The sequence below is a fragment of the Lycium barbarum genome, chromosome 1, assembly GCF_019175385.1.
Source record: "Lycium barbarum isolate Lr01 chromosome 1, ASM1917538v2, whole genome shotgun sequence".
Classification (NCBI taxonomy): domain Eukaryota; kingdom Viridiplantae; phylum Streptophyta; class Magnoliopsida; order Solanales; family Solanaceae; genus Lycium; species Lycium barbarum.
The window spans coordinates 7,337,882-7,409,970 of record NC_083337.1 but is presented as its reverse complement, the minus strand read 5'-3'; the positions used below and the strand labels follow the sequence as shown (position 1 = coordinate 7,409,970).

The following is a 72,089-nucleotide window of genomic DNA, read 5'->3' as shown; positions in this document are numbered from 1 at the left end:
TCTTAAATTCTGTGTCTGGTCAAATACAGTCGTATAAATTATGACATGAAGAGTACTATAAAATGGAGTTAACTTTTCTTTTTCTTTAGTTTCTCCTTCAACACTGCCATGCCCAATCACCCACTTCTGAAAAATTGAGTTTGACAGAGTCGTTTACAGTTTTACTTGCATCAATAAACATATAAGTTACCAATCGTCCTTTTCAAATATAGCAAGTATGCTCAAACATATCAAGTAACCTTTACCAAAATCAATTTAGATGGTGGATTTGTTTGAGAGGTCCAACTTTTCAAACAAGAAAATCATAAAAGTTCCTAAAAAACACTCACCAAAAATTTATCTGTATTCAATATTTATATCATATCATGCCAATTTATCATAACGTGCATTAATTAACTACAATTTAATTATAAAAGTATTTGAAAAATATGTACCATGTATTCTTTCGATTGATGTAAACACCGAATGAGCAAATTTTTACCAAATACTCTCCTACTCCAACGTGCGTTATGCATCTTCAACGTGAACACAGATTTGTTTAATTTTAAAAAAATGTTCATACTTGTATAGATTATATAAAAATGATGAAGGACAGTACTAATATATATTAAACAAAACAATATGATTACTATAATTTAAAAAGATGTCAGACGTTATGCTTTTTTGACTCATAGGTTGTTTAGCAGACTAAGTTAACTGATGGAGAACATGTTATATATACTTGCAAATCTGAAACCTTATTTTCAACGAAAAGTTTTGTTTTTTTCTGTTTCAGCTGAGATTTTCCCATCAAATCCTCTGCTTTCTTGAGTAAAATTTCTCTCCTGGCTAGCTTATTTTCTTTTTAATTTGATCTAGTTGGGAAGAAAAAAAACCTCTCGCGCTTCGCTCGCTTGAATTTGACTTTGGCTTTAGTCAAATGATTTGATTGATTGAAATTCAAATTTTTGTTCTTCTCTTTTCTCTGCCTACATTGAATTTTATGTTATATTTTTGTTTAAGCATTACCACCTGTGTTTCTTGTGCTTCGTTTATAATCGCATTATTTCGTTATTGTTACTATCTTTTTACCGAATGCTATGTACTGCTTTTCCTATCACATCATTTCGCTATTTTAACTGCTTTCATTATTTCCGTACCCCCTTTTTTAAACTATTGCGAAATGCTTTCCTTGAGTCGAGGGTCTATCTGAAACAACTTCTTATAGAGTCTATAAGGTAGGAACCTCTTCAGACCTCACTTATGGAATTACACTGGATGTGTTGTTGTTGTTCTGTGTAAGCATTACATATTCTGGTTTTGGTTTAAACGTTACTGTTTTTGTTTCTATTTAAGAATTACAAATTCTGCTTAAATTATTCTGGTTAAGAAAACCGTAAATCACCATCACAGGAAGATGAATAAGAGGAGTCAAATGGTCACCTCAACTAGTTAATTGATTTATGTATCCTGTATTAGTTTTTGCTAAATTATTCAAATGATCACCTCAACTAGTTAGTTGATTTATCATTTATGTATACTGAATTAGTTTTCGACCAATTTATTCAAATGATCACATTTCTTGTTACCTTACTTCTTACAGGTACAGTTAATTATGGAGACTGTTGATTCCAACTTCAATGAGAGAGAGTTCTATATTCCTACATATATACTTTCTGAGGATGAAAGTAGTGATGATGTAGATTTGGCTGATGTACCTACATGCCCTGTGTTAGTTTTTATCAACTCAAGAAGTGGAGGTCAACTTGGTGGGGATCTCCTTCATACTTATCGATCACTTCTTAACAGATATCAGGTATTCGTTTAAGCTGGTTTCCTTGAACTATATAAGAAGAAGCTAAAAATAATCACTTTTCCTAATCATTTTTACCAATTCTTCAAATAAAGAGAGTTAGACTTTAGGGAGGGGTAAAGAGGGTTGGGCACTGAGGTGGCATGTCACGTGGCGTCCACTTCATCGAAATGTTGTCAGTGGTACGTGGGATTGAGTGTTCACCTTAGACAACCCTAACGAAGGAGGGGTATATTTGAATTATTTAGGTAATGGCGGGGTATTTTTATATAAATAGTATAACAAAGGGTAAAATCGAATAAATTTGACCCTAAATTTTCTCAGATTCGAATTCCATTTGGGTTGATGGCTTGATGGTAGTTAATTTGAGCTGGGGGATAGAGACCTAGCTATTGGAGGTTTTGGGCGTTGAAGAAGACAATAGTGTCAATGCCGAAACAATGATCATGTTCTTCACCATTTAGGGGTGAACCTGGATCACTTCTCGTAGTTTAAGAGCAAATTTGACATTTTTCTCTTGTAAAAAATGTTCATGTGTCAGGAAAACTTCTATCGTTAGTTAACACGGTCAAATCTATCTGATGTAAGTAATGACAAATGTAAATCAAACCTCATTATTAATTAATAACAAATTTGACCATTTCACAAAAGTTCAAAGGGATGGAAGTAAGAGCAAGAACAAGGTGGGGAATATGGGGATTTAGTAGTTAACCAATTGGACTACCATGGTTCCCTGATCCAATAGTTAAGGGGTTAAACGGAAGTCCAGGTTCTCAATCATTCATTTTTCCTTTGAAGATATATAAGAAAATTATTTTTTCTTTATCTCACTCAACTTGCTTTTGCAGTACGTTTATAGTGCCTAGTATTTATAAGACTTTTTTAGCATGTACCTACTCTATTACATGTACATAGTTTAGTTCTTAATTTTCTCACTACCCTAGTTCATGAATAAAATAATAAATTCAGTCTAAGATATTATTCCGTTCACCTTAACTTGTCCACAATAAATTCTGCACTCCCTTTTGGAAATATTATGCACATGTTTTAGTATAATACTCATGTTAATTGGTGCATCTCAATAGATTTGGAAAATGATTTAAGAACGAGTAGTTAATGCTAATGGTAAATAGGAAAAAAAAATATTTTTCTCTTAATATGCTAAAGTGGACAAATAAGAATGAAAATTTATTTTTAGTACAGTGACGTAAATGTGAACGGAGGGATTAATAAACTTCTAATTCATGAATTAAGATAATTCATATACTAGCACAGAAATCAAAACATTTTTGTTCTTCCAATACAAATTTCATTTTTTCCAACATAAAATTGCTTATGCAAAATTTTGAGTCCCCCGCTAACAGCAGCACTTCAATATGATGAATTTGATTTTCAGGTATTTGATTTGGGAGAAGAAACTCCTGATAGTGTTTTACGCAGACTATATCTGAATCTATCAAAGCTCAAGAGCAATGGTGATGAATTTGCCACCTTACTTGAAGAGAGACTCAGAATAATTGTAAGCACAAATCTTCCACAAAAAAAAGAAATTACTCCTTTTGTTTCAATTTATTTGCTTACTTTCTTTTTTAGTCTGTTTAAAAAAAAATATCTTTTTTTTTTTTTCGCAATTCTTTAATTCTAACACTTTCCATGTGACATGTTTAAGGTCGCAAGATTAAATGACATTTTGATACATTCTATATAATTTCAACTTTCGACGTGACATGTTTAAGGGCACAAGATTAAATGACATTTTGGTACATTCTATATAATTTCAACTTTCGACATGGCATGTTAAGGCCACAAGATTAAATGAGATTGTGGTACATTCTACTTATGTTTAATTTAACACCATGAGATTCAAGAGTCTTATATTTACTTTCTTAAACTCCTGTCGATTCAAAACCAGACAAAAAGAGAGTATGATTTTTCTATAAGGTTTCTCATAAATTTACATGGAATTGTTGTTTATTTATTAGGTTGCAGGTGGAGATGGCACAGCTGGATGGCTTCTGGGAGTTGTAGCTGATCTCAAACTATCTCAGCCACCACCAATTGCTACTGTGCCTTTGGGAACTGGAAATAACCTTCCATTTGCTTTTGGATGGGTAACAATATTTAGCTCAACTTAGCATCTACTCCCTCCGTCTCAAATTATCTGTTGTGATTTTTAAAAATAGTTGTCTCAAATTATTTGTCGTTTTAGAAGTTCAAGACAAAATTAATTATTTTTTTCCGTTTCACCTTTAGTAGTTATTTTTCTTTAAGACTACAAATACCTTAATTTGGGGTGATATTATGATTGTTCACATACCAATGAAGGGTAAAATAGTTTTAAAAAATAAAACCTTCTAATTAGTGTTTCTTAAGGAGCGTGTAAAAGATAACCACGATAGATAATTTGAGAGAGATGAAATATGTTGTAGCAAGTTAGTTACCATTTTACCAGGTTATCAACTAAGCTTATCATGGAGATTTAGAGAAAATGACCAAAAGAGGTCCCTTAACATTGATAGTAGGTTCAAAATGGTCCCTTACCAGCTTTGGTCTCGTAAGTTTGCCAAAAGTGAGCACTTTTGGTCTCTGTAAGATATTTAATAAACTCTAAATGTTAAATTTAATCGGAACTGTGAAAATAGAAAATATTCACATAATATGTCGTAGCAGGTTAGGTAAAATATTGTAGCGGGTTAGTTACCAATTTTACCGGGTTACCAATTAAGCTTATCATAGAGATTTAGAACAAATGACAAGAAAGGTCCCTTAAAATTGATAGTAGGTTCAGAAACTTAGCAGTTTTGGTCCTTTAAGTTTGTTAAAAGTGAGCACTTTTGATCTTTGTAAGATATTTACCAACTTCTGATTGTTAAATTTAATCGGAACTGTGAAAATAAAAAATATTTAACGGGAACTCACATAATTTGGAAGTACAGATTTTGTAGTTTATGTTATTTTTGGTCTATGTCAAGAGTGTGGTGTATTTTTGTGTCTGGTGTATTTTTTTATGTTGCGGTTTTTGGTGTTTTTGGTTAAGTTTTTTCTTCACAATTTCGATTAAATTTAACAACCAAAGTTCTGGTAAATATTTGACAGAGACAAAAAACACTCATTTTTGGCAAACTTAAACAACCAAAACTGCTCAGTTGGTACTTAAAGACTATTTTGAATCTACTACCAAAGATAAGGACCATTGTTGTCATTTTCTCTAGAGATTTACCTATTATTAACCCCACTGTAACGGTAAAGACATTATACTTTACCCAATATAATGACAACCTTCCATCAAAGTGATTTTACTGTTACTCTTATGTAAAGTTTTGTGACTTTACTATTATAGTGGGTAAACTTCAGTTACTTTAATGTGTCAAAATAGTTTCGTGATCTTACTGCTATAATGGGGTAAAGTTTATTAACCATACATGAAATGAATTCTTAGGCTATGCTATGTAGAAATAGGTCAATCACATGAAATTCTTGAATACAAACCAGTATCTAGACCATTTCTCTTAAGTTAGTTGCTCGATATCAAGTTTATTTGATCTGTAATATTTTGATTTACATTCAGCATCGAGGACGATACATCATGTAATATGCAGTCATGGTCATTTGCAGGGCAAGAAGAATCCAGGAACAGACCCTAACTCGGTTATCTCATTCTTGAAGCAAGTGATGGATGCAAAAGAGATGAAGATAGACAGGTTATTCGATTCAAATGGTCTAGTCTTCTTTGAGATAGTTCAAGTGTAATACAGTGGCTTGTGTGAAATATACTCCTTAGGAATTGGAGAACACTTTTGGAGTCTTAAGTTGGAACTTGGAACCAATGAGTATCCTAGGAATTCTTTGAAATGATGAAAGTCAGCCTAAATAAAAAGAGATATTTGGAATGCCAAAATGCTCTCTAGTTGCAGTGTCTCCATATTTTGTAGGTTCTTAAGTAGTTTGTTCCAAAGTAAATAAAAAAGTGATTACTGCAACCTGATAAGTCCAGTTGTTTTATTATATTTCATATACTATTGGTAATGGGGCCATATTTTGCAGATCTATTATTGTGCGAAATGTTGGCGATATGATAACTTATTTAACAAAATACAAGTAAACATTGGCAATCCATCACTGTCAACATCTCCAAAAAGTTTTTCTTTGTTTTGTGGTCATGTCAAGGACAACTATAGATGTAGGAATTTTTAATATCACTTAGGTGGGTTGTCTTAGAAGCATCTTGGTTATAATATTATAGAATGATACTAAGCTACTCCTTTTTTTGAACTTCTGAAGTTTTTAAGTTTGGTTGAAATTATGATCTGTCAAAACAAAGTTTTGTGGAAGTTCAAGTATTGCTCTGTCCTATATGCTTGTTGAGGTCTGATGATTTGTTTAATTGAATACACTACTCAGAATATTATAAGTGATTTCATTTTATAATCGATGACCCTGATTCCTCATTCACATTCAACAAATATTGAAAAATTTGCTGTTGATGCAGTTGGCACCTTCTAATGAGGTTCAGAGCACCAAATGAGGGTTCCTGTGATCCTATTGCACCACTAGAATTGCCTCATTCTTTGCATGCATTTCATCGGGTGTCTTCATCTGACGAACTCAATGTGGTAAGAGCTATACATAAGGAAACTTTTATTTTCTAACATGAATAGAGTAAAGTTGCAATATTGGCTCCATCTGTCATGTGTGCTTGATGTCCCTGTCACTGGTTATTTTCTTTCTGGTTTTACATTGATGACACGTGCGATGTTACCTAGAAGTCAATAAAGTGTAAAAGAAAACCATGGTCCAGGTTGAGGCTTGGTCAGATGTGATTCCATTTAAACATTCCTACACCAAAATTCTAAATTATTAGTATTAAATGAAAAGTAAAAACATGTATATTTGCACTAATACGCATCGATAATTACTAGATTTGGGGAATCACCTTTCATTGTCTTGTCTGGTTCAAATGTTTACCCCCCCTCCCCATTGATCCTTTTTATAAACAATTTATCTAACATTCGACAGGAAGGGTGCCACACATTTCGTGGAGGATTCTGGAACTATTTCAGCATGGGTAAGTGCATATACATACACATGTTTTATGAAAACTTGATTTCTTTTTAATTTTTATGTGCATGATGTTTTGAGTGAATGTCACCAGTCTTTCTACGTCCCAAGGTAGGGGTAAGGTCTGCGTACACTGTACCCTCCCCAGATCCCGCTTTGTGGGATTTCACTGAGTATGTTGTTGTTGTTGACATTTTGAGTGAATGTCACCACTGCCCAGCTCGCTCACATTGCCGGTCCCAAGCCCGGATAAAGGAGGAGGGTTGCCGAGGGTCAATCGGAAACAGCCTCCCTACCCAGGTAGGGGTAAGGCTGCGTACATCTTACCCTCCCCAGACCCCACTATTGTGGGATTACACTGGGTAGTGACCAAGACCAAGACCAAGTCACCACTGCAGATTAAGTTTAGTTACTAATGCCACTGTGAAAAAGTGATTGCTGGTGCACTTTTTTTTTCTTTTTGTGAATCTTTTAAATGCCAACAGTATTTGGGCTAATGACATTGACCTCCCTTCTAAACTGTCAAAATTCAAGAGACATTCCTCTAATTAAAAAACATGCATCAACCTTCTTTGTACAGGATTCCAAGCAACTTAGTATTCTATTAGACATAAATAAACTGGCTATGAGTTATACTGAGTGCATTTTAAAGAAATTGTACTACTCGTACTATTGTTTATCTGGTACCTTTGTTTCTGTCAACAGGGATAGATGCACAAGTATCATATGCATTTCATTCAGAAAGAAAGATGCATCCAGAAAAATTCAAAAACCAGCGTGTCAACCAGGTAATGAAGTGGTCGTCAGGAATTAACATGACTTGGCTCCAATTTATATGGAATTTACATTTACTTGATTGCTTGACCCCTTGGGGTGCAGCTTTTCCCCATACCCTGCTAACGAGAGATGCTTTGTGCACCGAGCTGCCCTTTATTTTATTGCTGACCAAAAATAGTTTGGCGGGGAAGTATATTTTGAACTGCACTTTAATATTCAACGGTTAATGAATTAGTGTTGGTACCTAAGAAGTATATGGGCAAGTTTGTCTCAACAGAGGATCATTGTTTGAAGATGATTCGATTTTAGATAAGTATTGATTCACATATTGAGGATCTCCGGTCCGTTAATTATTTCTCTTGATTGTGTATATGGTCCTTAATGTCAATAAATAGATGGCTTAAGTAATTTGCAAAGACCTGGATTAATACATCCTGAAAACAAGCATTTCTCATTCTTTTAAATTTGGTAGTATTTGAAGGGGAAGTATGAATTACCGTATTTTTGTTTGCTCCTTAGGGTACATATGCAAAGCTTGGATGGACACAAGGATCGTTTTTGCCGTCCCGTCTTCATTCTTCCTCAAGGTGAATCTGCACTGTGGTTTAATGCTCTAGTCCTTGTAAATCTTTTCATACTAATTTAAGTGATTGTAATGGTATCTCTGCCACCTCGAACACCTAAGGAAATTAAAATTAAATATGATTCTTTAGTTTAGTCTCCTAAAAAACAATCAAGAAGAAGAAATCAGGATTTTATATCAAATAGTCAAAAAAATGTTCCCGTAATCTTCTACTGGATTGGAGCTCCAACCTTAAATTCAGAATTAATTTATGCTCCACTTATTATATCTATCGGTTGCGTGTGATGCCTTTTTCTTGTGTAAGAATATTCAGTGCCCATGTATATCAACTTAAATTTATTATTGGAAACATGAAAAACCAGAACTTGTGCAGAACTCAATGACTGCTACAAGCCAGTTACTCGCTCCCTTTGTTTTATTCAGTTCCTGCTTCCTTTTCGTCATAGAATTGTGTCCACTTTCTTGAAATAAAAACCCTTCTTAACACTATATAAAAAGTTTTTTCAACAATATGACTAGTAAAGACATTAAAATGCAGTAAAATGTGAACTCTTGCTTAAGGAACAATCCCCAGCAGCCCCCAGAGCTTAGCTCACTTGAGTTAATTTAATGGGGTGGCCAGTTTCTACCCTGCTATTTAAGATATATCCAGTTTTTCCAAAATATTTAACTTGTAGCTAGTATTTAACTCAATCCTCCTCTTCCTCTTGCTTCGCTACTGCATCTCTTTTTTCCTTCTTCAGTTGCTTTGCTGCTGCTTCTTCGTTACAAATTCTTCATTCTACTCTGCTGCTGCTGCTTCTTCTTCTAATTCTTTTTAGGAGCAGCTCCCTTTTCTCAGACACACTTGAAGTAGCTTTCTTCATCTGCTGATATTTCCAAAAAATTCCACAAGTTTCTTAGGTTCTGGATACATCCTTTACAACTTTGTCGAAACAAAATCTCTCGTACTTTTTTGCTAGGCTAGCATCTTGGTTTATTCTAGTATCTTCATTTCAGCAGTTATCTCTTCAGACAACTAAAATTTCAGATATGTATGTCTGAAGTGTTAAGCTTTGGCAAGGCATACTTCAGACGCATATGTCTTAAAGTGGCTAAGCTTACAAAAGACTATGAACTTCGGCTATGCTTTAAATAGGGGTCCTAAAATCGGCTATCGGTGCACTTCGGTCCTATTTAAGTGGAGAAGGGTGAAAGGAGGGCCCATCATCCCTGAGTTTTCCAAGGCTGCGGTTGGTCCTAAGGTTTGGTATGAAAAAAAGAAAATAACGATGCCCAGCAATATGACAACTTACAGAGGGATGAAGAAAGAAACAAGCATAAACTTCAAATTGTGCAGCTATCATAGATATCCTGATTTGTCCTACTCATAACTTTTGCCGGGTAATATGTACAACTACGAAAATCATCATGCTTTTGTTGAACACATCAAGAGGGAATGAAGAATATTTCATGTCATGCTATGGTTCAAGAAAGTATCTATAGGATTCAGTTATCTTTACTATCCCCTCTTTGATGGTATATGTTATGAGAATTTACATGTTTGCATTTCCTGCAGGAACATAGGTCAACTGGTCAAGGTTAAGATAATGAAAAGGCAAGGTGAATGGCAAGACGTCCACATCCCTAGCAGGTAGCATCAATTATTTACAATGTTGGAACTCTAGAAGACCACTAGATATCATCTCGTTTTTTTTGGATAACCAAGAAATCCTCAAGCGCCAGTGGCACTCAGTTTGAAACTCTCTGGATAATGAGTCCGCCCCTTTACCCTTCTCCACTTAAATCCCGCAATTTTGTCTCTCTTCAAATAAAAGATTCTGGCTTTTTTCCTCTAGCATAATTCTGATTGCGTTTGGCGTCTCTTTCTCTCTCTTTCTATATATGTCTGTGTGTGTGAGAGAGGAGCTAGCGCGTACATACGTATGTATAATTGCAAGTTGATTGCTAAGCATGACAACCTTTGAGTTATAAACTGTTCTTTCTTCTGTTTGTCCAAACATGCAGTATTAGGTCAATTATTTGCCTAAACTTGCCTAGCTTTTCTGGTGGACTGAATCCTTGGGGAAAACCAAATAGCAGAAGACGCCGAGATGTATGTACTCTATTACTAGATTCTTCAGCCTTCTACTTTTCTTTTTCTTGGTGCGTGCATGCTTCTGTGAGCTTCCAGGGATATCGATATTTCTGCCTGAAAACTATTTCTTGATTTCCCCCCCTTTTTTTCTTTTTTCTTTCGAGAGTGTGGTCACATGCATGTGTTTGTCAATGTGATGGCAGAGGGACTTGACTCCACCATTTGCTGATGATCGCCTTATTGAGGTTGTTGGCTTCAAAGATGCTTGGCATGGAATGGTTCTTCTCGCTCCAAACGGTCATGGGACACGTATTGCACAGGTTTGGCATAATATTGTGTTCCTAAAACTATAAGTATGCCTATATATTTTATGTGAACTCCCGTATTGTAAGTTAGGATGAAAAGGTTGCATAAGATCTACATTAGTGTTTCGGCATAATTTTTCACTTTATTTCAAAATTAGTGTTTGGTTATAAAATTTCCAAATCCAACTTAGAGTTGGATTTCAAATTTGGAAAAATGCTCCAAACCTGTTTTCCAACTCCATCTTTTGATCTTCATAAATTTCAAATAAAATGCTCTATTCTCTTCTTTGCAAAAGGTACAACCATACATAACTCTTTCTTCAACTCCAACTTCATAAATTCCAAATAAAGTGAATTATTTTTTGGAATCGATGGTCAAACGCCTACTAAGAAACTTGCAACTGATTGGCCTGCAGTTTTGTTGCTTAAGGGCATATTCATAGAGAATTTGTCTGAGAGGAACAGATCCTTTAGAGCTTTGAAAAACCAGATTTTTGTGTCATGGAAGCTGCCACGGCTTAGTGATAAGAGCGCAATAAGTAATTAATGTGTGGGTTAGGCACACGTCACAGGTTCAAACTCTGCCACAGACAAAGACCTGGTATATAATTGGATAGGGTAGAGTCCATTGTCAGCCGAGTTTCGGACTGTGCACCACTTATATTCGGGGATTTTTCGGCTAGAAAAAGAAAAAGATTACCTGATTCACGCTAAAAACTAAGCTGCCTATTGTCTTATGTTTGTTCAATTTTCTTTCTTGTAGGCACATGGAATCCGATTCGAGTTTCACAAAGGTGCAGCTGATCATACATTCATGAGGATTGATGGGGAACCATGGAAGCAACCTCTCCCTGTAGATGACGACACAGTTGTGGTAGAAATATCTCATCTTCGCCAAGTTAAGATGCTTGCTACCCATGGTTGCATATCTAAAGGTGTAGATGACCCTTCAAGTCATGGAAATCATGATGCTGATGGCGAAGACGACAGTGATGAAGAAGATTCGGTTAGGGATGAGCAGAGAAAGTTTGGGGCAGCAGAGACATTCAAGATTCCTGATGACATTGATATTTCTCACCTCAGTTAATTCTGTAAACCATGTTTGTTCAAAATTTGCTTCTACAACCTCCATATTAAGTTCATGTGGGGTATGATGGCATTGATATTTCAGTACTTGCATAGAGAACTACTAGGTATAAGGTTCGAGAGACCCTTGACGACTCTCTTCAGGAACATGTAAACTTTATATAGGCAAGGTTTGAGCCTAACTCGGTTTGGATTGTTGTTTTCTAAGGTTTTATAATGTACCATTTTGTTTTGTACTGTGGATACTGATAGATATATAGTATTGTTTGTCGTGGTTTATGATTCTCGGACTCTTCAAAAATGTTTACATATGTGTGTCGGATTTTCCAACAATAGGGGATTTTTTTTTTAGAATCCGATAAGGGTGCGACATCAAAAGTGAAGAGTCCGCGCAACTTAGGTTGTGGTTTAAGATAATTTTTCTCGTCATAGTTGATAAGTTCGCTAAAATACTCATAAAAATAATTCAAGACAACTTCTGTCTCATTTATCACCAATTATGCCTTGAAATAAATTAAGCTACTAAATTCAAGCAACTCAAGAATTTAATTAAATACATGTTCATAATTTTAACAGCAATAATAAGTGCATGCCTTTTATATCCAGCAAGCTGTATCATAAAATTATGGGAAAAGGGTAAAACATTATCCCTCTATTTTGTTTTAATGGTTAAAAATATCTCCCGAATTAACTTTGGGTCATTTATGCCCCTACAGTTATGAAAGTTAACAAATATACTCTTCATTTGACGGAAATCCCCAAATTGATTCAGATAATCCAATTTCATAAAAAAAATAACCCATTCTTCCTATTTTACCCACCCCGTCCCACCTCCTAAAATAACTCATTATTCCTTCTCCCTCATATTTTCTCCTACAACTCTCATGCCGTCGATTCCATCAATTATAGCCAGAAGAAAGATTAAGAAGTGATTTTTGAAACCAGAAAACATTTTAAATTTCATCTTTGTCGAACATCTATAATTTATAAACCTATTGTTCACTATTTGCATAGAAATTTTGTTCAAGCTCTTCTCTTAGAAAGGAAAGGAAAGAAAGACAGAAACAATTGACAGTCATTTTGGAGACAACCAGTACATACCTTTAAATAGTTAGTACTGCAGAGCAAACTAAGCAAATAAATAGAGCACTAACTTATCACTAATCTATGACCCAAAGTAATGGCTAAAAGAGCTGACCTCATTACCTAACTAATTTCAACATAATTAGGACTCCTAAGAACACTTAACTCAAACATAAAAATTGTAGCTCTTAAATCATGACACTAACTTTTGAATCAGCCAACGGCTAAAGAGGAAGTAAGTCTCGATCAATGGGCTTGATAGCTGGAGGAGAAAATATGAGAGAGAAGGAAGAAGGGGTTATTTTAGGAGGTGGATTGGGCGGGTAAAATACAAGAATGGATTATTTTTTATGAAATTGATTATTTGAATCAATTTGGGATTTCCGTCAAATGAAGGGTATATCTGCCTATTGTCTTGAATACAAGTGGATACATGTTTACATGGAAGTGTTAACATTTCTTGAATAATATGCAGCAGGTCCTATAAACAAAATTCTCAATAGCATATGGAACTAGCTTAAGAAACCATTTTACATTCTCTATTAACATGAATGATTAGAATGTTAATTAACCATATTGTAGATGCTGATATTAGTGTGACAAATCAATGAGGTTCTAAGAATTTTGTAGCAGCCTCATTAGCCTTTTGAGATTCCTTTACTTCTTCTCTCTCTGAAGGCAGAACCAGTATAAAGTTTGCCATACTAATGAGTTTACCGAGCAAAGAGGAACTAAATAACTATTTGACACACTCCAAAATGTATGTAAGAATTTAAAGGAATAAGAAAAAAGTTGGAGAGTGAAGGGAAACAAGAAGCAAAAGGAAAAATAGTCACGAAAGTTGAAATGTTATGATTAGAGGTGTCAAATGAACGGGTTAGAGGCTGAATTTAGGTGGGTTAAAATGAGGCGCATCAATAAATGAGTGGATTAATGGTTACAATTAGGATCAAGAACCCGGGTAATGCGGAATTTAGCCAAACAATGTTATAATGACAATAACAAAAACAATAGTAAGTTGATAATAACGGCAAGCAAAGAAAATAAACACAAATTTAACGTGGTTCGGTTAGTGTGACCTACGTCCACAAGCGGAGAGGAGCAATTTCACTATATCAATAAGTGTACAATAGAGAGTACAAAATTAGAGTAAATACTCTAATTACCTCAAAAGTATCCCAAGAGAATAACCTCACAAGATCACTCCAAATAAGGGTTCACACAAGTGTTTCCCAACACTCAACTCTCTTACAAGAATACTCTAAATAAAAGAGAGGAAGAAGAAGACAAAGCTAAGAGATGAGAAGCTCTTGAATTATTTTGATGTACCTTCAAATGGAGAGAAATGCCTTCGTTTTATAGGGGCCAAACTTGGCCTCCAAGTTGTGGAAAAAGAAAATGAGAAATTATCAAAAATTTCTCATCCACATAAAGCAAACTTTGGCTCCAAGCATAATATTTCACATGAGAATAATCAAAATAAGGCCATATTACGGTTACTTGGATTAGGATGGACTTGATCAAGATCGACTAAACAATTGGTTGCGGCCCAACCCCTCGCAATCCACATTTTTCTTACCGTAGATGTTATGCCAATGTGAATATCACACGTCAATATAGACATTCACCTCTAAGAATCAATAAAACAAACCTGACAAACAAAGAGTGAATCTCCTTTAACAATTAAAGTCTCCGCCAGTTGTTATGCGTCAATCGTCCCTCATGGGTTAAAGAAAGAAATGCTAATTGGTTTATAGGCTAAATGGGCTCTCCACCTATTATACTAGTATTTTGGGTTAGACTCTCTTGTTTGGTCTATAACATTGTTATCAGAGTTAGTCGATCCATGCATGGGCCGCGACTGGGAGTGGTGGCCTGGACCCAAGAGGGATGCCAGCCGTGACCAATGAGGTCGTTAGTTCTCAAGCGGGGGGGGGGGGGGGGGGGGGGGGGGCGATTGTTATGTGTGAATCGTCCCTCGTCGGTTAAGGAAAGAAATGCTCATGGGTTTATAGGGGCCAAACTTGGCCTCCAAGTTGTGGAAAAAGAAAATGAGAAATGATCAAAAATTTCTCCTCTAGATAAAGCAAACTTTGGCTCCAAGCATAATATTTCACATGAGAATAATCAAAATAAGGCCATATTAAAAATCTCCACCTTGGCCTAATTTTGAGTGATATAGTAAATTTGCTCCACTCTCTTTGCAAAAGCCCATATTGTCTAAATCATTCTTCATGACTGCCAATCTTGAACTTGCCAACTGGAAGAGGCTTTGTGAACATGTCGGCAGGGTTGTCTCTGGTGTTGATCTTTTGAACAGAGACCTTTCCTTCCGCAATAGTTTTCCAGATGAAGTGATACTTGATATCTATATGCTTCGTCCTCTCATGATACATCTGATCTTTAGTCAAGTGAATGGCACTTTGACTATCACAGAAAATGGTTATACCACCTTGGTATAAGTTGAGTTCACCAAATAGACCCTTCAACCATAAGGCTTCTTTGATCACCTCAGTCACTGCCATATATTCTGCTTCAGTAGTAGATGAAGCTACTACATATTGTAATGTAGCTTTCCAACTAATGTATCAACCACCAATGCAAAATGCATAGCATGTTAGTGATCTTCTTTTATCAAGACCACCTGCATAATCTGAGTCTACAAAACTAACCAAAGAGTTAGTATTTCTCCCAAACTCCAAACACGTGTTTAAAGTACCTCACAAGTATCTGAGAATCCATTTCACAGCCTGCCAATGTGATTTATCCGGGCAAGCCATCTACCGGCTTACCACACTTACAGCTTGTGAAATGTCTGGACGTGTACACACCATTGCATACATAATACTGCCGAATGCACTAGAATATGGTACTTGTGCCATATACCTCTCTTCTTCCTCTGACTGCGGTGATTGAGCAGCTGATAACTTAAAATGAGCAGCAAGAGGAGTACTCACTGGTTTAGCATCTTTCATGCCAAACCTTTCCAAGTGCTTCTTCTGGGTCAAGAACAGCCTGTTGGCGACTCGTTGTCTTTTGATCTCCACATTGTATTTTGATCTCCATGCCAAGGATTTTCTTAGCTGATCCCAAATCTTTCATTTCAAATTCACTTTTCAGCTGACTTTTCAAATTGTGAATTTCTGTCAAATCCTCAGCAGCAATGAGCATGTCGTCAACATATAACAAAAAGTAAACAAATGAACCATCACTTAACTTCCGGAAGTAAACACAACTATCATACATGATCCTTGAATAACCATGACCCAACATAAAGGAATCAGACCTCTTGTACCATTGTCTTGGAGACTGCTTGAATCCGTACAAGGATTTCTTCAACAAGCAAACATGATCTTCTTTTCCTTCAATCTCAAAACCTTCAAGCTAATGCATGTATATTTGTTCCTCAAGTTCGCCATGTAAGAAAGTTGTCTTAACATCAAGCTGTTCTAACTCCAAATCATACATGGCAACTAAGGCAAGCAAAACACGAATGGAGCTATGTTTAACAATAGGTAAGAAAATATCATTAAAATCAACTCCTTGTACCTGACTATGTCCCTTTGCAACTAATCGTGCCTTATACCGTGCATCTTCAACCCCTGGAATGCCATCCTTTTTCTTGAAGACCCATTTGCAACCAACAATTCTCTTTCCTGATGGCGGCTTTACAAGAGACCAAGTACCATTCTCGTGGAGAGATTCAACTTCTTCATTCATTGCAATCAGCCACTTGGCTAAATCACCACCAGAAACTGCTTCTGAATATTTTGATGGTTCTCCAATTCTTGAGTTTCCTGTGCAACTGAAAAAGCAAATGCAACATAATCTCCATGCCTTCCTGGTTTTTGAATTTGTCTTCTTGGTCTATGTGTGGCTATGAAATACTCATTTGGTTCAACTTCTGGCTCAACTTCTGGAGCTTCAGCTTCTGGCTCAACTTCAGGAGTTTCAACTATATTTTGTTCCACAGTTGATGAGCTTGGCTCAAAAGGAATGCCAAGCTCAACCTCCACCTACTCATGTATACCTTGCTTTTTATTCTTATTAGAAGAACTAGAAGTCTCTTTTCTGGGATGTAACATAGAGGATTCATCAAAGGTTACATCTCTACTAATTATAAATTTTGGTGACTTTGGATCAGGATACCAGAGTCTATATCCTTTCACCGCAGATGCATATCCAAGGAAAATACACATTTTAGCCCTTGGCTCTAATTTTCCTTCATTCACATCATGTACGCGGGACAACAAAAAAATTTTAAATCTGAATAATTAGCAGGAGTACTTGACCACATTTCCTCTGGAGTCTTAAAGTTCAAAGGTGCAGAAGGAGCACGGTTGACAATATAACAAGTTGTAGAGATAGCTTCTGTCCAAAAGGCATTTGTCAACCTAGCATTTGAAATCAAGCAACGAGCTCTTTCCAAAAGAGTTCTGTTCATCCTTTCTGCAACACCATTTTGCTGAGGGGTCATCCTCACAGTGCATGTCGAGCAATTCCTTCATTTTTGCAAAATTCATTAAACTCATTATTACAAAATTCCAAGCCATTATCTATTATAAGACGCTTGACCTGTTTTCCTATTTGCTTCTCAATCAAAACTTTCCATTGTTTGAAAGTTAAGAAAACATCACTTTTATTTTTCAGGAAATAAACCCAAACTTTCCTTGAATAATCATCAATGAAAGTTAGCATATACCTGGCACCACCTTTTGACGGGGTACGAGAAGGATCCCAAAGATATGAATGAATGTAATCTAAAGTACCTTTTGTTCGATGAATTGCTGGAGATTTGAAGCTGACTCTTTTCTGCTTCCCGAACACATAGCGTTCACAGAACTCCATATTTCCGGTACTTTGTCCACATAGAAGACCTCTTTTGTTGAGAATGGAAAAACCTTTCTCACTCATATGCCCCAATCGCATATGCCACACTTTGGTGATGTTGGAATTAGGTTGATTTGATGTGGAAACTGCAGCGGCACCTGTAACAGTGGATCCCAATAAAGTGTACAACGTACCAGATCTGCTTGCTTTCATTATCACCAGAGCACTTAAAGAGATTTTCAGAACTCCACCTTTACCTGTGTATTTGCACCCAAGAGATTCTAGAGTGCCCAATGAGATAAGATTTTTCTTTAAGTCAGGAACATATCTAACATCGGTGAGAGTTCTCACCACACCATCGTGCATTGTGATTCGGATTGTACCTTTACCAATAACTTTGCATGGAGCATTGTTGCCCATCAAGACAACTTCACCTCCAACAGATTCGTATGTGGTAAACAAATCCCTATTGGGACAGATATGATAAGGGCAACCCGAATCTAAAGTCCACTCATCATTAGATTTAAAGCTATTGTTAGTAGCTAAAAATATTGTTCCCTCGGTTTCATCTGCAGCTACACTTGCTTCAGCGGTGTTAGCATTTTGGTGCTCATTTTTCTTTTCCTTACGCTTTTCTTTGTTTTTCAGCTTATAGCATTCGGAAATAATATGACCTTTCTTATGACAATATTTGCACACAACATTTATGTATCTAGACTTTGACCTTGATTTAGACCTCTCACTACTTGATTCTTTCTTATCAGATCTACCTCTTACAAACAAGCCTTCCCTAAGGGTTGTCACGCCCCGAACCATGGCCTGGGCGAAACACGGCACTCGGTGCCTTACTGCATGTGACCGAGCGAACCTCATGGCTTGCTTGTCAACATGGGCATCAAAACAATATACTCTATATGATGCAATTTAAATGAATCATGAAAATATAATTTGCGGAATAAAGTCTTGAAATTATCTCATAGCGTGAAAAATCATGAAAACATAATAGTCTGCAAACATGAATGCACAACTGACTCTGTGAACCAACATCTGTCCATGAAACCTCTAAAACACGTTTGAATACTAACTACCAGGACATGGCCCTGGACTACCACAAACTGAATACTAATGCAGATGTTACACCCCAGAAAAGTTTCGTTCGCGCACAGTGGATCGACTGGCGAAGGACAATTTCGAGTATCGAACTAGTGATGTCTTAATGATATTTAGGAGAAGAATTATAATTCCCCTTATGTTGGTAATGAAGTGCCAAGCAAGTTTCAAGAAGGACCCATAAGCCAAATATGGGCATAAGCCATCCAAAAAGGGCGAGTTAAGGAAACACTTTCGGAGGATCTGGTTTGTAGGGGTCAAAACTCCATTTTTAAGTCGGAATTTGGGAAAAACACCACAGTATGAAAGTTGTACATAATTGAAATATCTTTCCAACCATAGGTCTTGAGCCCTCACATCATATCGGGATCAAAGGTTATGGCCATTTTACGATAGACAGTTCATCACGTTCTGGCATGACATGCGACTCACACTTGGTGTCGCATGTTCGACATGCGACTCGCACTTGGTGTCGCATGTTGTGCCAGTGAGAACCGATTGACTGGAAAGACCTGCGACACAACATGCGACTCGCACATGGTGTCGCATGTTGTGCCAGTCCAGAATCTTCTGGACAATTATATATAGACCCAATTTCGTTTCTAACTCATTTTTTCCCACCATTTTAGTCCTAAAACCTCTGGAACCCTCTCCAAACTTTCATCCACAAGAAAAATCAAGGGAAACCAAGATTAACAACATCAAATCCATGAATCAAAGTGTATGAAACCCAAGTAAGGTTCATCTTCCTCAAGGAAATCCAAAGAGGGAAAGTAGGGTTTTGGTGCTAGAAGGGAAAACTCCACTCAAGGCTTGTCCAACCATCATCCAAGGTAAGTTTCATGAATATTACATGTTGTTTAAGATATTGGAAGGTTAAGGTACTCGACTTGTAGAGAAGCATAACAAATGGGTCATTCAAGAGTGAATAGTGTCATGTTTGGTTAGTAGTGGAATTGAATCATGGATTATAGGGTGTTGTGAGTATGAATAGGTTATAAATGACTTGTAAACCCTGAGATAAATGTGATACGTGGGAAAATACGATATCGAACCTATAACCATAAATGTGATGAAATTGGAGAGAAATGGTGGATTTTGCTAAATGCACATAGATGATGATTGTTGATTGTGATGATGTGAGTAGCATTGGGAATGTTGGGAGTTGATATAGAACATGGGAAAAGTAGTATAAACAAAGGAAGTGCTTCCCAATTTTTCCTAGAAATAACGACGCGTTCTCATAGTTATTTAGCTAATGTACCTCACATTCGTTAATGAAGGTGACGACGTAACATCGGAGGTGAACGAGAGACCGATAGCTTAGCTAAACGACAAAGGTATGTGAGGATAGTCCTTCCTTCTAATGGCATGAATCTCTTAGCTAGAATTCCTATTCCTTTCATGAGATCTCACCTTCTAAGAAGTTAGAGGCTTATGCCTATGAATGTCTATGTGGGTTAAGCTATTCGATGTGAGGATTTTATTCCTTGCCTACACTCACCTTATGTACTAGTCCTTTCAAGGTGAGGCACAATGTCCATAATGGCTCCATAACGTAACCGGGGGATCACGACCTTACGTCACCCCGATATGGTAAAGTTTATCATGAGCCTTATATACGCATTAGGATAAGATAAGTAATTTATGATGAGCATATTATTATGAGTATTTTGCATTGAGCATGTCATGAGCATTTTACACCGTGCCTAGTTGGCCGGGCAGTCACCGCCAAGGCGGGCAGCTATACGGAGACACCATGACCTTCGGGCATGGGCAGACACCACTAGTGGGCGGCATGAGATGGTACCCCGGACGCGGGAGGCCTGGACGCGGGCTAATGTTGTTGATTATCACACCGTTCCGATATGGACGGGCAGCTTGCATATTATGCATATATGAGATTATGATGAGTATAAGTAAGACAACACGCAATACTTCTTTTATGATTGCCATTCAGATTCAGATGTTTCATATTGATGTTCACATTATATTATCACTGTCTTTCTTCATTGTTTATGCCTCTCATACTCAGTACAATGTTCGTACTGACGTCCTTTTTCTTTGGACGCTGTGTTCATGCCCATAGGTAGGCAGGGAGGAGACGTTGCTCCAGATTCCTAGAGTTGCCAGTCAATTAAAAGCCCTCCATTGCTCCGGAGGTGCCTATGACAATCTTTTGTGTACAGGTGTATATGTGTCAGTTCATAGAGGCTCGTAGATACTCGATGTGGGTTGTATGGTCTCAGGGAATGGTCATTTTGCATGCATGTACACATATGTATTATTTTGCTAGCCTATAGGGCTCAAGTATATACAGTACTTTTGTTTCCAAATGAAAATGTTTTTCTTATAAATTAACTATGAAGTGGATAATCGATTGACAAAGAGGCTAAGGAGTAGTAACACGAGTGGTGCTCGGTGGTTAGCACGGGTACCCGTCGCGGCCCTTAGCCGGGTCGTGACAAAAGTGGTATCAGAGCAGTTCGGTCTTAGGAGGTGTCTACGAGCCGTGTCTAGTACAGTCTTGTTTATGGTGTGTTGCGCGCCACATCGATAAACAAGAGGCTACAGGGCATTTAGGAAAAATGACCATCTTTCTTCTACAAGATCGTGCGATAGAACTGTGATGTAAGATTTCCTTTATTCTAATTGTGCGTTATAATTTCAGTGATGCCGCCAAAGAAGAAGCAAATCCGCGCGATATTAAATGCCGCCGGTGAAGGCACCAGCCGAGAACCTCCAGTTGAGTGGGGACAGAGCGAGGCTCAGGATGCCACTTCCTCACATGCCACTCCCACTTCTTCTTCTACCTTGCCCAATGTGGAAGGGCAAGCAGGAGCCCCAGCTCCAATTCCTCCGCCGGTCGCTTCGGGCCAACAAATGACCGAGGCTATTCAGTTATTGACCCAGTTGGTGGCTGCACAAGCACAACGACAGAACGTGGGTTCAAGTGATCGGGCAGCAAGTACAAAGGCCCGTGATTTTATGAGTCTAAATCCTCCGGAATTCTTCGGGTCAAAGCCAGAGGAAGACCCACAAAGTTTTATCGATGATATAATAAGGCCATTGAGGGTTGTTCATGCCTCCGAGACTGAATCCGTGGAGTTGGCATCCTATAGACTCCGGGACTTGGCGGTATTATGGTACAACAATTGGGTATTATCAAGAGGGGAGAATGCTCCTCCTCCGGTTTGGCAAGAGTTTGTAGATGCTTTTACTCGCCATTATTTGCCACCCGAGTTCCGCCGAGCTAGAGCGGACAGGTTCCTGAATTTAAAACAAAGAGGCATGAGTGCTCGAGAGTATAGTATGCAGTTCAATTCATTGGCAAGATATGCTCCAGCTATGGTGGCAGACATGGGAGACCGGGTTTACAGGTTTGTGAGTGGCCTAGGGCCACATTTGTACAGAGATTGTCTGACGGCCTCCTTGCAAGACGGGATGGATATTTCCCGGATACAGGCCCATGCCCAGAATCTCGAGGACCGACAACGACAGCAAGGAGGTGATCGTGATGGTGACAGAAGACAGGGTAAGAGGGCTAGATCTATGGGAGAGAGCAGTGAGTATAGAGGGGGACCGAGACAGACACATCCCAGGCACTCAGGTCAGTCCGCGACTAGTGCGCCCCTCAGATTCTCAGATAGGAGGTTCGATCGTTCTTTTCAGCCGGGACAGGGACAGAGTTCGAGAGCCTCAGATTCTCAGTCCAGGAGAGATCATGGTCAGCAGAGGCCCCCAGTACCGCGGTGTAATCAGTGCGGTAGGTTGCATTCGGGACAGTGTCGCCTAGGGTCGGATGCTTGCTATAACTGCGGGCAAGTCGGTCACATGATGAGGGACTGCCCCTCAACGAGAGATAGGGCTGGGACTCAGCCCACAGGTTCAGCAGCGGGTTCTTCATCAGCACGCCAGAGAACACCGACTCCCCAGATGACAGCAGGTAGAGGCAGGGGTAGAGGGGGAGTATCCACTTCAGGTGCTGCTCAGCCTCGTGTATATGCTCTAGCGGGGCGACAGGATCTTGAGTCTTCCCCAGATGTTGTCACAGGTATATTGTCTATATTCTCCCGTAAGGTGTATGCGTTGATAGATCCAGGATCTACATTTTCTTATATTACTCCATATGTTGCCGGCTGTGTTGGGGTGAAACCCGAGTCCATTAAACCCTTTGAGGTACTCACTCCGGTTGGTGAACCCGTGATAGCAAGACGGGTATACAGAAATTGTATTATTGTGATATATGATCGTCAGACCCAAGCTGATTTGATTGAGCTAGAGATGGTTGACTTCGATATAATCATGGGTATGGATTGGTTGGCATCGTGTTATGCAAATGTTGATTGCCGGACAAAAATGGTTCGATTCCAATTTCCGGGAGAGCCCGTGCTTGAATGGAAGGGTAATGCAGCATCGCCGAAGGGTAGGTTTATTTCCTACCTCAAGGCGAGGAAGATGATAACGAAGGGCTATATTTATCATTTAGTTCGGGTACATGACACTACGGCAGAGCCGCCAACTTTTCAGTCAGTTCCGGTGGTGAACGAATTTCCAGACGTATTTCCGGATGAACTTCCAGGTCTTCCACCAGAAAGAGAAATTGAGTTCGCTATTGATGTGTTGCCGGACACAGAGCCTATTTCTATACCTCTGTATCGGATGGCTCCGGCAGAATTGAAAGAACTAAAGGCACAGTTGAAGGACTTGCTCGAGAAGGGATTCATTAGACCCAGTTCATCACCGTGGGGAGCGCCGGTCTTGTTTGTGAGAAAGAAAGACGGCTCGCTACGAATGTGTATTGACTATAGGCAATTGAACAAGGTGACAATAAAGAACAGATATCCTCTCCCAAGGATTGATGATTTTTTCGATCAATTGCAAGGTGCCAAGTGGTTTTCCAAGATAGATCTGAGGTCGGGCTACCATCAGGTGAGAGTTAGAGAGGCGGATATCCCTAAAACGGCTTTCAGGACGAGATATGGCCACTATGAATTTCGAGTGATGTCATTTGGGTTGACTAATGCCCCGACTGTATTTATGAATTTGATGAACAACATATTCAGGCCTCTCTTGGATTTATTTGTGATCGTATTTATCGATGATATTCTGGTGTACTCTCGCACGGAATCAGAACATGCAGATCATTTAAGAATTGTTCTAGGCATTCTTCGAGCCCAGGAATTATATGCGAAATTTTCAAAGTGCGAGTTCTGGCTGAATTCAGTAACATTTCTAGGCCATGTTATTTCCGATGATGGTATTTGAGTTGATACTCAGAAGATCGAAGCGGTGAAAACTTGGCCAAGGCCTACGACGCCCACAGAAGTTCGTAGTTTCCTGGGTTTGGCTGGATATTATAGGAGATTTGTAGAGGGCTTTTCATCTATCTCAGCCCCATTGACTAAACTAACCCAGAAGGCGGCTAAATTCCAGTGGAACGACGCTTGTGAGCGTAGTTTCCAAGAGTTGAAAGACAGGTTAACCTCAGCTCCAGTTTTAACACTTCCAGAAGGATCAGATGGTTACGTGGTGTAATGCGATGCTTCGGGTGTCGGATTAGGATGTGTGTTGATGCAGCATGATAAGGTTATTGCATATGCTTCGAGACAATTGCGGAAGCATGAAAAGAATTACCCCACACATTATCTCGAATTGGCTGCAGTCATTCATGCCTAAAAAATATGGAGACATTACTTGTATGGTGTACACGTGGATATCTATACAGATCACAAAAGCCTCCAGTATATTTTCAAGCAAAAGGAATTGAATCTGCGACAGAGGCGGTGGTTAGAACTATTAAAAGATTATGATGTTGACATTTTGTACCACCCCGGGAAGGCCAATGTAGTAGCCGATGCACTTAGCCGCCGATCGATGGGCAGTCTATGCGAAGTCCCTCCGGAAAGGAGATAAATGGTTCAAGAAATACATCGGTTGGCTAATCTTGGAGTGCGTGTGCTTGATGGGGGTGAGGCAGGTACTAGTATCATAGATTCTACAGTTTCGTCCTTGGTTATGGAAGTGAAAGAACGGCAACGCGAAGATCCTCAGTTATGTCATTATAGAGACGTATCTTATGGAAAAGAAAATTTTTCGTTTGAAGTTTCTAGTGACGGGGTTCTCAGATACCGAGGGAGATTATACGTTCCAAATGTGGCGGACCTGCGCCGACGAATCTTAGCAGAGGCACATTGTACTCGGTATTCTATCCACCCAGGTGCGACCAAAATGTATCATGATCTAAAGATAATGTATTGGTGGGATGGTATGAAAAGAGATATAGCGGAATTCGTAGCTCAATGCCCAAATTGCCAGCAAGTGAAAGTTGAGCATCAGAAGCCAGGAGGCTTATTGCAGGCTATAGAAATACCTACTTGGAAATGGGAAGTGATCAACATGGATTTCATTGTGGGATTACCTCGCTCTCGGGGTAAGTATGATTCGATATGGGTGATCGTGGATAGATTGACGAAAGCAGCCCATTTCCTTCCAGTCAAAACAACGTACGCAGTAGAAGACTATGCAAGGCTATATCTCAAGGAAATCGTGCGGCTCCATGGCATACCATTGTCTATTATCACAGACAGGGGAGCACAGTTTACAGCTAAGTTCTGGAAGTCTTTTCAAGAAGGTTTGGGCACGCAAGTGAAATTTAGCACAGCATTTCATCCACAGACCGATGGGCAAGCCGAGCGTACCATTCAAACCTTAGAAGATATGCTCCAGGCGTGTGTGTTAGATTTTGGTGGAAGCTGGGATGATCATTTACCCCTCATTGAATTTTCATATAACAACAACTATCATTCTAGTATACAAATGGCTCCATACGAAGCGTTATATGGAAGGAAATGTAGATCTCCAATCGGATGGTTCGAAGTAGGAGAAGCACAATTAGTGGGCCCTGAATTGGTCCAGCAAGCAATAGAAAAGGTCAAGGTGATTCGAGATCGGTTGTTGACAGCCCAAAGTCGCCAAAAGTCCTATGCGGACAACCGCCGACGAGATTTGGAGTTTCAGATTCATGATTGGGTGTTCTTGAAAGTGTCGCCAATGAAGGGGGTGATGAGATTTGGCAAGAAAGGGAAGCTAAGTCCGAGGTATATCGGACCCTACAAAATCATCCGCAAGGTGGGACAGGTAGCCTATGAACTAGAGTTGCCTTCAGAGCTTGAATCAATCCATCCAGTCTTTCATGTTTCAATGCTCCACAAGTGTGTTGGAGATCCCACAAAGATTGTCCCGATAGATGATGTGCAAATAGCGGAAAAGTTAACTTATGAAGAAGTGCCTATTTCCATCTTAGATAGACAAGTGCGAAAGCTTCGAAACAAAGAGGTAGCTTCCGTTAAGGTCCTGTGGCGGAACAACAACCGGGAAGAAATGACTTGGGAAGCGGAAGAGAGCATGAAGTCAAAGTATCCCCACTTATTCCAACCCCCAGGAGAAATCCAAGATGAAACGCCAACGAGATAAGGTATGTATGCACTAATTTTTATGATTTTGGTCGTGTGTGGCCACAAATATGTTGTTATTGTGATGTAGCCCTGTGAGGCGATGATATTATGGGTTTTTGTGACAGGTTAGTAGTGCCATAGTACAGGGGAAACTCTGGCGAAATTTTCGTAGAATTCCCGAGCGTTTAACATTCGAGGACGAATGTTCCCAAGGGGGGGAGAATGTTACACCCCGGAAAATTTTCGTTCGCGCACAGTGGATCGACTGGCGAAGGACAATTTCGAGTATCGAACTAGTGATGTCTTAATGATATTTAGGAGAAGAATTATAATTCCCCTTATGTTGGTAATGAAGTGCCAAGTAAGTTTCAAGAAGGACCCATAAGCCAAATATGGGCATAAGCCATCCAAAAAGGGCGAGTTAAGGAAACACTTTCGGAGGATCTGGTTTGTAGGGGTCAAAACTCCATTTTTAAGTCGGAAATTGGGAAAACCACCACAGTATGAAAGTTGTAGATAATTGCCAGATCTTTCCAACCATAGGTCTTAAGCCCTCACATCATATCGGGATCAAAAGTTATGGCCATTTTACGACAGACAGTTCATCACGTTCTGGCATGACATGCGACTCGCACTTGGTGTTGCATGTTCGACATGCGACTCGCATGTTAGACATGCGACTCGCACTTGGTGTCGCATGTTGTGCCAGTGAGAACCGATCGACTGGCAAGACCTGCGACACAACATGCGACTCGCATTCGACATGCGACTCGCACATGGTGTCGCATGTTGTGCCAGTCCAGAATCTTCTGGACAATTATATATAGACCCAATTTCGTTTCTAACTCATTTTTTTCCACCATTTTAGTCCTAAAACCTCTGGAACCCTCTCCAAACTTTCATCCACAAGAAAAATCAAGGGAAACCAAGATTAACAACATCAAATCCATGAATCAAAGTGTATGAAACCCAAGTAAGGTTCATCTTCCTCAAGGAAATCCAAAGAGGGAAAGTAGGGTTTTGGTGCTAGAAGGGAAAACTCCACTCAAGGCTTGTCCAACCATCATCCAAGGTAAGTTTCATGACTATTACATGTTGTTTAAGATATTGGAAGGTTAAGGTACTCGACTTGTAGAGAAGCATAACAAATGGGTCATTCAAGAGTGAATAGTGTCATGTTTGGTTAGTAGTGGAATTGAATCATGGATTATAGGGTGTTGTGAGTATGAATAGGTTATAAATGACTTGTAAACCCTGAGATAAATGTGATACGTGGGAAAATACGATATCGAACCTATAACCATAAATGTGATGAAATTGGAGAGAAATGGTGGATTTTGCTAAATGCACATAGATGATGATTGTTGATTGTGATGTTGTGAGTAGCATTGGGAATGTTGGGAGTTGATATAGAACATGGGAAAAGTAGTATAAACAAAGGAAGTGCTGCCCAATTTTTCCTAGAAATAACGACGCGTTCTCATAGTTATTTAGCTAATGTACCTCGCATTCTTTAATGAAGGTGACGACGTAACATCGGAGGTGAACGAGAGACCGATAGCTTAGCTAAACGACAAAGGTATGTGAGGCTAGTCCTTCCTTCTAATGGCATGGATCTCTTAGCTTGAATTCCTATTCCTTTCATGAGCTCTCACCTTCTAAGAAGTTAGAGGCTTATGCCTATGAATGTCTATGTGGGTTAAGCTATTCGATGTGAGGATGTTATTCCTTGCCTACACTCACCTTATGTACTAGTCCTTTCAAGGTGAGGCACAATGTCCATAATGGCTCCATAACGTAACCGGGAGATCACGACCTTACGTCACCCCGATATGGTAAAGTTTATCATGAGCCTTATATACGCATTAGGATAAGATAAGTAATTTATGATGAGCATATTATTATGAGTATTTTGCATTGAGCATGTCATGAGCATTTTACACCGTGCCTAGTTGGCCGGGCAGTCACCGCCAAGACGGGCAGCTATACGGAGACACCATGACCTTCGGGCATGGGCAGACACCATTAGTGGGCGGCATGAGATGGTACCCCGGACGCGGGAGGCCTGGACGCGGGCTAATGTTGTTGATTATCACACCGTTTCGATATGGACGGGCAGCTTGCATATTATGCATATATGAGATTATGATGAGTATAAGTAAGACAACACGCAATACTTCTTTTATGATTGCCATTCAGATTCAGATGTTTCATATTGATGTTCACATTATATTATCACTGTCTTTCTTCATTGTTTATGCCTCTCATACTCAGTACAATGTTCATACTGACGTCCTTTTTCTTTGGACGCTGTGTTCATGCCCACAGGTAGGCAGGGAGGAGACGTTGCTCCAGATTCCTAGAGTTGCCAGCCGATTAAAAGCCCTCCATTGCTCTGGAGGTGCCTATGAAAATCTTTTGTGTACAGTTGTATATGTGTCAGTTCATAGAGGCTCGTAGATACTCGATGTGGGTTGTATGGTCTCAGGGAATGGTCATTTTGCATGCATGTACACATATGTATTATTTTGCTAGCCTATAGGGCTCAAGTATATACAGTACTTTTGTTTCCAAATGAAAATGTTTTTCTTATAAATTAACTATGAAGTGGATAATCGATTGACAAAGAGGCTAAGGAGTAGTAACACGAGTGGTGCTCGGTGGTTAGCACGGGTACCCATCGCGGCCCTTAGCCGGGTCGTGACAGCAGACTCCATGTTGAACCCCGAGAGGAGTGGGGCTCACCAATAAGCTGATAACTGAAGTGATCCTACTGCGTAGGTGTATGCTCCTGAAAACCGGTATCTGCACCGTGAAGTGCAGGTCCCGGACAAAAGGGACGTTAGTACATGGTGAATAGTACCAGTATGTAAAACCTGCTGAAGTGAAGAACATGACACAACATAGGTATAGGACATGAACTGAAACTGAATGTAATTTGAACATGAGCATGAAACGTGAGTAAAGTCTGAAATCAGTAAATCAATGGGAATACATGTATGTAAAACTGCTTGTAACGTGGGGAATGCTATAGTATAACTGACAACATGATCTGGTACTTGCGTCCTACCAGCAGAACACTCTCACCTTGCCAGGGATATGAGATTTACGTGATAATAAGTGTAAGGATCCAAACTGCATAATGAAGGTGTTGCCTCCTTGCTGACAACCCTTATCCTACAGGTGGCATCGTAGTTTCAGGCTATCTGAGCCTTCTCGGTTAACTAAGCAATTCCCAAAAACATGAACATGATATAGTTGGCTAAGAAGCCCATGATTTTCGTGAAATAACTTGTAATAACTTGTAATCATGATTTCACGAAATAACTTGTAACATGGTTCCATGAAATAGCTTGTAAACATGGTTTCATGAAAAAAAACTTGTAAACATGGTTTCATGAAAAAAAACTTGTAAACATGGTTTCATGAGATAACTTGTCATAGTCTTGCAAAACATGTTCTTGATTCATGAAGAATAACAATAGTTCATAATTATATATATATATATATATATATATATATATATATATATATATATATATATATATATAATTGACTTGAAAACATGCTTGTAACTTGCTACATAAAATCATAAAGTTTCATATAAACATAATGAGAATACATGAGGGAGAATTCATGATTCATGGATTAAGCTAGCGTTCCTAATAACCGTAATGGAAGATTAGGAATACAATAACGAATATAGATACAAAATTCATGTACATAAATACGGGCTACCAATATGTTGGGTTTAATGCCCTAGGATTTGAACTTCATGAATATCAAGAAACGGAGCATGAGGAAGAACGTAGAGATTCCCACATGAGGATGGAAGTTCTACATACCTTAATTGCTCTAAAATCTTGAATTAAAGACTTGAATTTTGGAGAAGATTTCGTAAATCTTGATTCTTGAACCTTGAGATGGGTTTTCTTGATAACCCTAGATTAGGAACAATGATTTCTTGCTTAGATTATTAGCGTATATGTTAGAAAGGGATTAGGGACTTGAATTCAACCTAGAATCATGATAAGACTTACCCTGGAAGGTTCTTGAGGTTTGGGACTTGTTCTCTATGAATTTAGGGTGATTTTTCGTGAATGGGGTGTTGGGAAAATAAACCCTAAGCTTAAATATAACTTAAAACGCATAAACCCGACTTTTGACCCGAAACTGGACCTGTTATGCGATGGGCTCGCGCCGCACAATCAGCGCACGACCCCATGCAGGTCGATATTCAGAGAGGGGGTTTTTGTGCAATCGGTGCGCGATGCATGGCCATCGCACGCGCCCTCACGCGCCTGCAGAAGTGGCGGGTGTCGGTTTCACACAGTGTTCGGTAAAATGGACATAACTCCTTGTACACAGCTCTGTTTGATACCCATAATATACCGTTGGAAAGATATTTCTAAGGGATACAACTTTTATTGAGGAAGTTTTCCCAAATTCCCAAAAAATAAAGGGGTTATGGTCGCTGGAAGTAAGACCTTCTACAAAGTCACTTGAAAACATCCCCCGTAGAAAGGCTTCTGACTTTGCTTTGTCCAAAGACTATTCTTATGACTTAATTTGCTTTCAAATTACTTTATAAAATCCTCATATTGGTTTCATTAGATTATTATCTTATGAGTCAAATCTTCACCCAAAGCTACGAGATGTTACAGGGGTGTACTACTTTCCCCAGTAATATCTCTATCTATCTGTTCTTTTGATTTTAAGTTAGATTTAATATCTCTATAAGAGATATTATCCTTTCCATAAAGCATAGTATCTCTTATATGTTTGAATGACTGGGGAAGGGAAATAAGCAATAACATGGCTTGATCCTCATCTTTAACTTCAGTATCAATATTGCTCAAATCCATAAGAATGGAATCAATTGCATCAAAATGTGAGAGTATAGAAGTACCTTCAACCGTACGAAATGTGTAAAGTTTTTGCTTCAGGTAAAGTCTATTTTTCACTGTCCTCTTCATATACAGGGTTTTTAATTTTTCCCGCATGCTTTGGCTGTGGTTTCTGTAGATACTTCACGTAAAACCTCATTTGAGAGATTTAAAATGATACCTGATTTTGCCTTTTTCTCTATGACGGCAAACTCGGTGTCCGTCATACTTTCTGGCTTCTTTTCTTTTCCTTACAGTGCCATATCTAAGCCGTCCTGAATTAGGATAACTTCCATCTTCAATTGCCACATCCCGAAGCTTGCACTTCGGTCAAATTTCTCAACATAAGTCTTTGTTACGGTCATCTTTGGCTACTGAAATTAATACGGTTAGATTGGGCTCTGATACCAATTTGTTAGGATCAAGAACCCGGGTAATGCGTAATTTAGCCAAACAATGTTATAATGACAATAACAAAGACAATAGTAAATTGATAACAACGACAAGCAAAGAAAATAAATGAGGCACAAATTTAATGTGGTTCGGTCAGTGTGACCTACGTCCACAAGCGGAGAGGAGCAATTTCATTATATCAATAAGAGTACAATAGAGAGTACAAAATTAGAGTAAATACTCTAATTACCTCAAAAGTATCCCAAGAGAATAACCTCACAAGATCACTCCAAAGAAGGGTTCACACAAGTGTTTTTCAACACACAACACTCTTACAATAATACTCTAAATAAAAGAGAGTAAGAAGAAGACAAAGCTAAGAGATGAGAAGCTCTTGAATTGTTTTGGTATACCTTCAAATGGAGAGAAATGCCTTCGTTTTATAGGGGCTTTGGCCTCCAAGTTGTGGAAAACGAAAATGAGAAATTATCAAAAATTTCTCATCCACATAAAGCAAACTTTGGCTCCAAGCATAATAATTCACATGAGAATAATCAAAATAAGGCCATATTACAGTTACTTGGATTAGGATGGACTTGATCAAGATCGACTAAACAATTGGTCGCGGCCCAACCCCTCACAATCCACATTTTTCTTACCGTAGCTGTTATGCTAATGTGAATACCACACGTCAATATAGACATTCATCTTTAAGAATCAATAAAACAAACTTGACAAACAAAGAGTGAATCTCCTTTAAAAATTAAAGTCTTTGCCAGTTGTTATGCGTCAATCGTCCCTCGTGGGTTAAAGAAAGAAATGCTAATTAGTTTATAGGCTAAATGGGCTCTCCACCTATCAGACTAGTCTTTTGGGTTAGACTCTCCTGTTTGGTCTATAACATTGTTATCAGAGTTAGTCGATCCATGCATGGGCCGCGACTGGGAGTGGTGGCCTGGACCCAAGAGGGATGCCAGCCGTGACCAATGAGGTTGTTGGTTCTTAAGCGGGGGTGCGCGATTGTTATGTGTCCATCGTCCCTCGTCGGTTAAGGAAAGAAATGCTCATGGGTTTATAGTCTAAATGAGCTCTCCCACCTATCAGACTAGTCTTTTGGGTTGAGCTCTTCTGGTTGGTCTATAACACCACCTCCCTCATATTTTAAAGAAGAAGTTACACATTTGGCCGCTCAGTGAAACAATTATTTACATTCGCTAGCTAATATACTTGTATATATTTGCCAAAAATATATATTCATATTTGCGGGTTATTTTTTTAAACCAGTATGCTAAAGTCCTAAAATGTTGAACTCATAAATTTAGACTTTAAAATCCGCCTCTGATTCCATGTATAATGTATTCATATGCAAATTCTTTATAAGCACAGGGAAAAGAAAGTCACTTGCAAACATAGATATTTTCGAGTCTTGTGACATGTCTATGTGTTAATCTTATCCTTAACACCCTGATGAAGTACAACAGTGCTAATATAAAACAAGCTTTATGAAAAGGTTTCCCATGCTTATATCCCCATTCCTCCAATACCTGTGGAGACAACATGGGAGCAATCTTTATGCAATCTTGAATAATCTTCATCCCAAAGTGCAAGCACACGATTAAAAATCAACTACTAGCTCTATATGATACTCTTTCTTTGTTAGTGAATTTCTATGAAAAATGACATTTTTTTTTATATTTAGTATTTTTCTGTCCCAATTTGTGTGGCACCATTTAGTTTGACATAAAGTTTAAGGATGAAAAGATACAACAACAACAGCCCAGTGAAATCCCACATCTTGGGGTCTGGTTAAGGATGAAAAGATGACTTTTAAAATTTATGGTGTAAAACAAACCTTAAACATTTGTGTAGCTATGAATCATATTATTGAGGGTAAAGGGGGAGCTTTGAAGTTAAGATTCTTTTAATTATGGAAACGTGACATTCTTTTTGGACAGACTTAAAAGGAAAGGTTGTCACATAATTTGGGAAAGAGGGAGTAAAATCTTTGTATATTTAGTAATAGTTTAACTTTAAAATACTTGTTTTATGTTTAATGTGATGATTTATAGTCACACAAATAACTATGACTTATTTAGATCATAACATTTAAAATTCTTTTTTTTTAAAAATTATTTACTCAGTCAAACACTATCGTATAAATTGGGATGGAAGAAGCAACATGCATCTAGTACTCAAACTTAGAATGGCCTAACGATATATGAATAGAATTGATGCAGATCTTGCATACCAGAGTATAAATTCTAATAAAAATAAATAAAATATTAAATAATTTATTTTCATTTTGCTGAAATACTTTGATTGAGCCGAGGATCTATCGAAAAAAGTCTCTCTACTCACAAGGTAGGAGTAAGGCTATGTACACACCACCCTCTCAGATCCCACTTATTGTGAAATTATACTAAATATGTTGTTGTAAAAAATCACCTGATTTCTATAAATCTATATGATGATGGAAGATAACAAATATCTGTCGGAACAGTTAAGATTCATGCAAGCTGATTTGAATCACTATTATAAATTAATATTAAATTTTCTATACTTCTATAAAATAATTTTCCAAAACCTAGGCTCAGAAAGGATGAGAGGAAAAATCTGCAAATGCATATAAATTACTCAGCTAGTGATAAGCCCGAATCTTCTGACAAGCTGCAAGTCTGCCACTGTCGTTGGACTGCAAGTATACCACTATACCAGTAACTAGTAAGAATTTAAGTCGTTATATACTGTAAGAGTAATTGTTTTTCATTATCATTGAATAATTTCAATAATGTACAATCTAGCATACAAAATTATATTTGTGTAGTCATGTTTTTAAATTACACTCCGCATAGCTACTTTTTCACAATATACAACACTATAAAACAATATACAACTTTATACACCTGGAATAGACAAAGTATCAACCTTGTATAAAAGTGTATAATAACGTATAAGAGGTGTTTATATCCAAGAAAATTCAATTGTATACAACAATATACAACATTTTTTCAATTGTAGTGAGAGTAGAAATATACAGAAGACTTTTGAAGTGACGGATACAAATTGGGCCATTTCGGGTAATTTTACAAACATGAGCTATTTCGGGTAATTATTTTTCCTAAATAGTCATAGAGGGTTATTTTCCCTTAATTATGTAATTAGTTATCATTTTTATCAAATTAATTATAATTAATATTTATTATAACCTTATATGTAATACAGTATGATTTTCTAAATATTTTCTACATTTTCAGTTGATCATATATATACACACAAAATGTTACTAGTTGATTCGTTATGACTATGTTAAAATTTATTAAATAGTGTAAGTCTTTATATAATTAGTGGATATAACTTAATTCCCTTAAGTAAGTAGGATCCTTTTTGAAATGTTTAATTAATTAAAAGGTTACTCGCTCTATTTCAGAGTTGTTATTCTATGCACTATATCAACATCCACCACTATTCCATCTGTGAATACCAGAACATACTATTTTAGGAGTATTTAAATAGCATAACCTTTTGAAACGATAATCTCAATCAGTCAGGATTTTGTAATGCACATGCGCACAACTGTTTTTTTCATATTGTATGTACTACATATATATCATCAAAATATCTGTTTGTTGTACCATTCAAGAGTCCTCTATTCTTAATTTAAAAAAAATTGAATTTGAGCCTTGAAAATAAAAAAATCCTAACACGGATCGTTTACCCTTTTAGAAGCCTTACGTGGTGTGAATTTGAATTAGTATGTTCGAGCCCCAAAATGGTTACCAGACACCGATGAGAAACCAAAAATATATCAGCTGCAAATTGCAATTGCAAATGGTATTCTTAGCTTCAGTGGGTCCTTTAAATACGCTAGGATTTGTCCTAAATTTTCTATCTTATTTTAATTCTACTGTAATTGTGTTTAGTAACTATAAATTGAGGATCTTTCCTTCATTCAACAACAGAATAACATCCACAAATGGTCTCTAGCTTTTATACTTTCTTTTATGTCAGTTTTTTCATATATAGGTCAATTGATCAAACCATACTAAAATATTTGCTTCTTATTAATATAGTTCTCTTTATTGTCTGATTTATCTTTGTTCAAGATTTGCAATCTTTAATTACCGCATGATGCCCTAATTATTTCGATCGCAACAAATACAACTATGTCTATATATATCACTTGATAAATGACAAGCACGAAGCAAACTTAAAGGGCTTCATATTGTATGTCCATATCCTCTCAAAACAACTTTATTTCCACAGCAGAAACATGAGCAAGGTCCTAAAGCAAACATTAGCAGAAGAAGCAACTACACAAGTCAAAGATAGAAGATACCAGAGACGTGACTTTACAAGTACTAACACTAGTGATTCATCACATAAAGAAGGAAAGGGAGAATTTGTGAATGAAGCGAATGCTAATGCTAATTACAGGCGAAAGCTAGCAGAGGAGTCACTCAGAACTGTAATGTATTTGAGCTGTTGGGGTCCTAACTAATTTTTATATTTCATAACTTGTAAATATCTATTTTGTTCTGTTTCAAAGGCTTCGTTTACTTCAATTTCATGACAATGGTTAACTTTAGGTAATTTATATTCATGTATCTATGTCCTTTCTTTTTAGGCCACCATTTAAATCTTGTCTTTATTTCTAAAAATTGTGCAAATATAGCCCTTAAGAAATTTTTCTTTCTGACATAATTGTTAGATTCACATCTAATGTTTACTCGTATATTGCTCAATTTTACAATCAAAACATCAAAGTGTCATTTAACGGTTACAATGAGTTACAAACTTTTAGACCATAGTCTAATTATATTTTGTTATACAATTTTTAATTTAATCCGAAAAAGATCTTTAGATCATAATTAAAAAAACTTCATACGTTACAAGATAAATAGAAAAAGGATCTTGCTATATACTCCCTCCGTCCCAAAAAATTTTTCTTTGTTTGACTTGACACAAAGTTTAAGAAACAAAGGAAGACTTTCGAAATGTGTGGTCTAAAATAAGCCTTAGATATTTATGTGGCTGTAAATTATCTCATAAAGTTAAACTATTTTTAAATATAAAAATGTGTCAATCTTTTTGGGACAGATTAAAAGGGAAAGGAAAACAATCTTTTTGAGACGGAGGAAGTAATTATTAAAAAGAGAAAATCAGCCAAAATTTCACCTTTTTTTTTTTCCGAAAAGAAGGACAAAGTGACTGGTGAACACTATTTCTACCTATTTAGGTCCCCAGCAAATGAGGTGCATAACTTTTTCCGCCTTCTTAGCCTCCCTCAATCTTCCCTTCTCATTATCCATGCATCCCTTCTTTCTAATTAACCATCTCACCCAGCCACCATCACCGGACTCCGCTGTTGATCTCGCCGGAGAAGTCCTGACTCCGACCGTCATGATTTCGTCGTCTTTAACTATATATGAATTCGTTAATATTTAAAACCTGAATTTCATGAAAGCAGAATTAGAGATTTGAAAGAGTTGTGGGATCAAGGAATTAAGATGACTTTGCTCCAATTAATATGGAATTTACATTTACTTGATAGCTTGACCCCTTGGGGTGCGGTTCTTTCCTAGACCCTGCTAACGCAGGATGCTTTGTACACCAGGCTGCCCCTTTTTTTTATTGCTTGACCAAAAATATTTTGGCGGGGAGGTATATTTTGCACTGCACTTTGATATTCAACGGTTTTGTGAATAAATTAGTGTTGGTACCTAAGGATTATATGGGGCAAGTTTGTCTCAACGGAGGATCATTGTTTGAAGATGATTCAATTTTATTGAAGAAACTAAAACACCCCTAAACTTGACACGAATTGCAACTTCAGTCCCCAAACTATTGTTGCACTTCAAGACACCCCTAAACTAATACACCCCGAGTTGCCACATGGCACAACAAGTGTATTCACACACCAACAGGCGCGTGAGAGGTGCCTCATCATTTTAAAAAATGTGGAGAACCCATTTTTTAAAAATAAATCTGGACTGGATTTTTTAATAAAAAATATGGAACTTTTTAAATCTTGAAAACTTGAATTTTTTTTAATTAAAAAACCTGGACTTTTTAAAAATTCGAAAAACTAAATAAACCCATTTTTCTAAAAAAGAATCTGGAAAATTGAATTTTTGATTAAAAACCTGGACTTTTTTAAAATCTGGGATACTAATTTTTTTAAGAATAACGTGGAAAATTGATAATTTATTTCTAGATTTAAAAACTAATCGAATTTTTCGGGATTTTTTTTTTTTAAATGGGTTTTCCACATTTAAAAAAAAAAATCAGTTTTTCCAATTCTTTTTTAAAGAAGTGTCTTAAAAGAATCATGAAAATCTGGATTTTTTAGGACACTTTTAAAAAAATATCAAGTTTTCATTTTTTAAAAAAATCCATTTTTCACAGATATTTTAATTAAAAATCTAGTTTTTTAGTTTTTTTTTTTAAAATCAAATTTTCCAGAATTAAAAATAAACATTTCATTGTTCCAGATTTTTTATAAAAAAAATCAGTTTTACTATTTTTTTTCAAAACAATTTATCTATGTGGAGGACACATAGGATGAAAATGCCAAGTGGATGGCGAGTGCATTCCACTTGCAGTGGCATGTCGACTCGAGGGTGTATTAAAACCCAGTTACCCAAGCTTAGAGGTGTCTTGAAGTGCAACAATAGTTTGGGGACTGAAGTTGCAATTCGTGCCAAGTTTAGGAGTGTTTTAGTTACTTCAGCCTATAAGTATTGATTCACATATTGATGGATCTCCGTTCCATTAATTATTACTCTTGATTGTGTATGTGGTCCTTAATATCAATAAATTGATGGCTTATGTAATTTGCAAGATCTGGATTAATACAGGGTGAAAATCATTTTCACCCCTAACTTTGCTTTAAAAATCAAACTCCGCCCTTAACTTTGAATAATAATCATTCTCTCCACTTTATCCTAATTGAATTTTTTTAAATTCCTATTTTACCCTTACATTATCAACTTGTCTTTTTTTTCTTTTACTTCATCTCTTTAATCTATATAACAAACTTCCTATAAGAAAATAAATATTATTTTCGAGACGAAAAAAGGAAAGTAAGAAATGCTAGTTGAGTATATTACTTAATACCATTCTATACTGAAATAAATGAGAAGAATAAGAATTGTTTTATTAATAATAATCAAAACTATGATATTTATTTATACAAGTAAAAAAAATAACATGTAATAATACCTTTATAAATATATTTCAATGCACGTAATACAAAATAATTAATAAAAATAGAGGTTACTCTGATATTTATTTATACAAGTAAAAAATAACAGGTAATAATACCTTTATAAATATATTTCAATGCGCATAATAAAAATAATTAAATAGAAATAGAGTTATATTCCATAACAAATTCCTAAAAGATTATCTATTATATTATAAATAAATTTTAAATTATAATTCAAAATATCCTATTAATGACAACCAAATATATATATATATATATATATATATATATATATATATATATATATATATATATATATATATATATATATATATTGTCACGACCCAACCCCGTAGGCCGCGACTAGTGTCCGTGCTGGACACTCAAACGTACCCAATGACCCAAACCAGCATATTAGCAGAATATATCAATATAAAAGTCAGTCAGCGTTACTAATTATCACAGATGAACAAATATAGCACATGGAAGCCGATAAGGCTATCACAGATCATATCAACCCAAAACATATACAGAACCCACATGTATGTCTACAGACCTCTAAAGAACACATCAGAATCATAAGACGGGATAGGGCCCCATCGTACCCCTGAATAGCATACATATGTACAATGACAGAAGTTGTACCAAAATATAGGCTCCGGACAAAAGAGCGCTCCAAAATAGCAGAATATAGTCCTAAGCAGGCGGGTCAGCAATCCTGTCGTCTGTACCTGCGCGGCATGAAAACGCAGCCCCCGAAGAAAGGGGGTCAGTACGGAATATGTACTAAATATGTAAAGCCTGAAGTACAGAAATAAATCATAGTCGAAACAGAACTGGCAGAAAATGAGTGTAGTATCCAGATTATTAAATACGTATTTTCAGAACATAAAGAGTGTATGCAGAAACATATGCCATATCATATCCGGCCCCGCCAAGGGACTCGGTGAGCAGAACGTGGTCGCCACCCCGACACTGGCGCCACAACACATCATGCTCCAGAGTAGGGAATAACCCCGTAATATAACATATCATATCAGATGGCCATATCAAATCATGTCATGTCATATCAGAATGTGTGTACATGGCACAACATACTCCACAACCCATGTACAAGTAAACCTGCCCCCTCACATCGAGGCACGGCGAACAATGCAGTGGGATACGTTTGACAACATATCCTGGCCCGGGCTCAGTGAAGGAAACATTGAGGCATCCACGAGTGGAGTAGTGAGAAACTAAATGCAATATAAAATACCATATATTTCCAGAGACTAAATAAGACATAACGTACGACAAATTGAAATAATGAAATCGGACAGAATCATAGTAGGTGTATTTCGGATGTCATAATAAGTACGGAAAAATAATCTTTCTGAGGTCGCTTCCGTATTCCAAAAAATAGCTTACAAGACTCACGAGAACTATTAAAACAATTGTCCTTTAGTAGCTAGAAGGATAGATAAAACGTTTCATTTTTCATGGCTTGAAAATAAGACATTAGTACAATAAGGGACAAGTCGGGAATAGTGGGCCCACCTCGGGTCAACTAAAGCGATGGGCGCCAATTACGTATTTTAAGTCTATGGAGTCACCTATGGAGGTTCTAGGGACATTCCCTAACTTTCAAGGCAATTTGAGAAAGCTTGCACAATTCTTTTAACAAACCATACAATTAGTATTCAATTATATTGAATGAAAAAGGGGCATTTTCAAACGCGGATTCCGATGAACAGAATACTTTCCGAGGCTCAAATCCGATCCTAGTACACCTAGGACATGCCAAGAGAAGGAAAGGGATAGCTTTACATACCTTATTCGCTCTTTGCGCCTTTCCAAATTCAATTCCCGTTTCGTCCAAAATCTACAATTGGTCACAATTACCAATTATCAATTTCAAGTCTTTAAGAATTCAATCTTAATTCATATTTGTCTACAGAAATTTGGGCAGCATCTCCCCTATATATATAGCATCCCCGAGAATTTAACTCGGCCAAAACAATCAACAACAACCCAACAACAACACCAACCACAACAACAATCGCTACAAAACACAATATAGCATAACTATTCCTCTTTCCAACATAGTACAATAGTTTTCATTCCAACTTCACATTTTCAAATCAATACCAACCTTCTCATAATCATTTACTAATCAAGATCATTACAATACAATTTGGAAAAATTTCATATCGTTCCTACAATATATTCACAAGATATACAAAATGTACAAACTTTCCACCAAAGCCATAATCTATCCAAAACTTCTAATCTTTAACACACATATTCATAACATATTTCCACCTTCCAATTTCATCAACAATCATCATAATATGCACCTTAACAACTTCATTTCCATAATATCATAAAATCATACTAAAATGTCATAATCTTCTACATTCAATTTCAATGCCAACTTAAACCATTTTTCCTTCCTTTACACTATAAGGATCACAACAACACAACTAACATATTAAACAAAATTAATTCATTCCCATTCCTTCATGGAGTACCACACGGCCAACACCACATTACCAACCTCAACTAAATTCATTCAACTTTCATTTTCCAATATAAAGTCCACCACAACTACAACTAGAATACATCATAAAATTCAACTCATCTCATCCATACAACATTACACACACACGGCTACATATATATAGACACACCCACTTTGTAATCTTCCATATTTTCATAATTTCTACTTATTTCTACATGCTACAACACACACACACACACACACACACACACACACACACACACACACACACACACACATATATATATATATATATATATATATATATATATATATATATATATATATATATATATATTCCAAAGTACAAGGAGCAAGATCTTACCTTCTTTTCTTCCAAGCTTCTTCACCAAACCCACTTGCTAATTTGAAGAAACAAGCTCCCTATCTTCCAAATTAGCTACACCAAGTTGTAAAGGACCCTTAATTTAGTAGGAAAATCACAAGATAAATATTTTTGGATCAAGATTTTTGAGGGGTGAAAAACCTAGCTATGGCCGAATGGCCTTCAAATTTTTGCTCTTCTTTGTTTTGTTTTTCTCTCTCTTGGTTTCTTGAATGTTCTACTAGATAATGATCCACTTCTATTTAATTGGCACATGGGAATTAATTAAGATCATAGGTTGGGCCTTGGGTTGGCCGGCCACCCCCTTAGCATTGGGCCTAAATTTTTCCATCATTTATTTTGAGCCCAATGACTTATGGATCACATTTTGTAATTCCCGAAACTAATTTCCGAAATTCCAATTTTGCCCTTAGCCTTCCTCGACACTTCCATATTAATATTCTTTCATAAACAACTCATGTTTTAAATAAAATCAATTATGACCTTATTTCTTACAAGTCAAAATTATTTCCAATTTTCCAAATGCGCGAAAGTACGGGATATAACATCCTCCCCCCCTTAAGAACATTCGTCCTCGAATGTTAGATTAGCCGTATAGGGTCTGTAAGCACTTCGGGGGATTTTCTTTTATGGTCAGCAAAATTGATACACATTTATTATTGAATATTACCAAGTAAGGAATTTAGATTACCTGTGGGCGTAGGAAACAAGTGAGGATATTTCTTCTTCATTTCCTCTTCAGTTTCCCAGGTCATCTCCTCCCTGTTATTATTCCGCCACCGCACCTTAACGGAAGCTACCTCTTTATTCCGTAATCTCCTTACCTGGCGGTCCAGAATGGCTACCGGCTGCTCTTCGTATGATAGTCCCTCTGTCACCTGAATATCATCTGCTGGAAATATTCTGGAAGGATCACCGACATATTTACGGAGCATGGATACATGAAATACTGGATGTACCGCTTCCAGGTCAGATGGTAGATCTAGCTCATAGGCGACATTCCCAATTTTTCGAACAATCTGGTAAGGCCCAATATACCGCAGACTGAGCTTCCCCTTTCTACCGAATCGCATTACGCCCTTCATAGGCGATACCTTCAGAAATACCCAATCACCAATCTGGAACTCCAAAGGTCGACGTCGTTTATCAGCATATGATTTCTGTCGACTCTGGGCTGCTAATAACCGCTCTCGAATAAGTTTCACCTTATCAACTGCCTGTTGGATCATATCTGGGCCTATTAATTCAGTTTCGCCAACATCAAACCAGCCGATCGGTGACCTGCACTTTCTGCCATACAAAGCTTCGTAAGGTGCCATCTGGATGCTGGAATAGTAGCTGTTATTATAAGCAAATTCAATCAGTGGCAAGTGATCATCCTAGCTACCTCTGAAGTCAATAACACAGGCCCGCAACATATCTTCTAGCGTCTGTATAGTGCGCTTGGCCTGTCCGTCGCTCTGAGGATGGAATGCTGTGCTCAGACTCACCTGAGTCCCTAATCCTTCCTGAAAAGATCTCCAGAAGTTTGCTGTAAACTGGGTACCTCTGTCAGTGATAATAGATATAGGAACTCCATGAAGTCTCACTATTTCTTTAATATATAGCCTGGCATAATCCTCAGTGGCATAAGTAGTTCTGACGGGGAGAAAATGGGCTGATTTTGTAAGCCTATCAGCAATAACCCAGATGGAGTCATACTTCCGTGGAGTGCGAGGCAAACCTGTAACGAAGTCCATATTAATTACCTCCCACTTCCAAGTCGGAATTTCCATTTCCTGCAACAGTCCACCCGACTTCTGATGTTCAATTTTGACCTGCTGACAATTTGGGCACTGGGCGACGAACTCTGCGATATCCCGTTTCATGCCATCCCACCAGTATAGGCATCTGAGATCATGGTACATTTTTGTCGATCCAGGATGAACAGAATAACGAGCATAATGCTCCTCGCTCATAACCTGCTGCCGTAGCCCTGCAATATCAGGTACACACAACCTGCCTCTGTACAATAATGTCCCGTCCGGTGTAAACTCGAACGGAGTCTTCTCCTTTTCATTGGCTGTGTCTCTGTACCGTGCTAAAACAGGATCTTCATATTGGTGCCGCTTAATATCTTCCCTAATAGATGATTCAGAAACCCCTCGGACAGAAATCCGCGTACCTCCAGAATCGGCCAGGCGAACCCCAAGATTAGCCAGCTGGTGAATATCACGTACTATCTCTTTCCTGTCTGGTTGCAAATCTGCCAAGCTACCCATAGACTTGCGGCTGAGTGCATCTGCAACAACATTAGCTTTGCCCGGATGATACAGAATATCTATGTCATAATCTTTCAGAAGTTCCAGCCACCTCCTCTGCCGCAAATTCAGTTCTTTCTGCTTAAAAATATATTGGAGGCTCTTGTGATCTGTATATATATATCAACATGAATGCCATATAGATAATGTCTCCATATCTTCAGGGCATGGATAACCGCTGCTAGCTCCAGGTCATGGGTAGGATAATTCCTTTCATGCTTTTTGAGCTGCCGGGAAGCGTAGGCTATAAATCTGCCGTGCTGTATTAATACACAGCCTAACCCCACGCCCGATGCATCACAATAAATAACATACCCATCTGGTCCTTCTGGAAGAGTCAGAACTGGAGCTGTAGTCAACTTCTCTTTCAGCAACTGGAAGCTTCGTTCACAAGCATCAGTCCACTGGAACTTGGCTCCTTTCTGAGTTAGCCTTGTCAAAGGCGCTAAAATCGAAGCAAACGTTTCCACAAATCTTCTGTAATAGCCTGCTAATCCTAGAAAACTACGTACCTCCGTGGGCGTCGTGGGTCTAGGCCAATTCTTTACGGCCTCAATCTTCTGTGTGTCCACCCGGACACCATCAGCTGCAACAATATGTCCCAAGAATGCCACTGAAGCCAGCCAGAATTCACATTTAGAAAATTTTGCATATAATTTCTGATGCCGAAGCACCCCAAGTACCGCTCTCAGATGATCTGCGTGTTCCTCCTCTGATCGAGAATAAACCAGAATATCGTCAATAAACACAACCACGAACATATCCAAGAACGACCTGAATACCCGGTTCATCAGATCCATAAATACGGCTGGAGCATTAGTCAGCCCAAAAGACATCACTCTGAATTCATAATGCCCATAACGGGTCCGGAATGCTGTCTTAGGAATATCAGCCTCTCGCACCCGTACCTGGTGATAGCCCGACCGCAGATCTATCTTCGAAAAACACTTAACGCCCTACAACTGATCAAACAACTCATCAATTCTGGGGAGGGGGTATTTATTCTTTATGGTTACCTTATTTAGCTGCCGATAATCAATACACATACGCAGCGACCCGTCTTTCTTTCGTACAAATAATACCGGAGCTCCCCAAGGCGAGGTGCTGGGTCTGATGAAGCCTTTTTCTAACAGATCCTTTAGCTGTTCTTTCAATTCTTTTAATTCTGCAGGTGCCATTCTGTACGGGGGAATAGATATAGGCTGAGTATCTGGCAGCAAATCAATAGTAAAATCTATCTCCCGCTCCGGAGGAAGACCTGGAAGCTCATCCGGGAATACATCTGGAAATTCATTAACAACTGGGACTGACTGAAGAGTCGGTGCTTCTGCTTTCAAGTCTTGTACACGAACCAGATGATAAATATACCCCTTTCTGATCATCTTCCTCGCCTTAAGGTATGAAATAAACTTACCTTTCGGCGTTGCTGTATTACCTGCCCACTCTATAACTGGCTCCCCGGGAAATTGGAAACGAACCACCTTTTTTTGGCAATCGACATTAGCATAACAGGAAGCTAACCAGTCCATACCCATAATAACATCGAATTCAATCATATCTAACTCCACCAGATCTGCCTTAGTATCTCGGCCACATATAATTACAGAACAGTCTTTATATACCTGTCTCGCTATAATAAAGTCCCCAATCGGTGTGGCTACTTCAAACGGCTCTATAGGTTCAGGCATTATACCAATTTTACTAGCGACGAGAGGAGAAATATATGACAATGTAGAACCTGGATCAATCAATGCATACACAGATTGGGAGAAGACCAATAATGTACCTGTGACAACATTTGGTGAAGCCTCCTGATCCTGGCGGCTGGCCAAAGCATAAATGCGGTTCGAAGGACCGCTAGTACTGGAAACTCCACCACGGCCTCTGCCGCGACCTGCTGGTGCTGAGGTACTCGGCCTCGTAGGGCGCATAGCCACCGAAGAAGATTATGACCCAGCGGCTGATCCGGTAGGCTACGCTGCACCACCCAAATTACCCTTATATGGGCAATCTCTCACAGAATGGCCCTGGCGGCCACAAGAAAAACAAGCGCCTGTGGCCCGGTATCACTCTCCATGATAGTATCTCCCACAATAAGAACACTGAGGCCTGGGTGACCTCATCTGGCCGGAACTCCTGTCTACTCGCGAACCTGAAGCCCTGGAGCTTTGGCCTGCTCCTGAATACCCTGGGCTATCAAATCTCCGGCCTGTAAACTGTGGAGGTGTACTCTGTACCGGCTGGGAAGATTGTCTGCTAGCCTGCTGCTGCTGCTGGGGTGGCCTGCTCCGAAAATCCCCAAAATACCCAGCTGATCTGGCCCTCTTGGGCCGTCTCCGATCCTGGCTCCTGTCGGGCTGATGTCCCCTATGTCGGTCCTCCATACCCTGGGCATGTGCCTGTATACGGGCAATATCCATACCGGGCTGAGCAGCCAACACCAAACAACTGTCGACCAAATAATCGTCTAGCCCCATAATATACCGGTACATCCTGTCAGCCATAGTAGCTACCACAGCAGGTGCATATCGAGCCAATGAGTCAAACTCCAAACTATAATCTCGGACGTTGCGGCCTCTCTGTCTCAGCAATAAAAATCTGTCAGCCCTAGCCCGCCGTAACTCCGGAGGCAGAAAATGGCCAAGAAAAGCCTCAGCAAACTCATCCCAGACGGCTGGGGGAGCACCGTCGCCTCTGGATAATTCCCAGGACTCGTACCAATTAGCTGCTACATCATACAACTGGTACGAAGCCAACTCAACTGACTCGGTCGCAGAAGCCTTAATCAAGTGTAACGTGCGCCGCATCTTTCTGATAAACTCCTCGGGATCCTCCTCGGGATTTGTCCCGAAGAACTCTGGAGGACTACAGGTCAGGAACTCACGGGCCCTCGAACTGTCACGTCTGTCTGCACGGTCACCTCCCAATCCGTGCCTCTGAACCTGTCCCGCTACCAATCTGGTCAGCAACTGGACCGCATCTCTCAGGGCCCTATCCTCCGCTCCTGGCTGTGGAGCTGGGGGCTCAGGTGCTGGAGCCTCTAGGGCTACTGGTGAAGCCGCCCCCTGATCCATGGTGGCAGCGGCTGGTGCCCCCGACTCCTCTGATGATGATGACGTAGTAAAGTCTGCTGGCCGGGGCGCAGTATCACGCATAATCTGAGCAAGGGTCCGAGTAACTTTCTGAGCCCGGCTAGTCTCTCCGGCCGCTGCTGACTTGCCCTTCTGGGCAGCTGTCGCCTTTTTCGGAGGCATGGCTGAAAAATAAGACAATTCGTTAGGAATGAGTCATCCTAATAACACAGCTCTATCGCACGATCTAAGATAAGAAAGAAGGGTAACATCCTAAATGCCCTGTAGCCTCCTGTTTATAGGTGTGGTGCACAACACACCGATAAACAAGACTCTACTAGACACGGTCTGTAGACACTCCGAGGACGAACTGCTCTGATACCACTTTTGTCACGACCCAACCCCGTAGGCCGCGACTAGTGTCCGTGCTGGACACTCAAACGTACCCAATGACCCAAACCAGCATATTAGCAGAATATATCAATATAAAAGTCAGTCAGCGTTACTAATTATCACAGATGAACAAATATAGCACATGGAAGCCGATAAGGCTATCACAGATCATAGCAACCCAAAACATATACAGAACCCACATGTATGTCTACAGACCTCTAAAGAACACATCAGAATCATAAGACGGGATAGGGCCCCATCGTACCCCTGAATAGCATACATATGTACAATGACAGAAGTTGTACCAAAATATAGGCTCCGGACAAAAAAGCGCTCCAAAATAGCAGAATATAGTCCTAAGCAGGCGGGTCAGCAAACCTGTCGTCTGTACCTGCGCGGCATGAAAACGCAGCCCCCGAAGAAAGGGGGTCAGTACGGAATATGTACTGAATATGTAAAGCCTGAAGTACAGAAATAAATCATAGTCGAAACAGAACTGGCAGAAAATGAGTGTAGTATCCAGATTATTAAATGCGTATTTTCAGAACATAAAGAGTGTATGCAGAAACATATGCCATATCATATCCGGCCCCGCCAAGGGACTCGGTGAGCAGAACGTGGTCGCCACCCCGACACTGGCGCCACAACACATCATGCTCCAGAGTAGGGAATAACCCCGTAATATAACATATCATATCAGATGGCCATATCAAATCATGTCATGTCATATCAGAATGTGTGTACATGGCACAGCATACTCCACAACCCATGTACAAGTAAACCTGCCCCCTCACATCGAGGCACGGCGAACAATGCAGTGGGATACGCTTGACAACATATCCTGGCCCAGGCTCAGTGAAGGAAACATTGAGGCATCCACGAGTGGAGTAGTGAGAAACTAAATGCAATATAAAATACCATATATTTCCAGAGACTAAATAAGACATAACGTACGACAAATTGAAATAATGAAATCGAACAGAATCATAGTAGGTGTATTTCGGATGTCATAATAAGTACGGAAAAATAATCTTTCTGAGGTCGCTTCCGTATTCCAAAAAATAGCTTACAAGACTCACGGGAACTATTAAAACAATTGTCCTTTAGTAGCTAGAAGGATAGATAAAACGTTTCATTTTTCATGGCTTGAAAATAAGACATTAGTACAATAAGGGACAAGTCGGGAATAGTGGGCCCACCTCGGGTCAACTAAAGCGATGAGCGCCAATTACGTATTTTAAGTCTATGGAGTCACCTATGGAGGTTCTAGGGACATTCCCTAACTTTCAAGGCAATTTGAGAAAGCTTGCACAATTCTTTCAACAAATCATACAATTAGTATTCAATTCTATTGAATGAAAAAGGGACATTTTCAAACGCGGATTTCGATGAACAGAATACTTTCCGAGGCTCAAATCCGATCCTAGTACACCTAGGACATGCCAAGAGAAGGAAAGGGATAGCTTTACATACCTTATTCTCTCTTTGCGCCTTTCCAAATTCAATTCCCGTTTCGTCCAAAATCTACAATTGGTCACAATTACCAATTATCAATTTCAAGTCTTTAAGAATTCAATCTTAATTCATATTTGTCTACAGAAATTTGGGCAGCATCTCCCCTATATATATAGCATCCCCGAGAATTTAACTCGGCCAAAACAATCAACAACAACCCAACAACAACACCAACCACAACAACAATCGCTACAAAACACAATATAGCATAACTATTCCTCTTTCCAACATAGTACAATAGTTTTCATTCCAACTTCACATTTTCAAATCAATACCAACCTTCTCATATTCATTTACTAATCATGATCATTACAATACAATTTGGAAACATTTCATATCGTTCCTACAATATATTCACAAGATATACAAAATGTACAAACTTTCCACCAAAGCCATAATCTATCCAAAACTTCTAATCTTCAACACACATATTCATAACATATTTCCACCTTCCAATTTCATCAACAATCATCATAATATGCACCTTAACAACTTCATTTCCATAAAATCATAAAATCATAAAATCATACTAAAATGTCATAATCTTCTACATTCCATTTCAATGGCAACTTAAACCATTTTTCCTTCCTTTACACTATAAGGATCACAACAACACAACTAACATATTAAACAAAATTAATTCATTCCCATTCCTTTATGGAGTACCACACGGCCAACACCACATTACCAACCTCAACTAAATTCATTCAACTTTCATTTTCCAATATAAAGTCCACCACAACTACAACTAGAATACATCATAAAATTCAACTCATCTCATCCATACAACATTACACACACACGGCTACATATATATAGACACACCCACTTTGTAATCTTCCATATTTTCATAATTTCTACTTATTTCTACATGCTACAACACACACACACACACACACACACACACACACACACACACACACACACACACACACACACATATATATATATTCCAAAGTACAAGGAGCAAGATCTTACCTTCTTTTCTTCCAAGCTTCTTCACCAAACCCACTTGCTAATTTGAAGAAACAAGCTCCCTATCTTCCAAATTAGCTACACCAAGTTGTAAAGGACCCTTAATTTAGTAGGAAAACCACAAGATAAATATTTTTAGATCAAGATTTTTGAGGGGTGAAAAACCTAGCTATGGCCGAATGGCCTTCAAATTTTTGCTCTTCTTTGTTTTGTTTTTCTCTCTCTTGGTTTCTTGAATGTTCTACTAGATAATGATCCACTTCTGTTAAATTGGCACATGGGAATTAATTAAGATCATGGGTTGGGCCTTGGGGTGGCCGGCCACCCCCTTAGCATTGGGCCTAAATTTTTCCATCATTTATTTTGAGCCCAATGACTTATGGATCACATTTTGTAATTCCCGAAACTAATTTCCGAAATTCCAATTTTGCCCTTAGCCTTCCTCGACACTTCCACATTAATATTCTTTCATAAACAACTCATGTTTTAAATAAAATCAATTATGACCTTATTTCTTACAAGTCAAAATTATTTCCAATTTTCCAAATGCGCGAAAGTACGGGATATAACATATATATATATATATATATATAGAAACACACACACATGCACTTGCATGTACATACATAATATATACTTAATGTATGTAACATTAAACTATTAATCTTAAAAAAGTAACACTTGATTTTGTGATAAATTCATAAAAGGATTATTTTACTTATAATATGAATTTTAAGTACAAAATCTATAAATATCTAGGTTAAAAAAATAAATTGTATATAATATAAAAAGGTATTACATAAATGGAGGATTGAAAATGTCAAGAGTGAAATAGACATTGCATAGGATAAAGGAGAGAGAATGTCTATTATTCATAGTTGAGAGGGGTTTGATTTTTAAAGTAATGTTGGAGGGTAAAAATGATTTTCACCCATTAATACATCCTGAAAACAAGCATTTCTCATTATTTTAGATTTGTTAGTATTTAAAGGGGAAGTATGCCTTACCGTATTTTTGTTTGCTCCTTAGGGTACATATGCAAAGCTTGGTTGGACACAAGGATCGTTTTTGCCGTCCCGTCTTCATTCTTCCTCAAGGTGAATCTGCACTGTGCTTTAAAGAAAGAATGAAGAATATTCCATGTCATGCTATGCTGCAAGAAAATATCCATAGCATTCAGTTATCTTTACTATCCCCTCTTTGATGATATATGTTGTGAGAATTTACATTTATGCATTTCCTGCAGAAACATAGGTCAACTGGTCAAGGTTAAGATAATGAAAAGGCAAGGTGAATGGCAAGGCGTCCACATCCCTAGCAGGTAGCATCAATTATTTGTAATGTTGGAACTCTAGAAGACCACTAGATATCATCTCTTTTTTTTTTTGGGATAACCAAGAAATCCGAGCTCCAGTGTCACACGGTTTGGAACTCTGTGGATAATGAGTCCCCCCTTTACCCTTCTTCACTTAAATACCAGACTCTTGTCTCTCTTCAAATAAAAGATTCTGGCTTTTTCCTCTAGCATAATTTTGATTGCGATGTGGCTTCTCTTTCTCTCTCTTTATATATATGTCTGTGTGAGAGAGAGAGGAGCGCGCGCCTACATACGCATGTATGTTTTGCTAGCTGATTGCTCAGCATGACAACCTTTTGAGTTATAACTGTTTTCTTCTTCTGTTTGTCCAAACTTGCAGAATTAGGTCAATTATTTGCCTAAACTTGCCTAGCTTTTCTGGTGGACTGAATCCTTGGGGAAAACCAAATAGCAGAAGACGCCGGGATGTATGTACTTTATACTAGCTTCTTCATCCATCTACTTTTCTTTTTCTTGGTGCGTGCATGCTTGTGTGAGCTTCCAGGGATATCGATATTTCTGCCTGAAAACTATTTCTTGTTTTTCCCCTCTTTTTTTTGTTCTATTTAAGTGTATGTTCACATGCCATGTGTTTTTCAATGTGATGGCAGAGGGACTTGACTCCACCATTTGTTGATGATGGCCTTATTGAGGTTGTTGGCTTCAAAGATGCTTGGCATGGAATGGTTCTTCTCGCTCCAAACGGTCATGGGACACGTATTGCACAGGTTTGGGATAATATTGTGCTCCTAAAAATATAAGTATGCCTATTTATAACTCATTATAACTCATATTGCAAGTTAGGATGAAAAGGTTGCATAAGATCTACATAACTTCCCTAGACATTTCCAACTGCTTGGCACTATACTTTGTCAAAATGAGCTTGGAATGATTAAGGACCGTTTGGCCATGAGAGTTATTCACTCTTTTCGGAATAATTTTTCACTGTATTTCAAAATTTGTTACGTCCCGTATTTTTATACATTGGGACAACCCGGATTAACTATGATAAATTAAGGCCAAGACTATTCCGGGATTTGAAGTCGGGACTTTTGACCTTTGATTTTATTTTGAGACATAAGTTATATATGAAATTGTTGGCATTGAACATTTAGGAAAAATTGGATTGGAATTTAAAAATCTTGTGCAAAGGGGCATTGAGGCCGTGTATATGGAAATGGTCCCACACATTGTGTGGCCAATTTTAATTGGTCCAACACATTGTGTGGGCCAAAGGCAATGTAGATATTTTGTGGACTTAAAAGATGAATTCTTAAGTCATCTTCCACACTTTCAACACTTAGAAAAAAAAAATTAAGAGGAGTTGAAGAACAACTCCCCCTCTCTCTCGGCCAAAGTGGAAAAAAAACCAAGACCATTTTTAGCCTTCTCAAAAATAATTCCTTGATACAAACCCACTATATTGAAGTCCCTAAGTAGCATGGAAGAGTTGTTTGGGTCATCTAACCATTCATTGTGTCCAATTGCAAACCCTAGCCATTTGTGGTATTGAAGAAGAAAGGTAAGTTTTGCTCTTGTTCTATGTGTTGTGAACTCTTATTTCATGTTGTAGTATGTTAATATGGATGAAAATCATGAAATATGGTGTGATGAAGTTGGGCCGTGTGTTTGGTGTTCTAGCCGTGTATATGGGTGTTGAATTGGATTGATGAATTAATTCTTGTAGTATGTTAAATTGTTGTAGTGTGTAGAGTGACTAAGAATCACCATTATATGCTTGTGCAGTGGTAGATGAATATGGGTCATACTATATGCTAAAGGACACACTAATGTCGCTTAACGTTTTAATGGTTGTTGTGATGACTTTTATGTTGGAAATAAGAGTTAAATGTCCCAAATTGATATGGTGAGTGTTGCGGACTGATTTGGAGAACTTTGTGCAATTAATGCAATCTTTATCTATGAGAACCATCAACATATGTATATGTGTAGTGTGGACGAATGTGGGCCACATAATATGTCGAAGATCGCATTAATATCGCTTAGCATTTTAATTGTCGTCGTTATGAATTCTAGTTTGGAAATGAGCATGTAATGACTCAAGATTAATGCTGAGATTTTGTGGGCTGATTTGAGGGTTATTGTTGTTGACACCCAATTTTGTCCCTTTCCTATTTAATTTACCCGGGTTTCTAAATTTACTGACAAGGAAGTGAAACGAATCAACAAGAAAACAGACCCGAAAAAAAAAAAAAGAGCTGACACCGAAAAAAAAAGGGCGAAAGAGATCGGGCAAGATCGGAAAAAAGGGGACTCAACATTGTTTTGGAAAAGGGGGATTTTTAAGTATTTAGAGGGGCTGATTTAAGGGTTTTGAGAGAAGAGGATTCAGTAACTTTAGGGGATTATTCAGTGTTTTTGGGGAATTCCACTTTGTTTCTTGACATCAGTTCGAAATTCAAAACCTTATTTCTGTTTGCTCTTTTATTATTTAGGTGTCGAGTATGTAAAAAGTTTTGGGGGATTCAACACTGATTGGGGAGATTATTAGATACGGAGTATTTTTTGTCACCAAGTCTTAAGCTTCTTTTATTCTGTTCTTGATTTTGTTTAAAATCAGAAAATACTTTTGTTGAAAATATGAGATTTGTGACGAAAGGTTAAATTCTTGATGATTCGATTAACTTTCGTCGTTGCTCGGCAAGAATTTTAACTACGACAGAGATACTTTAATTTTTGACTCGAGTTTTGAAACTGTCAATACGAGAGTAGATTTGAGGCCTCGACGATCCCAGTTCACTGTACCACAAAAGGTAATATCATCTCTTGTTTAAATTTCTTTAGCCCGACAATGCTGTGTTGAAATCATTGCTAGACTTGAAATCGCATATGTTCTGTTGACTGTCCAGTCTTTCCAATTGGTTTCTTAATTCTGCATTTCTGTGCTATTTGGAGCGCAAACATGGTTTAATCGATTTTATAAGTGCCGTAGCTTTACCTTGCTTTGGTCTGTGAATTGCGAAGCATGATTTATTCTGATTATTGAGAATTTGCAATGGTTTTATATGTAGCATTATGAGATAAGCAAGCATGTTTCAGTTTTTCCCCTGAATCCGCATGTACCATATGTTAGTTGAAAATAAAATTCGCAAATGATTGATGTTCAGTGTGATATCCTGTAATTATCCTCCTCATCTCAGTTTATCTATGCTTAGCAAATCAGTCCCGAAATCCTTTAAAAGGTTTCACACTTGGCTGTTGGTTTGTTGGCAATTAGTTTTTGATTCAGCCCAGAGTTTGTTTAATTAAACACAAGCAGTGCGCTTAAATTTAGTTCATGTAAAGTGTTGCTGTTTCGACAAGATGATTGATGTTTGTGGTTATTTGCATTGCTCTTAATGCTATAATACTATGTTTTGTTTCAACTTTGTCAAAATATAGTCGTTTAGCCTTATGTGTACTTGGAAGACTAGCCGTGTGGATTCTAAAAAAAAATATCATTTATGTATCTTTGACTAAGTTATAAATTAGCTTAGGTTTCGATGTCATCTTGTTAAGTTGTGATCTTCTTCGGTTTAAAACGCGATTTGTGTAACTAATTAACCATGAGTTTCTTAAGTCTAAAAACTCTAATTCAACTATGTCTGTCAAAAATCAATAGGCTTATGGTCTAACTATATACAGTTGCACCGTATGTCCAGTTCTGGTCATAAATCAGTAGGCTTATGGTCTTTTTGTGGTCCGAATATATAACGAAGATTCCTACGTTGATGTCTAGCTACTGTGGTTCTGTTTCCTGTTAACATGGTTTTCAAACTCGTCCACTCTAGTTTTGAAACTAATAATGATCTTGTAATGAGAAAGATTAGCCAAATGGGTAGTCCTTTTTAATCTGTCATCTTAGTTTTACCTGGAGATGATGTATATGATGTCACATGTTGTGTTCCAGATCTGTAAATCATGAATACAAGTGGTATGAAAGTCTTGTTTCGATGGAGTTCGACATAGAACTATCACTTAAGTTAATTGTTGAAAATCATGTTAATTAAACATCAAAATCTGTACAATCTCGTATTCTTTGTTTGGTAATCTGGTTAAAGTTGGTTAGTATATTCTTGGAAGGATTTTTTTTTTCTGGTTGGGCTGTATCTGTTAGAAATTTCTTCAAAAATCTGAGCTTGTAGTTAATCATGTGGTTCCTTTTCTTCTAAAATATCAAATTGTTTTTTAAATGACTATGTTAATGGATGACTTAAACCAAAACAGTCCCCTGTTTCTCCCTTGATTTAAACCAGTATTTCTTCTAATATAAAGTCACCAAATATGTTGTGATAGAGGTTTAAGTTGTATCTTCTGGCTGATATCCCTCTCCAATGTTGGGTAAGATTTTAGTTTGTCTCTGCTCCCCGAAAGAGATTGACAAGGCGTTTACATTGTACATTTTTCTTGTCGTTCCTTGAACTCAGGAACATAAGAGGTTTCCCTCTTAATGGTTATTGATACTGCCTCGAGATCTCCTTCAAAATAACTGAATTTGTTATTTAAACTTCTATTATTTGAGACTGCAAGAATAGACATGTATTTGTGTTTGCTTATCCCCTCTTAAAGATCTAAACTTTAATTTTGATTGATATATTAAACTTGGACAAGTTATGGTAATTCTTCAGCGAGTGAAATATTTTATGCTCTCTTTGTTAGTCGCTCTGTTGTAGCATTTTATTCCTACATACTCATCCTTTTTTCTTTCACATTCTTTTTCTTTGCATGAACGCCGGAGCCGAAGAGTCCTACTTTGAGACTCAACGACACCGTTGCCCCATGGAATTCGCAGCAATATATTAAGGTTGCTGGGCCGAAGCCCAACAGCAAACAGATCACATCATTCTTTAACGGACTGAGCCCATTTAATTTCTTTGCTTTTCTATTTTATCTTTGTGCATCTAATTTTGTTGTATGACTAATTCTTTTGTTTGTTAATCTAGATGAACTTTTTAGCAATTAGTGGAGTTTAGTCTGATAATGGGTAGTTAATTTAAGGAAACTAATAATAATCAATTCCATGAAGTTTCATTTTTTTTTAATTATTTATAGAATCTATAATATTTACTTTTAGAAATTCAATAGCAAATTCATATTTTTGAGTCAAAAGAATCATAACTTATGCTTATTATTATTAGAAATTTAAAATATCACAAGTCCTACATTAACGATTAGCTTAATCTAAGGAATAAAAGGGCAAACTAATTTAACGAATAACTCTTTCACTTTAGTTTCTTTCCAACACTTGAAATACATATTTATCTAAAATAACTTTTAAAACTTTTATTAAATAACTCTTTAAATTTTAGTCATTTTTTTCAAATATATATAAACATCACTCATCCCATTTCTTTTTGGTTTATTTATAATTAAAGTCTTATTAAATCACTACATTTTCTACAAGTATTATTTTAAACATTATTATTACACTTTCGTTAAAAATCAGCAACATTTATAAGTCGTGTTTACAAAAATAACGTTAGGCATATTCTTTTATACAACTTATTACTTTATGTCTTATTTCTAATAACATTATTACCTTTTACTTAAAAAAAAAAACTTTAGCTATATTTATAGGTTATTTCCCAAACATTTATAATACTATATTTACCTTTAGCCTAATTAACCATAAGTCCGGTCGGTTAATCATTGTTAATGGGTCTTAAAGGGTGCCTAATACCTTCCCTTTAGACTAATTGAACCCTTACCTAGAATCTTAAGTTTCGCAGACCTTAAACAGAGTTAACTTTAAACAATAACTTTAATAAACTTTAGGTGTCCTAATTCACCATAAATAATTAGGTGGCGACTCCTTAAAACAAACAAAAACAGGGATCTCCAATACGTCATACTTCTAACTTTAACTTCTTCCAGGTTAAAATGGGGTGTGACAATTGTGCGTTGATGTAATTTGTGTATTTTATGGAATTGATATCGTTATATTGTGAATTGTGATACAAAACATGAATTGAAAGTCGGAAGGTGGGCACAGTGGGGTTCTCGGTTTAGGGGGCTGTTTTCGGCCAACTTGGAGAAAAATTATTGGATTGTTGGAAAAATTATGTAAACTGTTAGAATGCCCTTGAATATTGTTAGTAAGGATTCGGGTTGATAATTGAATGTGTGAGCGATATCGTGGCTTGAATGTAAGCCGTTGAATTGAATAGTTGGAAAGTTGTTGAATGATGTAAAAGAGAGTTACTATTGTTATTTTGTCTTTCGAATTGATTATCGATGTTGCTAGGTTGGTTATTGTGGTTGTTGTTGTTGATTTTGAGCGAGTTAAATTCTTGGGATGACCTATTTACAGGGGAAATGCTGCCGAATTTTCTGTAGAATTTAGCGATAGTTTGGAATAAATAATTGCTTAAGTGCCTATGATTAATATTGGATATTCGTTGGCGTACTTGTAGACCTTGGGGAGCCCGAGGCGTAGATTGGGATTAGCTTTAGATTGACTAGCTTGGAGTGCGTACGAGGTATGTAAAGCCCCATCCTTCTTTCTTTTGGCATGATTTAGTTTTCAATAGGCTAGATTATAAGCCTTGAGGAAAATTCTAAAATTCGAAATCCGAGCATGTTATGATCCTTATATATTCCTTGGCACTCATATGTATGATTTGATGAAATATGACCCATTATGCCTTTGAAATAATCGCATTCCGAACTTTGCATAGAAAGGTTTCACTTTAAAGAATTTCGTAATTTTTGAATGCCATACCTTTCGCATAAAGACTCGGATTGTTCCAATATTTTTATAGAAGTTGGCATGATGTATAATGAGTACGTTTTCCATAGGCGGGCCCGACTCGGGTCGATACCCGTCCGTGGGTCCCGCGACTTTCCTTTATGTAATTCGGAGAATTTTTGAAAGAATTTGTTATGACTATTATTTTGATTTTCAAGTATGATCATTTTACTTATGTTTGAGTTCATGACAATGATTTTATGCATATGACTACTCACGACTCTACTCGTGCATTCTGTTATCTCTTTCGCCGAGTCCCGGGCCGGTTCTGTTGTCGTGCGCACTTTGATATACTCCGGAGTTATGCTGTGCTTATGGTTCACCGAGCTACTCGCCAAAGAGGGTCGGGTTCCACTTATATATGATGTTGTGGTGTGTATGGCGTTATGCTGTGTTATGATATGTGACGGGGGTTCGGAGGTTAGAAACCTTTCCGGTGTTATGCTGTGTTATGGCGCCATCGACGGGCGGGCGACCATATTCTTCTGTACCTTTTGCATGACTTACATATTTTTAAAGTAAACATTTTGATACGTTGGATTTGTACATATTCTTTGTACTACTATTTCGTTTATGTCTCAGGTTTGCTTCTGTATATTCTGCTTTGCATACTCAGTACATATTTCGTATTGACCCCCTCTCTTCGGGGGCTACGTTTCATGCCCGCAGGTACAGACGCACAGTTTGGTGATCCACCAGTCTAGGACATCCTCTTCTGCTATTTGGAGTGCTCTTCTCATTCCAGTGCCTACATTTTGGTATATATATTTTTGTTCGTTGTGTATGTATATATTTGATCAGGGGTACGGCGAGGCCCTGTCCCGCCATATGTTTTGACTGGTCTGTTTAGAGGTCTGTAGACGTATTTGTGGGTGTGTGCGCCTACTTCTGTTCATATGCGATTGTATGATCCTATATGGTTATGGCAGCCTTGTCGGCGTGCATTCTGTATATGTTTTGGGCCGTTGCGCCATCCGTTAGCCTTGTCGGCTTTTGATACATCTGTTAGCCTTGTCGGCTTTTGATACATTTGATAGCCTTGCCGGCTTTTTGACATATATATATATATATCCGCATATGGTTGCGTTGAGATGTGTTTGAACAGTTTGATATGGTTTTAGACGACATATAGTATTTATGGCCGTATATGCTATTTGTGTGTGATTCGATTGAATAAGTACGTCAGGGTGCCCAACTAGGGCGCCAGTCACGGCCTACGGGGTTGGGTCGTGACAAAATTAGTGTTTGGTTATAAAATTTCCAAATCCAACTTGAAAATTGGAGTTCAAATTTGGAAAAATGCTAAATTTGTTTTCCAACTCCATCTTCATAAATTCCAAATAAAATGCTCTATTCTCTCCTTTGCAAGAGGTACAACACAACGCTATCTTCAACTCCAACTTCATAAATTCCAAACAAAGCAAAAAATATTTGGAATCTATGGCCAAACGCCTACTAAGAAACTTGCAACTACTTGACCTGCAGTATTGTTGCTTAAAGGCATATTCATAGAGAATTTGTCCGAGAGGAACAGATCTTTTAGAGCTTTGAAAAACCAGATTTTTGTTTCATGGAAGCCCCCACGGCTTTGGTCTAGTGATAAGAGCACAATAAGTAATTAATGTGCGGGTTAGATGTAGGTCACAGGTTCGAACTGTTCCACAGACAAAAAACCTGGCATATAAGTGGATAGGATAGAGGGGAGAGCCCATTATCCGCCGAGTTTCGAACTGTGCGTCACTGGTCCTCGGGTATTTCTTGGTTAGAAAAAAAAAATTATTACCTGATTTTTTCTCTAAAAACTAAGCTGCCAATTGTCTTATGTTTGTTCAATTTTCTTGCTTGTAGGCACATGGAATCCGATTCGAGTTTCACAAGGGTGCAGCTGACCATACATTCATGAGGATTGATGGGGAACCATGGAAGCAACCTCTCCCTGTAGATGACGACACCGTTGTGATAGAAATATCTCATCTTGGCCAAGTTAAGATGCTTGCTACCCATGGTTGCATATCCAAAGGTGTTGATGACCCTTCAAGTCATGGAAATCATGATGCTGATGCCGATGACGATAGTGATGAAGAAGATTCAGTTAGAGATGAGCAGAGAAAGTATGGAGCAGCAGACACTTTCAAAATTCCTGTTGACATTGATATTTCTCGCCTCAGTTAATTCTGTAATCCATGTTTGTTAAAAATTTGCTTCTACAACCTCCATATTAAGCTAGAGTGGGGTATGATGGCATTGATATTTCAGTATTTGCATAGAGAATTACTTCTTGGTATATGGTTCAAGAGACCCTTGAAGACTCTCTTCATGAACATGTAAACTTTATATAGGCAAGGTTTGAGCCTAACTATGTTTGGATTGTTGTTTCCTAAGGTTTTATAATGTACCATTTTGTTTTGTACTGTGGATACATTGGATAGATAGGATTGTTTGTTGTGGTCTATGTTGCTCGGACTCTTCAAAAATGTTTACATATGTGTGTCGGATTCTCCAAAAAATAGTAGACTTTTTTTAGAATCAGACACGAGTGCGGCATCAAAAGTGAAGAGTCCGCGCAATTTAGGTTGTGGTTTAATATAATTTTTCTCGTAATAGTTGATAAGTTTACTAAAATGCTCATACTAATGCAAGACAACTTCTGTCTCATTTATCACCAATTATGCCTTGAAATAAATTAAGCTACTAAATTCAAGCAACTCAAGGATTAATTAAGTACATGTTAATAATATTAACAGCAATAGTAAGTGCATGCCGTTTATATCCAGCAAGCTGCATAATAAAACTATTCAGCTAAAGGAGTTTTGTTGCAATATCTGCCTATTGTCTTGATTAAAAGTGGATACATGTTTACATGGAAGTGTTACATTTCTTGAATAACTAGTGAACATCCCGCGCTTCGCATGGTTATAAAAAAACCTAAATATATTTATCAAATGATTTTTTTTCCTACTATTTAAATAGCTAAAGAAATTAAAATGGGTTGTATATAGCTATTTCTAATGTAATGAATTATTGCAATACAAATCTCACATTCACATTAGTAAATTAATAATACTAAACTTAACTACAACTCTAATTTTTAATCTCGCACTAAGCTAATACAGAAATTCCAAACAAATATAAAACTTTACATAATAATTATTATTGCATCGTGAAGGGAAGAAAAAAAGAACTGCTATATACCACAACTATTAATGCAATCCTATAAGAAATCAAAGTAGCTTTAATTTCGAAACAGATTTAGTTTAAGCATCATCTCTATTTTTTGTATAATTCTGCCGTAAGATGGCAGCTACCTTCTACAAAATAACCAAAATTACAAACATGAAAAGGTGGACTGCAACAAACATTCCCTTTCCAATCTGCAGAATGGACAGTCCCATTCTGCATATCCAAAACCAAAATTATCTAAGCTAAGTTCTATACAAAAAATAATCACCCGTTCTGATAGAATAAAAAAATATACAGAGGAGCTTCATGGGAGAAGATACAAAATATAAACCAATTCAGGAACTTGCCGGCCAAATAAATTATTTTCACAACCTTATGTCGGAAACTTGCAATTGGCATCTGATCCTTGTCAAGCCCCTTGCTTTCTCTAGGAAAGTCATGAAATTGAGAGTCATCAAGCATCGATTTTTAGCATCCAGTTTGGACAGGGTATCTGTGACTTGATTACCTTCGTGAATCGGTGAATGCAGTGTCGAATTATGACTAAATTTTGATTAATAATCTGCCATGCCTAATTTATTAACTGACAAAGATGCCAAGGAGGTTTGTTCTCCCTTTCAACATATCGAGAACAACAATAGAGTCGCTATACAAAATAAATCTCATTAAACTATTAAAAGGAGCAAATCCGTGTACATATTGAGAGAAGTTGAAGAGACAGCCTTGAATAGTATCAAACTAAAACTCACCTCTTCTCGGTTATGTTCACCTCTCCATGTAACATTTAAAAGTCGTTAGGAAATTAAAATTCTGATTTTGAAATGAAAACGGAACTAACACAAGAGTCACTAAGCAACGGAAAAATTACCTTCCTATATCTCCTGGTATAATGTAAGGTACTGGAGTGCTTCCTTATAAAATCCACAATGGTATAGTAGAATGCCATAATCCCTCAAATCCTTAGGATCAGTTTGCAAGAGGATAAGACGTTCACATGCTGCCAAGAGAATAACGATCATAACAGGCAAATATATATAGAAAGACAAATAAGGCTCTAACAACAAGTTAACTTAGTAAGAAGAAGCCTCTCGGATAATATCATAAGAAAAGCACATTAAAACTACAAATAATTGATATAGTCATATTGGGAAGCATCTTAATTATATCACTCTAAAGAAGGAATCTTAACGTCTGTGACATTGCAGTAACCACAAAAGCGGCATCCGTGAGATGAAACTGTGGTTGTCTATTGCCATGAAGAAAATCAACCAAACGAAATTATTCCTGATGATCTTGGGCATCAGGATACTTGAATATTTTGTTCTCTTTTGAGGCTTTCTTATAAAACACTTTATTAAACTGACAGTGAAGATTTCAGCGGTGAAGCTATGTTGATGACAAAGCCAGATTGATCTATATTTCAAGAAGAAAGAGAACACAATATTTAGTACTGTATGTACTATTGATCTGGGAAAACGGGCGGTTGATTTGGATCACTTTTGAGCGTTTCTTTTTTAACTGATACATGTTTTACATTTTAAAATACTTGAAAAAATAAGAAAATAGATAAATAAGCATTCAAATCTAAGAGATATGCCACGTCATCGGGCCTGTGTCCCCTGTTTTATATATATATATATATATATATATATATATATATATATATCTTAAAAGCATGAATATAAATGTTAGTTGATCAAAATATCCTTTAAATATTGAACGACTTTTAATCTTTCCAAAGCTTAAATATTCTTAAAAGTAATTATTTGTTGAACAATATCGTAATTTTCAAAATCTCTTCCTAATATATGAATTTGCATCAAACTCTAATACTGCTCAACTAATGCCAACGGACTCCAAGTCAGAATATTAAAAGATTAATTAAACACCCAACAAATTGAAGTACACATTTTGTTGCATAAAAGTATAAAAGCATATAACACCTTTAAATTTATACATATGAAATTCTTGAATTCATTAATGATTTTGCTAGTTGGAAACTGGTCTTCGAGTATATAAAAGGTATTGGCTTCCTAGGTGCGTGTCCTCTTTGGATGATATTCACGTGATAATTAGGCATTAACACGCTCTTTCTTTTTCTTCTTAGATGCGATTACCAATTTATCATTATAATTATAACTCTGTAAGTCCAATACCAAGCCATATTTTCTCACCATAATCCTATTACTACTAGGAACGTTACTCAACATACGTTAGCTAGGAATATAGTATTAGATCTTATTTCTTTAAAGGATAACTATACTTTGTAAATCTTAACAAATTCTAAAAAATGAAATCAAAATATATATAATAGAGGATACTGCGCTCTATAAGATGGATTATTCAGAATTCGACTTAATGATTTTCGAGCAGTAATCTTTTGTACATATTTATTTCTTTTCCATAAACAAATAACATATTTTCTCATGTTCACAATTTTATAATAATTTACATAGTATAGCGTGCAACACAACAAAACGGATTTTCAACACTTTTGTATCCGTAAATGATAATGAACAAATATGTGGTCACTTAATCTCTAATAGTGAATTATCTTAGTCGTAACATGTTTTCTATATGAGGAAAAAGAAGAAAAAAAAATAGATATCGACAACATCAATTTCAAAGAAGTATTAAGTAGATACAATCCTATACTATAGTAATTTTTTTATAACTCATAAAATAAATATATATAATTACAAATTATATCTAATATTTTTTTTACTACGATTGAAATTGACTGGAAATAACGTGCAACTGCACGTTTATAGAGACTAGTTACTATATATAAGGGAGAATACCAACTTTTTGTAGTCCTCACATGAATTGTGTTGTCTCTTTTTACCCCTAATTGAAGTTTGTATGACTTTATGAATACTCACACATTTTGATACATTTTGAGAACTTTTAAGGACTTTTTTATGCCACTAAAAATAAATGATGTCATGGAAAAGGTTATAGTGCCCCACAAAGCATACTCATACACATTTGAGTCTTTTGTGAGGAAATATTGTTAAATTTGTATGAAATTATATTTGTTCCTTAAGAATGTCAAAAAGGATTTGCTAATAAACCTCGGATGTGTGATCAAAGGAGTTTTTATATGCTATCTTAATTAATGGGTACAAGTTTATCACTTGTCTAATGCTAATCACTCTTATTAGCTCGAGTCTTGAAGCGAGAAAGAAACATTCGAGCCTGAAAAATAGTATCGGATTTTGACATTATCCTTCTCTTTTTTCTTTTCTTTGGCTTTTGCTGCATTCCAAAAATAAAAAGAGTTTAACCGCGAGAATATTTACATAATCATGTTAGCTGAAAAGTCACTACATATAACTGTCAATGAGAAGTGTATTCACTACTTAAAAATAAGATAGATTTTGCTATACCGGGTTAAATTATGTTGATAATGTTGTATGATTTAATATTTTAGAAACATAGAGAAATTTATCGAACTGCCTTTACAACTGATATAGTGTTACAAAAACAAAATAAAAAGTAAGAGTAGCAAAAAACATACAAAAAAGCTGTAAATATAAATTCTAATATAGTTGCCAAATTACACTAGTATAAAAAAAAGGGCAGCCCGGTGCACTAAGCTCCCGCTATGCGCAGGGTCCGAGGAAGGACCGGACCACAAGGGTCTATTGTACGCAGCCTTACCTTGCATTTCTGCAAGAGGCTGTTTCCACAGCTCTAACCCGTGACCTACTGGTCACATGACAGCAACTTTACCAGTTACGCCAAGGCTCCCCTTAAAAGATTACACTAGTATATATATAGAATTATATTTAGAGACTTTTCAAATGTTTAAAATACTATTTTAACCCACACGTTTTTTGTTTTTCACGTCATGTGAGGGTTTTAGTCATCTAAGTGACTCAAATGAAATTTGAGTCAAGCCTCATTTTTCACTTGGCTATTTCCTACCTAGTGAATATTGCAGGAGTCTCATAAGTCACAAACAGTAAAGAATAGAGTTACAAGTACATGGGTTATTTCTTTGTTTCAAAATGTTCAATGATACTGAAAGTATGATTTGATTTCTTTGAAGGAAGTGAATTTCTCTAAAAAGATGTAAAAAATTCTTTGACACAACCAATTTAGAGAACATTTTACATTTCTAGCAGGTTTAAACGTCTGCAGATACCATATCTAGCCCGTCTATTCTCCCACCCCCACATATTATTACCTGGGTAATCTTCAAAGTAAGGCCTGTGTTTCGTTAAATTTGTGCCTAAAGTTTGATCGGTTATATATATGCTTTTCTAGGTCCTCTTTAACTTTCAAGTTAATCATATTTATGTTTTGGATTTCAAAGATATGCTCAATACAATGGTTAAGCCAATGCCTCACAAATTGCATCCTAAATACTAAGTTAACAAATATTTTATAAAATACCGTCCTAAAAGCGGTTGGAAGAGCAGAAAGACTGCGGCTAAACCGAAAACAAAAACAGAGGATAAATTGATAATCCCCTTTTCACTTTAGCAGAATAGCACGTCTCCCTCGAAACAAAACCAAATTAAAGAAAAGAGAATAAAATCCGTCACCTAAAAGGATAGAAGGACATAGATCAAATAATTGATGATAAAGAGAACACATCAAATAGTTGATTGAAAAGAGGAGACCAAGAGAGTAAGATAGTTCAGGAGAAGACGTGGGATACGGTGTGGAAAGAACAGAGTGACAGTCGTTACAACATGGAGAGACAACATATAGTAGCAAAGTTCGCAGCAAGCATAGAAGAGACGGAAGGAAAGTCGATACAGAGCAGTTAAGCACAGTGCGTAAACCTAAATTCTTAATAAAGTTGTCGATTGCTTAATGGAAGTGCCGTTTCGACCTTTTTCAGCAAAGCGACCTTTTTAATCTAAGCAACTTTTTTTTTTTTAAAGGTACTCCTCCGTCCCAAAAAGATTGGCACTTTTCGCTTTTCGAGAGTCAAACGAGTTGTTCTTTGACCGTAATTTTTTCATGTCTTTTAAATATTTTAAATTATTAATTATGGTGACTTATAGTACTTTTTACGTAGTTTTCAAATATGTAAATTTTATTTCAAAAAAATTAAAGATTATATATTCAAACACACGGTCAAAATTAAGAAGTTTAACTCTCGAAAAACGAAAAGTGTCAATGTTTTGGGACAGAGGGAGTAAATAAGAAGAAAAATGCAAAATTCTGAGAAAAAGATAAATAGTAAACTTGGAATACAAGAGTGCCACGTCACTGGACCTATGTCTTGCTTTTATATAATTATATAGATATATAGCAGATCCTATAAACAAAATTCTGAATAAAATATGTAACTAGCTTAATGATAGAAACTAAGAGTCCATCAAACAGTATAGAGAACCAGGTTCTCTATCTGTTCCCTCAGGTAAACACAACAGGAACTAAATGAGACACAATATTTAGGTGGAAAACTCCTTGCTCAAGGGATTAAAAACCATGACCCATCGGAGTAGAATCTCAACTTCACTAACTGAGCAACTTTCAGATTACAACCTTAGCAACCTAAGAATTAAACTATTAATCCTTCACCCCTTACAATAACCCTATTGTAAGGTATAAACCTTGACTAACTCTAGCCAAGTAACCACCCTATTGACTAACTCTAGCCAACAGACTCCTAACCTTGACAAACTCTAGCCAAGACAATAAAGTAACACACGGTTGCAGACCCTTCCAATTTCAGACCCTTCCAATTTTATAATCATATTCTTAAAACCCTCCGAAGCCTCTCCTTCAATTGATTTTATCCCATCAGATGGCACACCAAGTTTTTCTTCATCTAGCTTAAATTCAGATCATTTTACTAAGAGGACTAACATAGAGTCATCAGTGTATAGCAGATTGACATAGAATTCTTTCACTTCCTTCTCAAAAGCTTTGGGGGAGGGAAAGCAAACAGATGGTTCCACTTCTGAAAATTAACCATCTCCAGGAGTTCTTTCATCCCACGTTGGTTAGCAATGGTAGAGTCAAACACCCTGCCCAGTAACACCTTTTGTTCTCTCAAGTTGGCTTGCCTTTTCAATTCCAAGAGCCACATCCTTTTCCTTTCTTTCACTGAACCAGGTTCCCCAGATTGTTTCACATTCTTTTTTCTTTTCTCAGAGGAACCAAGGTCCTCACTCACTTTGCCTTTTCTTTTCTTGGATGGTGGAGACACACTCTCTTCCCTCTCAACTTCTGTAGCATCAACTACATTGTCTTTCCCAACGGTTGTCTTTTCTTTTTGATCCCCTTTCTTTGTGATATTTTTCCTTAAAAGTGCAGATTCTTCCATCTCCTCCTATTCATCAGGTACAGTTACCACATCATCAGGTGATTGTTCCTGTTCATCTCTCAACTTACTTTTCACTAATCTCCTTCTTTTCTTTCCCACATTTTTCTCCTTATTGTCCTTTAGTGCCAACTCAAGTTGAGCCTTTTTCCTCTGCCTGGTATTTGGTCGCTTGAAAGCAACATGTTTTTGTCTAGTACCACCACCCTGTTTTGCAGCACCAGAGGTTCTTAGCACAGACTTAATCATAAGGTCATTGTCCGAATCAACTTCCTGAGAGGAACCATGGGAACCAGGTTCTTTCTCAGGAGAGGTATCACCCAAGGGTACAACTATGGTAGGCAAAGTGTTTCTAGTGTCAATAGTAGCCAGATTTTCCTTGAAGAACTAGGTTCTTCATTTAATTCCCCTGTTTCACTACCCTTTTTCCCCTGAGTTCGTGCACTATCCACCTCAGTATAGCATCAACACAACTAGATACCCTTTTTACAACATTTTTTGAAATAGTAAACAAAGCCACTCCCTTTTCAGACACGTTTTCAATAGGGTCTACAAGGAAATCCTCTACCCTTTTATCACTATCAAAAGGGTTTGAGTTACCTGATTTCGGGGGGTTTGCTACTGATTGTTCAACATTTGCTTGTTCCTTTGCACCAACAACATCTGCAGACTCATAAGTGACAGCGAAATTCGATTTTTTAGCCATCTCACCTGGATCCTTGATACCCATCACTTCAGTGACCATATTTTGGCTAGACACTTCGATTTCCTCATTTTTCTCGTTAAGTTCCTCAGTTTTTTGAAGAAGTTTAGAGGCAAAAAGGGTTTGACCACTTTCTTCAGAGTTATGTGTTTCAGTTTGAAGGGGGTTTGTGGAAGAGGACACAAATTTCTTTGGAGTTTGACTTTTCCAGTCTTAGAGGGACCAGGAATCATTTGATTTTTTGGTGAAATTGAAGGATTTTGGTTAGAAGAATTTGGGGTTTTAAAGGGTGATTCGTGCAATTTTAGGTCTGAAGGAATTGGGGTTTTTGGAGGGTGATTCGTGCAATTTTGGGTCTGAAGGAATTAGGGTTTTGGAGGGTGAAAAAGTAAGATTCATTTCCTGAAATGTGGGAGATGAGGATTCATTGATGGACATGGTTAATATCTTTGTCAAATACATACAAGAGAGGATGAGAGGAGGTTAAAGGGAGAGATAGAAGAGAATAGTAGTACGTGAGGAGAGAGACAAAAAGAGATGGTTTAAATATGGAAGAAAAGAAACGATTCTGATTGGGTAGGAGAGAAACATTTTTTTTCACATGCCGAGTCGGTTCAGAAGATGTAACGTTTTGGGCTCAATTTTTGAATTTGAGGCGGGATAATTTTAATAACATGGAACTTTTAGTCAATTTAACAACATATAAGCACTGAAGAGACTACTAACCTGAGTTATAGGAACCAGGTTCCTTGACTATCTTTAAAATGTAGGCAAAAACTCTAAGAAGTGCAATGTCACGAATACTTATGTTGTCCTGAAGATGCCATGCATGTATACCTGTAACAGTATAGAATTGAGTTAGATGCCACCAAAAAACACTTTTAACATTGTACCTTCCTCTTATCATAGCCAATCATTGAGGGAATTTTAAAGAGGAGCCACTAGTTGAGCTTGATCAAGCCCAACTCCAAACGATTTCGTTTAAAATGCTCCCTGCTCAGTGGCTTGGTGAAAATGCCTGCTACCTGGTCCTCTGTCTTGCAACACTTCATACAGATTAACCCCTTGTCAACATTATCCCCTTACATCAATGTGCTTGGTCCTTTTGTGTTGCACTGGATTTTTTGCCATGTTAAGTACACGTGTATTATCACACAGCACGGGCACACACTCAGTAAGCACACCAAAATTCTCAGGTTGTTGTATGATCCATAACAATTGAGCACAACATGAGGCAGAGCTTCAGCAGTAGAAAGAGCCACATAATTTTATTTCTTTGTACCCCATGAGATCAAGCATGAACACAGAAAATGTGCCATTTCAGAAGTGCTCTTCCTATCTACCAGGTAACCAGAATAATCAGCATCCGCATATCTAATCAAGTGGAGTAATCCAAGAACCAGGTTCCTCCATATCTTCTAGAGGCTCTGCTCGACTTGACTCATCATTTGAGATTTCTAAGGACTCATCAAATTCCCTATCTTCAGCTTCATTACAGTGTATCCCTATTGTTGAGAACAGAGCATTTGCATCTAAATGCTCTTAGACAAGTCAGCTTGAGCTTCCTCCCATTTAACAATGCATAGGGGGTCTTCTTAAGCAAAGACCTGATCATGCTCCTACTGATCACATGACAAGCAGTGTTACCGAACTCAGCCCAAAAAGTTTGAACACACCACTTGATATCAGTATTGTTCTGGCCATGTCTTCTAGTATCCTATTTATTCTCTTCACACCATCATTTTGCTGAAGTGTTTAAGATCATCAGATCTAATGCTCGCAGCTTGATAACACACTACTTTCACTTGAATCTATTTCAAGGCCACAAACACAGGGAATGTGTCATCCTTGATTCATAGAAACAGAGTCCAAGTGAATCTTGAAATGGTCATTATTAGTCACATGAATATACTTTTTTCCTCCTCTGCTTTGAACCCTTATTGTTTCACAAGGATCCATGAGAGAAATATCTAGTGGTTTTGATGTGCTTACTTCCCCTTTTTCTTGGTTTGAAGGAGAATCTGACTTGCTCTTCTTTTGTACAAGCATCCAGTGCCTTGTAATCTTTGTACTTGATTTGTCAGCCCACGGACTAGGTCCTTCGCAATCAGTTTGTTTAGCAGTGGGAGGCTTGCATGCTCTAGTCGCTTGTGCCACAGCTCAGCATCATCATGTACACCACTGTTGCATATCAAGTTGCCACCATCCAATGAACCCAAATCTGCAGCTTCATTTCCCTTATCACATATTTGGGACACACATAACAAACTATACTTCAAGCCATTTATATAGTAGAATTTTTCAATCGCATGGGAGAGTGTCTTACCATTTTTGCCAGCATACACACTCTCACCTTGGAAGGCCTTGAGTGAGAGGACATACTTTATTCTTTCAGTCATATGCTTCGAGCAGCCACTATCCATGTACCATTTTTTACTGCCTCCTTTCATTCCAGCCTGTAAAATGAATTATTTGTTAAATTTAGGAACCCAAATCAGCTTGGGTCCCTTATACTGATAGAACGGGTGAATTAAACTTTTTTTTACCCATGCAGGCAGCACATTCTTCTTCTTCCGGGGACCAGGTCCCTGTACTTTGGGCTTTTTTTCAACAAAATTTTTATTTTTTTTGCAAGGACTGAAATATGGCTTTATATGTATCCTTATAGTGGCCAGTTTGAGACCACAATGAGTGCACAACCAGTTATCAGTCACAGCGACATGCTATGGGGATTGTTGGGAGCTTTAGCATTTTGAAAACCAATCCCTTGCCTTCCACCCTTACTTTTGTACATAGCAGCAACCACGTTAGAGGACCAGGTCCAGTGAAGTGACTTGTCAAGATCAATTTTAACCCTTGTCAAGTCCTCCTGAAGTTGTCTATTCTTCTCTAGCTCAGCAGTGAGACTCATTTTGGTTTTTTTAAGTTCATTTTCAAGTTAAGGTGAATCTCACTTGCCTCCTGCTTTCCCTTAGATGGAGTGTTCATCCATTTTTCCATTTGACTATGTAATAGAGAGTTTTCTCTAGTCACTTCCTCAACTTGCTCCTTCAGATCTACAACAGTGACTACCAAATCATCCCTTGTTCTAAACCATCAATTTCTTCATTTAGAAAATTTTTCTCATTAATAAGACTATGATACGCATCAATCAACACATTGTTCTAGGATCACATTCTTGTTCTATGACTCATGTCCGTCTCATTCGCATCGAGTTGCACTTACATTCAAAGCCTAAGTCGTACCCCTATCTCATATGTCTATCTTGGTCGTATATGAACATCTATGATCAATTCTCTAAGTGTTCAGGTCCCATCTCAGCTCAGCATACAGGTCTCTTGTTGTAAAACTCATGTTTTCAGCATTCAAATTTTATAATATGATATCTATGTTTTCACATATTCGGGTCTCAGGTCAGTTCAACGCTCACGTATCCACGTCGATTAGTATTCATGTAGTCATTTTCCATGTCATGCTCCTCACGTCCATGCAATCGAGTCATGTTTATGCTCGTGTTCCAGTACTCATGTCATTCGTGCCCGCGAATTCTTTCTTAAGTCTCGTATATAGTATCCATGCATTCATTCATTCCAATATCTATGTGTTCATGTCAGATAGGGATTCATCAAAGTTATTATTCACGTATTCATGCCAGTTCAGTATTCATGTTAGTCACGTTCATGTTTCAATACCCTGTTAAGTCATGTCATACGTGTTATGATGCTCTTTGAGGCTTGTGTGATCCTCTGGTTAGCTGGTAGGTGGTTGAGAACTAAAGAAGTAGCCTCAGTAAAGGTCTTGTGGAGGAGTCAAAAAGTTGAAGAGGCTACATGGAAAGCCGAAGAGGACATGAAATCCAGATATTCTCATTTTTTGGAAGAGCAAGCAGAAAGCGTTCAAGGTAAATACCTTCTGAATTCATGTCTCACATTTCACGTTCACTTTCATATACTCTCTACTCATGTCTCATGTCTCGTGTCTCAGTGCTTATGTTTTCATGAAACCATGTCAAGTCAGTTCAGTGCC

At 37.6% G+C, this 72,089-nt stretch overlaps 2 protein-coding genes across 2 annotated transcripts; both read left to right on the top strand.

Annotated features, from left to right (window-relative positions):
* Positions 1-702: 702 nt before the first annotated feature.
* LOC132630814 (diacylglycerol kinase 5-like) lies at positions 703-11,921 on the top strand. The gene is made up of 13 exons (XM_060346417.1): positions 703-810; positions 1,583-1,795; positions 3,189-3,311; positions 3,775-3,903; positions 5,408-5,493; positions 6,282-6,405; positions 6,809-6,857; positions 7,556-7,638; positions 8,147-8,214; positions 9,769-9,843; positions 10,218-10,305; positions 10,491-10,607; positions 11,356-11,921. Exons 2-13 carry the CDS (start codon positions 1,595-1,597, stop codon positions 11,677-11,679), a joined length of 1,467 nt encoding a protein of 488 aa, XP_060202400.1. The 5' UTR covers positions 703-810; positions 1,583-1,594; the 3' UTR covers positions 11,680-11,921.
* Positions 11,922-35,707: 23,786 nt separating this feature from the next.
* On the top strand, positions 35,708-60,301 carry LOC132609077 (diacylglycerol kinase 5-like). The gene is made up of 6 exons (XM_060322909.1): positions 35,708-35,902; positions 50,816-50,883; positions 51,033-51,107; positions 51,484-51,571; positions 51,755-51,871; positions 59,740-60,301. The coding sequence occupies exons 1-6, from the start codon at positions 35,708-35,710 to the stop codon at positions 60,061-60,063; spliced, it is 867 nt and encodes a 288-aa protein (XP_060178892.1). The 3' UTR covers positions 60,064-60,301.
* The last annotated feature ends 11,788 nt before the right edge of the window (positions 60,302-72,089 follow it).

Excerpts from the sequence above, each read along its gene's own strand:
- LOC132630814 (XM_060346417.1), top strand. The coding sequence starts at position 1,595 with ATGGAGACTGTTGATTCCAACTTCAATGAGAGAGAGTTCTATATTCCT. Across the intron at positions 3,904-5,407 it reads TTCCATTTGCTTTTGGATGG|GGCAAGAAGAATCCAGGAAC; the intron begins GTAACAATATTT and ends GGTCATTTGCAG. Across the intron at positions 10,306-10,490 it reads ATAGCAGAAGACGCCGAGAT|AGGGACTTGACTCCACCATT; the intron begins GTATGTACTCTA and ends ATGTGATGGCAG.
- LOC132609077 (XM_060322909.1), top strand. The coding sequence starts at position 35,708 with ATGAGCAAGGTCCTAAAGCAAACATTAGCAGAAGAAGCAACTACACAA. Across the intron at positions 35,903-50,815 it reads CAGAGGAGTCACTCAGAACT|GGTACATATGCAAAGCTTGG; the intron begins GTAATGTATTTG and ends TTTGCTCCTTAG. Across the intron at positions 51,108-51,483 it reads GGCGTCCACATCCCTAGCAG|AATTAGGTCAATTATTTGCC; the intron begins GTAGCATCAATT and ends CCAAACTTGCAG.